The following is a 72,089-nucleotide window of genomic DNA, read 5'->3' as shown; positions in this document are numbered from 1 at the left end:
CTAAGATGCGCCAAATCAAATACTGTGCAAAAATTATTTTGTTCTGAGAATTAGGAGAGGTTTAGGGAACACAGGGAGAACATTGTTGTTTGAATCAGTGACAAAACCCACTCCTTTTAGCAGGGTGCTTTTTTCAGCAGGAGCATTCTCCTGAAAAGAAAGAACATTGAACTGGACTAATGTGCTGAATATTTGCATAGCTTCTGAACTGGACTAATGTGCTGAATATTTGCATAGCTTCTGGTCATGCAGTTCTTTGTCATGCAGTTTTATTGCACACAAAACACCTGAAGAACTGTGTGGGAACTTCTGAATAGACAGGGTCCTCAAGGGCCACTCATTCTGTAGATCTGAGTACCTCACCTTGTTTCTCAGACCTGAATTACAGAGTGATGAGCTGAAGAGACCAGGAAGAAGGGATGCCCATGTAAATCTAATTATTTAGAAAAAAGTATAGCAGAGTGCAAAGTTCGGAGTGCAAAACAGTTCCCTCTGTTTTGGGATTATTTAAATGCAGTTTACCTTTCCCTAATGTCAAAGCTGTTGTGCTATCTTGTTTGATCCATGGGAATGTAAATATCTGTCATTGTTGCTGAACATATTCTCCTTCATGCAATAAAAGAGACACAAACACCCTTGGTCCCAGTGAATGCTTTTTTCACATCAAACTAAATTTATTTTAAACTTGTTGCTTTTGAACTTGCAGTTCTGAGCACTGCAATGTCTGAACAGGCTAGTGTCAATATAATACCATTAATGTAATACTCATTAGTGCCTGAAAACAAGCTAGCTGCTACAACATAGTATGCTGGTTTCAGCTGGGGTAAAGCTAACTTTTTTCTCAGTGGCTGGTAGGGGCTGTGTTTTGGATTTGTGCTGAACACAGGGTTGATAATGTGGAGATGTTTCTCTTATTGCTGGGCAGGGGTTGCACAGAGCCAAGGCCTTTTCTGCTTTTCATCCTGCCATGCTGGGGAGGAGACTGGGGGTGCATGGCAGGCTGGGAGGAGACACAGCCAGGACCGGTGACCCAAGCTGAGCACAGGGATATTTCAGACCTTGTGACATAATGCTCACTTTTTGTATAAAGTATATAAAGTGGAAGAAAGAAGGAGGAAGGGGGCAACATGTAGAGCAATGGCTTTTGTCTGCCCAAGTAACCATTACTTGTGATGGGGCCCTGCTCTCCTGGGAATGGCTAACGCCTGCCTGCCCATGGAAGCAGGGAATTAATTCTTTGTTTTGTTTTGTCTGTGTATGCAGATTTTTGCTTCCCTATTGAACGATGTTTATCTCAGACCATGAGTTCTGTGGCTTGTACTGCTCCAGTTCTTTCCCTGATCCCTCTGGTGAGGGAGTGACTGCGTGGGGCTTGGCTGCTGGCTGGGGGTGAGCCACGACACAGGGCTTCTAATTAGCCTGTGAGGAGTGTGGTTCTGAGATGCTTGCTGCTTATGAGAGCAGGACTTGCTTGGGTATCACTGCAAGGCACTGTTTTATCCCCCAAAACACAGCCTATCATGATTCTTTATTTGACAAGGTTGGTCTGAATACCAGCCTTCAGTTGTGTTGCTGCACCTGTTATTGTTGTCACTGTTTGAAATGTCAAATATGTTGAAGGGAAGGCTTTGACTAAACAATTTCTTTCTAAATTTTAACTAAAATAATTGTTATTATCTTAATCTATCAAAAGCAAAAAAAATATAAAAGCTTTATTTCATGGTCTTAATCTCTAGTTCTTTTAAAGTTGATAAATGAAATCTCCCTTTATTGGCTTAAATTTCAGCATTGTTCACTTCCTGTAGAGTGAAATATTTTACACTTTTTTTTTTTGTGTATGTAACACAGATTTTCCTACTTTCCTTTTTGTTAGTCTTGCTCCTCTGACTAGCATGCTTGATAAAGATTAAGTCTTCAGAAGAAAAAAAAATTCTGTTTAAAAGTAAGTATTTAGAATATTCCAGAGTGTATGGTAAAACACCAATAGAAATTATTAATCCCTGTCTGTTTTAATTTGAAGTCAGGGGTGGCTTTTTTCCCTCATTTTTCTTGAGTAGGCAAATACATCAGTTTCTGACTGAACGCATGTAAACTCTTTTTCAGTGTGCAGGCCCCATGGCCACGTCTCATTACATGTGCTTCACTTTTGGATTAAAATGAGTCCCATTCCCTGGTTAGTGCAGTAATCTGCATGATAAGAGTATGTAGCTGAAATGACCTTTGAATAGTTCCAAAAGGCTCGGGGTCTGCCTGTAGCTTAAGGATATTTTGAAAATTTTAAAGGAGATGGTGAAGAAGAAAGATTCTAATTCATCATAAGTTGGACAACTTATTACTTTGATGCTGTATTTGGTTCTTTAAACGATCATTTACCCTGACATGTGAGTAAAAAAATGAGCTTATCAGAAGCTTAGAGAGCTATTGTTTCTACTTCTAAAAATGTCAGTAGTAGCTCATCATTTTCTTTTCTTTTTAATACAGCAAATGCCTTTTTTCTGAAAGGTCAAATGATGTCATTCTAATTTAGTTCTATAGTTTCCTTTCCTCTGCTTCCTTAAAAGAATTTTTTAAGAAAACAATGGTGTGAAGGAGGTCCTTTGGTTTTTTTTTTCCTCCTCTTTATTTCTACTGGAAGTTGAGGTAATATAGCAGCACATATTGAGCCATATTTTTATCAGTATTTGATGATGAAACATTTCTACATAAATTACATTTTGATTTAGAAGGTTTTGGGCAGCACTAAACCACGGTTTGGAACCTATTAATGTGAGTCAGAAGCTATTAGCTTCTGAGACTACCCAAATGAGGTTATTTAGTACTAGTATGCAAATAACTAGGATATGCAAATTAACAAAACACAGAGGAGTGGATTTTGAAACAAAAAGTTGTTGTTGACTGTGGTTTTGAAAGCTAGAGTACTAATAACTTCAGAATTTGATCATTTGAGTATAGTGAGTTGTTAGCCACTGTTACTTGAAGTTCCCACAGTCTGAGTCAGGCTTTTGGTATTCATCACACACTTGAACCTTTGAGACTCACCTTGTGAGCAGAACAAGAGGACAAGAACAAAGACACAAAAGGAAACAACTGTAAAATCTGCTCTGTGGCCTGAGGACATGATATCCTGAAAGAGAGGGATTCCATTAAAACTGAACAATGTATCTGCTGTAGTCATGTTCAGGGGAGCAAGGGGGAGGGTGGAAGAATAGAGGAGGAGGAAGGAGTATTCATTGCATCTTTCCAATTGCCATGAACTTTTGGTTCCAGTGAGGTGTAGGCTCTCAAATGTCCATTCCTCAGAGCTCTGCCTCCCAGAGTTCCTTACACCTGCCTGCCCGATTTCCCTGTTCTGTACAGAAGAATGAGAGGAGGCAGAAAGGACTTACACTAATGCATGGATGTGTTACAACTAAAGCATTTGCTTAAAAAAAAAAAATCAGTCTTGTTCACACAATGTCCAATTGAGCAAATTCAGGCTGGACTGGTTACTTACCTGTTTTTTCCAAAGTACAGTTATGTGATCATTGTTATGAATCCAAATATTTTATAAATTAATTAGCATAGATGTACAGAGAGCCCTTGGATCTTCTAAATAAGCATTATATCTAATAAATTTTAAAAAATTCTATGAATAATAAGCTTGAAGGCTGCATTAAGAAGAGTTAATTTTTCAGAACAATCTAGCAGCTCTTTGCAGATGTTTACTGAGGGAAGGTGCAATGAGAGGGAATTATGTGGGAGGCATCTACCACGGAAAACAGACTTCCCATGAGAACAAGATCAACTTAATTGTTACATTAATTCTTTATGTAAATAAAACTTTTAGATTAATTAATCATCAATTAATATAAAATTTATACATTCCAAATTAGTATTTGCCTGTTGAACCTAGATATAGTTCAAACACAGTATATCTCCCAGTGAATCAGTCATCTAATACTGTTTATAGAGTTTGAAATGTAAAAGGGATTTTTTTGTTTTTGTTTTGCTTTTGTTAAAAGTCTAAGTGAATACATGAAATATGCCTATAGCAGTGAGGCAGAATATTTGCTTTTTATTCCAAGAACATTAATTTTCATTAAAATTACATTTTTTAAATAGAAGGAAGTAAAATATCAATGATACCGGTGAGGACTGCACTGCAAATACCTCATAATTTAAGGAGACACTATGGGAATGTTGTTTCTTAGGTGTGGCCATAGTGCAGAGTATCTGTGGAGATTTGACCTAGGACATAGCCTTTCTGTTATCACATATTGGTCCACTGATTCCAGTTCCTCTTTGTGTCTTTCTCTTCTCTATTCTACCTTTCATCCCCACCATGGTATGATGGAAGAAACCTTCTTTTCAGTATCATCTACCCTAACAGGAAAATGAAGCAGAACTCAGTCTGTCAGTCTCATAGATGTTGCCTACATTAGCCAGAATATTTATCTTTAAATTAAATATTTGTCTGCATATACTCAGCTCTTCTGAATGCCTTTACAGAGCATATCTGTTGAAGACACCTCAAAAAAGTACTTTGCTAATCCTCATAAATGATAGACTTTTTATAGATTTACATCAGCATGATTAAGAGTCATCCTTTCTCTCCAGCCTGATAGAAAAACGGATGTGAAGTAATCGTGGACGTAGGTCAGACAGAATATAAAATATACATAAAGAGGGAACTTGCAAATAAGTTATTATTGCCATCCTGAGAGATCTCACCCTGACTTTTAGTAAAGAAGAAGCAAGAATGGGAATACTGAGCCTAGGTTTTTGTGTGGAAAATAAATCTAGTTATTGGATATAGATTCCTCTTTTTATATGTAGTCTCTGCAACCACTGGAACATTATTTTGATCCATTGGTTCTCTAAAAAAAGTAACACGTGTCTTGCCACATATGCAGTGGTTTATTCAACAAAGTGTGGTGAATGTGCTAGATAAGAGGATTGTCTAACCACTTGTTCTCAACCAGGAAGAACTGTGTTTTCTAGGTTGTCCCTATGTGCCCCATACCCCTCACTGTGTACTGTCAGGACGAGGATGTAAATAGTTTGTCTGTCAACTACTCTTGAAAAGCCTGGACAGGAATATTTGCAATGCCATTCCAATGGGTGCCAGGAAAACTGGTGCTAATGATTGGATTGCTTGAATCCTGGCATACAGCAGTGATAATTAAAAAGAACAAAGACATGCTCATCTTGAGGTTAATTCTGAAGATAAGTCCAGCAGAGAAGAAAGTGAGCTGAAATAAAGGAAAATAGCTGCACCAGGTTTTCAAGTTTATAGTCTACTTCTCTTTGCCATTGAAAGGGCAGCACAGGTTGTGGATTTGGCAGTGAAGACAGCCTGAAAATTTCAATAATTGATAGTATGAGCTAGAGCTCCTGTGAAAGAATGGAAAAGTATGTAATGAAGAACTGACCCTGCACTTTTCCTGGAACGTCTAAAGATGATTTTGGCTTGTCTCAAGGTATTTTAGTGCTGTCTTTTATTATACTGGCCATGGATGCTGTCAGTGAAGGGAGGCAGCACCAGGCAGGAGTCAAAGGCTTTCAAACACTCAGATTTAAAGTTTTGTTTTCCTGAGTTTGTTTATTTGGGCCTAGAAAGCCCCTAATATGCTCTGGGATTAACAGAAGTTTAGTCAATAAATACTTACACACCTGTAGAGGTATTCTTACAATGTAGTACAGGCAATAGTTTTTCTGTGCTTTGTGAGTAGCACAGTGAATGCATATAGTGAACTGGAGCTTTTGCCTTCTGTGCTGTCATAACAGCTGAGTTAATACTCCTCATTAGTTTTCCAAGTGCCAATTGCATTGTCATTCTGTGGATGTAATGTCCTGGTTAATTACAATAGCATTAAGGTGTTAAGCTACTAGAAAAGTGGGAAAAAAAATCCATGGATCTTTAAAGCTCTCTAGGCAAGAACATATTCTGAAATTAGAGCAGTAAGCTTTATATTTAGTAGCACTTGCTTAAAGCCAAATTTTGTGCTCCAATTTTTAGTACTGTTGAGAATTTATCTTAAGGACTGGAAGCACATCTAGGGGTGTGCTAGAGGGTTGAAGTGGTACAATAAACAAGTGATTCAACTTGTTATAGGTGAAACAACTTTGCATTATATTGCTAATGTGTTTAAACAAATCTTTTCAATGGATTTCACTGTTTATGATGGAAAATTCCCCACAAATCAGGAGAAAAAATAAGGATTACAAACTATTGGAAAAATTCTGCATTAGGAGAGATATCTAAGAACTCGGGCTTAACAGCTAGCACTTAGGGAGTGCATTAATTTAAAATAAAAGACAAAAAGGACTATTTGACAAGCAATGTATGGGGAACTTCTTGAATTTTGACAGCAAATTCATCTATCTTTTGGTCCTTGGTCCTACCAAACATAGCTTATGAGAATTTAATTTATTATAACTTTAAGAAAACAAAAAATACCCACTTTTGATTTCACTTCAAAAGCTTCAAATAGAAAGTATCAAATATATCATAGGCATTTGAAATACAGAAAAAAAGTGTCATTTTTCAGAAGAGTTTGGAGCCATATATGAATATTGTATGAATTTCAGCCGCTAAATTCTTGAAAAAAGAAACAGTGCCTGATATTATGCTTGCCAATTACACCTGTAACTAGGTGCTGCTGCTGCACTGAAGTTAATGTGGAAAATGAATTGCCACGACCTTCAGAGGTGGTAACAGTTTCTAGAAGCCTGTAGCACTAAAATAAACTGCTCTTCATCTGCAGATTGCTGTGTATGACTCCTCAGACCTCTGCTACTCTGTACTGGCAGAGCCCCTGTGTGAAGCTGTTGTATTTGCCGAAGGAATCCTTTCTGCCTCCATAGCATTTTACCCCTTTAAATGAATAAATTAAAACAGAATTTGTAAAACAAAATCTATTTACAGGATTTGTAAGGAGCACATAAATGATGACTGCTTTGTATATAACAATAGATGTGTAGTTACTATAGTATTTTTTTCTATAAATTTTCTTTCTAGAAAGATATTTGCTGAATTTAAAACACAGGGCCGCTGTAGCTTGCTGAAATGTTCTTAAGGTAGGTTTATTTAGTGAGAAGCAAAAAGCAGCACAAACAATCTCAAGGAAGTAGGTAGACTTAAGAAATCCAAAAGCCTGAGGCAGTACCTTGAGGTGGATGTCTCTATGGGCCAGAAACAAATGAAGTCTACTGATACTTTGCTAAAAGCTGTTATTTCCCAGACTCCATTGGAGCCAACTTAAAAGTTTTGTAATTATTCAACACAAGATTCACACAAGTCCTCTGTCAAGCAAAGAATAGAGTTAATGGTTATATATTTCTATCTTGAGCTATCTCCAGTATAGCAGTGCTTGAAAACTGCACTGTAGTATGAGTAGAATAGATGAAAAGAGGCAGAATTCTAGAGGGACTTTAGTATGTTAAAAATGCCAATCACAGCTGGTTCATAAATGAAAAGCACAAATTTCTATGCATATTTCTCAGTTTTATGTGTGTTCCTTACAAGTAATATGTCTTCTTGCTTTATCACTATATAGTACATACTACTAGAATGGTAGCTCTTGTCTTTTCAGAAATAGCCTTTCTTTGATAGATATTAAATTTGATGCAGCTAGGTATGCATCTCTATTTAGATTAGACTGTAAAAAATTAATATGCCCCTTCCTCCAAATTTAAAAGACCGTATATTTTCAAATAATATCTGCAAGTCAGTGTTACATACAAGAGATTGAGAACCCAGTCAATGTATACTTGTCACATGAGATAGCAGAATTGTTATCTGCTGTACTGAACTGTGCAGGCTACATTTGAAACTTATTCTCAGAATTCCAATTTAACATTTGCAATGGCTTAAATTCTGGTTTAAGCTGTGCTGTTCAGACACATATTTTAAAAGTACAAGTACTACCTCATAAGGACGTTTGGTGAGTTTACCTATCATCTCAGTGTATGGATACTTACCTGGTTTTTATTGTGCTTTACCCTGCTATTCCTTGGTGCAAAACACACTAAGTTTATTTGTTGTCTGAATCATTCCTTTCAAGACAATCCTATTTTTCTGATGCTTGAATCAATATTCTTCTTTGTAGATATTTCTGTTCACATGTTTGTTTTTTTTTTATTTCACTGGTATTTGTGAGTATATATGTATGTTTGTGCATGTGGAAGGTAAGCTTCTGATTTCCTGAAACTTTTTCATCGAGAAACATAAATATGTGTAAAGAAACAAACCACACCTCCTAGTATTATGTAAGAAGAACTTCCAGAATCAGGCCTATAAGGCAGCCAAGGAGGGACTCATCTTTAGGAACTGCAGTGGCAGAACAAGGGTATGTCTTGAGACTGAAAGAGAGTAGGTCTAGGTTTAGATCTTAGGAAGAAATTGTTTACTGTAAGGATGTTGAGACAATGGAACACGTTGCTCATAGAAATTGTGGATGCGCCATCCCTGGCAGTGTTCAAGGCCAGGTTTGATTGAGTTTTGAGCAATCTGGTCTAGTGAGAGGTGTCCCTGCCTGTGGCATAGAGTTTGTAATTAGGCGTTCTTTAAGGTCCCTGCCAAACCAAACCATTCTATAATTCTATGACTTTTTTTCCCTTAAGTTTCCACTAATGACTTGAATTTGTTTGGCTCTCACAGTAGCAAGGGACAGTAAGCAAGCTCCCTGTATGTGCTGTTCCCATTGGAAATCTTGCATTTGGGCACCTCCTTATATCATCCCCTGAAACAGACCTTGGCAGTAAGGAGCTGAGAAATACAGACTGTAAAGAAAATGGCTCTGTTCTGCCACTTTACTTTTGTAAATTCATTTGGTAACTCTGCATATGAGCTGCAACAGGACATAGAATTTATGATGGCAGGAAGCATAAAGACCTTAAATTTTCATTAAAAGTTGTAGGCTGTAAATCCTTCAGTTGAGTCAGCATTAAACTCCAAGTGTGATTAGATCCCCTAAGTAAATATTTCATGCTCTCACACTGAATGTAGAAGTGGCCTCCTTAATTAAGCAACGACTGTAGAAATGCTCTGTGATTGACACATCACATAAAAACGGGCTGTTCATGCTTTCTAAAGCACAGTGGAATGAATCAAATGTGCCCTGTTACTCTTGGGGGCAGGGGTAGCCTTTTTCTATATGGTCTTTAATATGTGTTAGCAACTAATGGGACTAAAAACTCCACAACTCAATTCACTGATTCCAATGCACAAGAAGCCATAGACAGAATGAAGGATTTAAAGAAAAATGTAATGATAATATAGTACATATTCATATAATGTGAATATATTAATATAATAATAAACCCAAAAAGTCTCTGGCTCTACTTTTTATTAGTTTGTGGCTAAGGAATTTAGACCAACATAGGACCAAAATCACTTAATTAACATTTAGATTCTAAATAAGCAGTCCAATTGCAATGGTGGAATAGGTAATCAAAGATGGAAAACTGGGCACTAATTTTAAGTATAATCAGAAAACACCAAGAAAAAAAGGAAAGAAAGCACAGAGAGAGCACAACAGGTTGGAGGAGAAAAAAACCAAACCAAATCTTCTTCAGTACTATTCCCACTTATCTGACTTTCTACAAAAATTGTTTTGATGTAATATCTATCAATACAGGAAATTACAATTAAGAAAATATTCAATTGAAAAAATATTAACATCATGCCAATCTTACTTACATTTATTTCCTTATGCCAAATACCATGATAAATTCAGTCATTGATCTCCATGCTCCTTAATCAATTCTCCATTGGAAAAGAATTTATTGGTAATGTGTTAAGTTCTCCCCATGTGGTCTCCAAGTGAGTAATTTGGCTTCATACTACATTATACAGAACTAGTGAATCAGCAAAAAATTGATCTTAATCTGGATCACAGATTAAATACTATGTTTGATTGTGGCTTTAAACTATGAATGCTAGGATTACTTCCAGAGCTGAAAAGGAATTATGCAACATCCATGGCAGAACATTTTACATAGTGAGGCAGGGAAGGAATGAAAACAGGAGTGATGTAAATTACAGTTTTCTTGATTATTTGGGGTGTGTGTGATTATCTTGAGTAATATACATTTAAGCAACCTTAATTCTAAGTTTTGGGAAGTTTTGGAAATCCTTGTCTTTCTCGATTTTTTTGGTATGGGTTTTGGTTGGATTTTTGGTATTTTTTTCATTAGTTGAAATATTTTGAAGGAATTCTCTAAAATCATTGATCTTTCCTGCCTATTTCTCTTAAGCCTGTATTTATATTCACAATCATTTTCAGGTAATTTACAAAGTGGTAGCACTAGGCAAAATTAACCCTCAGTATGTTATGGAGTCTTAAACAGGTGTGTATTAAGTACTGATTTGTCACGCAGTTTATTTTCATACAAGATTACAGAAGTCAATGAATGCTTAGGTAGTATCTGGAATAAGAAAACAGATGTTTTCCCTAGATTCATGTTGTAAGTTTTTTTTTTTAAGTTCTAGTAGATAAAGCAACAAAGTATGAAAGAGCATTCCCTATAGTGCCTATTCAAACACTAATTTTTACTGTATTAAGACATTTTCTTGATTATGAAGGAGTTGAAGAATCAATGTCAGGCCAGAAATGAATCCTTTGCAGAAGTAGTATCTCCATTGATTATCAGTGTTACAGGTGGTTTACAAAACATAGAGGTACCCATAAAAGAGAAAAGGATTATTTAAAAGCATATGTCTATATGGATTCCATTTATTATCCTGGCATTTTCTTTGCAGTTAATAACTACAGCAACAGGTGATAAAAGGTTAATATTAAGAAAAAAACTTGGAACAATTACTTTAGATAGAAGCCTCATTTTTTATCTTTGTAATCTGTTTACAACATTGTCATAAGAGAGAATCAGAAACAAGTATTTTTGACATGGGAGGTTAATATCTTAAATTAGATCTGCTGTTTAAAAATGTGACATGAAATTGCATTCTTGAGTCAATTTTCATAGGCAATTGCTGCAAAATTATTTGGAATTATTCATAATACACAGGTAGCTAAATATACTTAATAACCTAATTTGCAGTTTAAGGTGTTTTTTTCAAGAATGCATACATTCTGAGAAACAAGTTTTGGAAATTAATATGGGACATGAACAAAAAGTGTTTTATCACCATCACAACTGGAATTGTGATGGTGATAAAAATGAATAAGTTGTCAAGACCAGTAGGAATGATCAAGGGTTTGTAAAGGAAACATGTCACACCTGAGGGCATTAAACTACAGGCCTAACTTAAAGTGGTACATTTTCAAGATTTGGAAGAATAGAATCATGGAATAGTTTGAGTTGGAAGGAATCTTTCAACATCATGTAGTCCAAGTCCCCCTGCAGTGAGCAGGGATATCTTTGACCATCAGATTGCTCGAAGCTCTGTCTAACCTTGACCTTGAATATTTCCAGGGATTGGGCATCCACACTTCTCTGCGCAACATGTTCCACCACCCTCACTGTAAAAAAATGTTTTGCTAACATCCAATCTAAATCAAACTTCAGATTAAAACCATTACCCCATGTCCTAACTCAACAGACCCTGCTAAAATATTTGTTCCCATCTTTCTTGTAAGCTGCTTCTAGGTACTGAAATAAAGGTACTTTGTTACTACGTAGTAGTTATATATTACTACATAGTACTTATGTACCATAATAAGGTCTCCTCAGAGTCCTTTCTCCAGGATGAACAACCCCAGGTCTCTCAGCCTTTCCTCATTGGAGAGGTGATCCAGCCCTCCAGTCTTGTTCACGGCTATTGTCTGGACCTGCTCCAGGAGGTCCATCTCTTCATTATATTAGGGGTTCCAGAGCTGGATGCATACTCCAGGTGGGGTCACACCAGAGTGGAGCAGAGAGGCAGAATCACCTCCCTTGACTTGTTGCCCGTGCTGCTTTGGATACAGCCTAGGATATGGCTGGCCAATGGGCTACAAGCGCAGTTTGCCAGCTCATGTCCAGTGTTTCACCCACCAGCAGCCCCAAGTTCTTCTCAGCAGGGCTGCTCTTGATTGTCCATCCCCTTAGTGACAATACCAGGGGTTGCCCTGACCCAGATACAGCACCTTGTACTTGGCTTTGTTGAACAACCAACATGAGATCCTTGAGCCTGCCCTCTGGATCCCATCCTTCAGGTCTGTCAACAGCACCACTCGGCTTGGTGTCATCTGCAAATTTGCTGAGGGTGCACTAAATCCCAGTCTCTATAATTGGTGAGTGTTTTAAAATGTCCTGGTTGAAATATGGATCCCTGAAGGACACCACTTATCACTGGTTTCCATCTGAATACTGAGCTTTTGACTGCTGCCCTATGGATGTGACCATCCTACCAATTCCTTATCCACTGAGCAGCCCACCTATCAAATCTACAACTCCCCAATCTAGACGGGATTTAGAGGACTGTGTAATAGACCTTACAGAAGTGCAGATAGGTGACATCTGTATCTCTTATGAAATGAAAGTCAATAAAATACTGCATGGAAAAGAAGTCAGTGCAATGCATACAGCTGCTCTCTCTCGAGGCTTCCTCTCAGATTTTCTTAAACAGAAATTGTTATGGAATGCTATGTCAGACAGTATCGAAACTGTTGCAGAAAGGGCAAAAGAAGTGTCCCCATCCAGGGCCTGTGCAAGCTGCTTTGCCCTGTAGCACTCTGTAGAGATCTAATTTGGTAAAGGTCATTGCAAACTGGTGGAGGATTAGTGATCTTTTGTGTAAAAATTGAATTTTCCTGTAAAACATGTTGATCTCTCTTACTTCTGTCTTTTGCATTTCAAAGGAATCACTAGTTTTGACCTTTGAAAATATCTTCTCATGGTTGGTGATTTTTGGCTTTCCAATACTTTGTTAGTATTTCTTAAAAAGTGATAATTTTTTTCTGTTAAAGACTTACATGTGATTGTTTTATTAGAATAAACTTGACATGTGACTTGCTATTGAATACTTTTTATTAGGAAAAAATGCTGTAAACTACAGAGTCCTAAATCTGAAGTATAAATTGAGCATAAATTTTAACAGTGAGGAGATTAGTCACTGGAGAAAGAGCAAAAGGAAATTAATTTTCTGTCTTTTGTTAACAAGGGCAGATGACATTTTTCAAAGATGCATTTCAGCCAAACAACAGGGGTTTTTTTTGATCAATAATGATATAACTGGTGGAAAGTTGCGTCCCTGAATCATCCAAAAAGCAAGGCTAGTTTGAATACTCCTATCAGTGCTATGAATAATGTATATAAGTATCAGGAAGTTTTTGCTTATGGCTTGCATACATTTCCCCTTTCATAATCATCTTTTATTGTGCTACAGCAAAAGTACTTTTTTATACTGAGTAGTATTTCTCTTACTATCAGAAGTACTGGAATTTATATTTACTTTTCAGTCAAAATTATTTTTCATTGGAAAAACTCTGTTTCAGTATTTGGGGACATTTTTAAGATAAAAGTATCAAAAACTTTTGTAAGATTTTGGAATTTGTTACTTCTTATTAAATAAGGCTTTTTTTCCTTCTTTTTTAGAGAAAAAAGAAATTTTAATTCTATTTCTATTTTATGTACTGCTGAAATCCGAAAGCTGCCTGTTACCCTAGCTATTCTTGAAATACACAGGTTAATTATTGCTTAAATAAAAATTGATATTTTAATTTGATCATGTCTTGCAATAAAGTATTTAAAATTGCAGCTTTTGGGACTTAATTTCTTAAGGGACTTTTCCTACCCATCCATCTCTAAAGAAAAACTTTAAAGTTCAAACTGAGATGGTGGAAATTGGGCATTTTCATTCTGTGAGATATTTTGTAATATCTTGGATTTTTTCCTGACCCCTTTCACAGGCAGTCAAAATATCTGAGTGCTCCCTCTGATTCAAGCTGTGATTTTTTAGGATTTTCAGCTCTCTCTGCTGAAGAGAGAAGAATTGAATGCTCTTACTTCACAGCGTGAGTAAATCCTTAGTATATGTAGGCCACAAGAGATCCACTTAAGTCTGAGAGTTATGATTTTCTGTCTTCTGCTGCAGAGGTGAGGGCCAAGCCCTGATTAGAACTGCCTGTAGATAGGTACATAGGCCTCATTTAGATTTCACTAACATGAAAACTGTAATGAGTCCACAACTGAAAATGAGAGAGTAGCTGAATATAAAATCACTACAAGTTACATTGGTTAAGATATCTCAGAATTTCAGTATTTTCCCATATCTCTGTATTTAATCAGAAAATACAGAGCTCCTAATCCTTTCAAATGAATATTTGGAAGTTTACACTGGGGACTTATGCCTTATTTGTTATTCTTATCAATCCTAAACTACTCTCAAATTTTGAAATAGGGCATGATGTGTTTGAGAGCACAAGTATGAACACACAAAAGAATGAATACACATACAAATATATTCAATATCTACACACATTTACACAATGTGTAAAACATTTATAAGGACTAGGAAAAACGAAAGTGCAGGAGATAGGAGGATGTGAGAGTGTAAATTTAAGATACAGATAGAGACAGGTTCACAGGTTTGATCTGAATTTAATGAAGGAAGAGAATTGAAGCCAGTGAATGTACTGAAGACAAATGCATCTTTTGCATGTAGACCAGCATCTTGTTTCTAGCATGCAGGCTGAGATAATGACATTCTTATGACTGAAAAAGTTAAGTTCTGAACTACCAGCTGAGATTTAGTTATTGTGTTGTTTCTGTAGCCTCATTCTTGATCAGATTTAATTTTGAGAGGCTTTTAAGTAACCTTATTTAATCTTTCAACATGTAGTCCAGATTCAGACAAATTTAGACAGAAAAAGCTCTTGCCGTAAGGATGCACATGCATCCCTTTTTTGTGTGTGTGTGTTGCAAGTTCTTCCTTTTGGGTTCATTTTACACATGATCATTTAATCACTCATTTCTATCTAGTCATATTATAGCAGATGGGAGGAAAGGAGTTGTTGAGCTTGAGGGTGTGCAGCTGAGCCAATGGGTGAATGTCAGTTGTTGAATCAATTCCGTCTATAGTTTAGGAGTGCTTTTTTAGAAATTTATGTTTAATAGAATTCAAAAATGATCATTAGAATATGTGTCAGAATTTACGGGGTTTTTTTTGTTCTTCTGATAACTGAGACCCACTGAAACTCTGCTCCTTTTTCCACTCCACTAAAAGATTATGAAACTAGCATCTTCTGCAGGTAAATGGAAGAGAGATGCAAAATCATACAGGTATTTTACCCTGAGAATATATTTTTCATTTTAAGAATTGACAGAAATCACATTTAAAAGTCAAAGGCTAAAAATTTACTATCTGCAGAATGAAGATAAAAAATTAAAATGTTAGTAAACTCAGACTAAGTCAACTAAGTATCAACAAGTATAAGAGGACTTCTTTCAAACTGTCTGGTCATAAATAGCCATCTGATCCAAAGTGACATCTCCAAAATGAGTGTTGATGAGCATCTGTCATGGTAAAATCATTATTTTAAAAATAAACTTTAATAACTAGCTATGTGGTTTTTTTTTTTCAAATTTTAACCAGTGTAGAAGAAACTATGTTCAAACAGAGAAAATTTTTACTTACTTTTTTTTCTTTTTTTTTTTTTAATTTAGCTATTCCCTGCATAATGACCCTTGTTTTGAGAAGCACATTATGAAGTATTAAAATAGTAGTAATGAAGGGCCACATGTATTCTTTCAGAAGTGATTTTGAATAAAGGCATCTTTCTTTCTGGATATAATGTTATGCACATTTTAGAATTAATAAATGTAATTAATTTCCATTATTATGCACTTGAAATGTACTTTTTAAGTTGTTACAATCTACATATGAACTAATTATTTTCAGGTTTATCAGTGCCACTCCCCTGTGGTCATTAGGCTTGACTCAGTCTCCCTGCAAGCATACCATTTAGAAATGCTGTTATTACTTGCAACTGGAAAGGTCAGTGGTCTTCTCTCAGTTGCAGAATAGAAAATATATTAAATGCAGCAGTGCATACTTCCCCTAAAAAGGCAGAGTTAGCCTGTCTCTGTGATATTCCAAAGGATCTTTGGGAATGTGTGAATCTTGATATTTCATAACATTTGCAGCTCCTAACAGAGCCAAAAAAAAAAAAAAAAAAAAAAAAAAAAAAAAAAAAAAAGAGGAATGTTTAGTTTTCTTGAGTTCTGGTGTTTGTGGAGCAGTAAATATGCTCTAACTCCATTTGTCTCAACACTTCTTCAAACATCCAGTATTTATTATCAGTGAATGACTTTTGCCAAACAACCCTCTAAACCTAAGAAAATTTCCTCCTTCTTACTGAAACATTTCCCCCCATTTTTACTTACATATATCTTATATGCCATATACATTTTTCTGTCTTCCTATGCTAAGGAAAAGAAAAGGATCTCGCAAGCTCTGATTCATCCTTTTCCCACCTGTGCCCTGGGAGCCATCAGACATCAGGGAGTGTCGATGTGCAAGTGCTGAAAGCATGTGAGCAGTGACTTCGGGTGCAAGAAAAGGTCACTGGGGACATCTGTGACAGGTGAGAAACCAGCTGAACAAAGCCAAACCAACAGCTAGCAAGCTGGAAAAGGAAATGGAGCAACTGCAAAAGCCCTCTAGGAAGTGTCATTTACTTTAGTTTTATGGAAGAAAGAGAATTACAGCAGGCCTGGAGACAGACAAAGGAGCAACATTGAGAAAGTTCAAGGGAGAAAAGGTGCCATCAGGAGGGTGCAAGAACTGCAGCAACAACTGGCCTAGCTCCACATGAAATCTTTGAGGGGAACAGCTCAACCTGAACCCTAACTCAGCGTTCTCCTCAAAATCCCCCCAGCCTCAAATGTGCTGCCCTCTACCCCACACCAGTACAGCCCTGGTCTCTGTACACCCATACCCTGGGACGCCTTCCCCAAAAACATCACAACCCCTCATCAACCCCTTTTGAGATTTCCTGTGGTTCTGTCTCTCCTCAAAATATCCTACAGTTCCTCGACACCCACCCCACTGTCCTTGGTAAGCAGTACCCCAAAACCTCCAGTTTTCTCCCAACTAGACCCACATCCATGACCTCCTCCAGATGCTGCCCAGCCAGATGAGCAATACAGGTGTGAGGTGTACAGGTGTTTTTAGTAGGGGCACAGATAAGAACCACAGGCTGTTCTGGGTACACCAATATTGTTGGGGGCAGGCCCAGGGTCACCCCAACACCTCTTTCTCCTCCTCTTCCTTCTCACTGCCTCTCTACCCACATCACCCCCAAGGTCACTGCTGGCGAACCATTGCTGAAGCATCTGAATGTGGGAAAACTTATATTTTTTATTAGAGAAGATAGAAACTACAAAATATTTTTCTAGTGTTTGTTCATTGCTGCACAGTGGAGCTTCCCTGGTTAACTTTTTTTGCAAGTGTCACATTGGCAAATTGACCTTAATTAAAACTTAGATGACTTTACAGTCATCGAAGTCATTTTCAGCCACTCTCTGAAAGATATAATAATATGGAAGTGGGTGTTGGTTTTTTGATTGTTTGTTTGTTTGTTTCTGTAAAACCATAAGCACTCTAATATGCAAAAGGGACCAGGGTGAAATGTCTACACATCAGAGCATTGTTCAAGTTGTTTGAGCCCATTACAGGGCAGAGCATCCTGCTACACCCATGTACTGCATTTTTAAGGCAGATTATCACCGATAAACAGGAGTAAGCAGAGAATTGTGACAAGAAAAGTGTGTTTACAGATAACATATAATGATGCTAACATTTTCTGAAGATATACAGTTTTAAACTTATACAGCTTTATTATTCCTCAGTTATTGAAGTGAGACTTTAGGAAGTTTGATACTCTGTGTTTTCACAGTGTTACATTTTAGGTACAGCAGTTAGCTGCTTCTGTCACATGTAGCTTCTTGGCTATTCACAAGAACAAAATTGTTTCTAGTTGAAACAATCAACCGCACTGAATCTAAAGTACCTCTGGCGTCCAATATGAAAGTCAGTGATTTAAAGGCCATTCAACTGTAGGCTGATGGTTTCTGTGGTGGGATGATAGAAACATTAATCCAGAAATCACTGAGAGGGAGCCAAGTAAATATGTGCATATAGAATAACAATTCAAACCCTACTGGCTATCCACGATTTTTTTTTCTCCTATTGTTCAACTACTGTGCATTGTTTTGAGCTCAAACATCATGCTTTAGGACATACAGGCAGATTCTCTGCTTATTCTAGAAGAGGTTCTGAAGAACTTTTCAAGATTGTAGGATTTCAAGACACCTGCCCGCCTGGAATGGTTGATGGTGTCAGGGAGCAGAATGGTTCCCCCATTATCCAAGAAGAGGCAGTCAAAGAACTACTGAAATGCTTGGATGTTCATAAATCTATGGAACTAGATGGGATCCATCCCAGGGTAATGAGAGATCTGGCAAATGAGCTTGCAAAGCCACTCTCCATCATTTACCAACAGTCCTGGCTCACTGGTGAGGTTCCGGATGACTGGAAGCTGGCCAATGTGATACCCATTCACAAGAAGGGTGCAAAGGAGGATCCTGGCAATTATAGACCAGTCAGCCTCACCTCAGTACCTGGCAAGATAATGGAACAGTTTATATTAAGTGCCATCACACAGAATTTACAGGATGGCCAGGGTATCAGACCCAGTCAGCATGGGTTTAGGAGGGGTAGGTCATGTTTGACCAACCTGGTCACCTTTTATCACCAGGTAACCCGCCTAGGGGATGCAGGGAAGGCTGTAGATGTTGTTTATTTGGATTTCAGCAAGGCCTTTGACACTGTCTCCCACAGCACACTCCTAGACAAGCTGGCAGCCCATGGCTTGGACAGGAGCACTCTTTGTTGGGTTAGGAACTGGCTGGATGGCTGGGCCCAGAGAGTGGTGGTGAATGGTGCTGCATCCAGCTGGCGGCCAGTCACCAGGGGTGTCCCTCAGGGGTCTGTGCTGGGGCCAGTTCTGTTTAATATTTTTATTGATGACATGGATGAGGGCTTAGAGTCTTTCATTAGCAAATTTGCAGATGACACTAAGCTGGGAGCATGTGTCAATCTGTTAGAGGGATGGAGGGCTTTGCAGAGGGACTTGGAATGGTTGGATGGATGGGCAGAGTCCAATGGGATGAAGTTCAATAAGTGCAAGTGCTGAGTCCTGCACTTTGGCCACAATAACCCCCTGCAGTGGGGTTAGGGGATGGTGTGGCTGGACAGTGCTCAGGAGGAAAGGGACCTGGACGTGCTGGTTGACAGTCGGCTGAACATGAGCCAGCAGTGTGCCCAGGTGGCCAAGAAGGCCAATGGCATCCTGGCCTGTGTCAGGAATAGTGTGGCCAGCAGGAGCAGGGAGGTCATTCTTCTCCTGTACTTGGCACTGGTGAGGCCACACCTCGAGTATTGTGTCCAGTTTTGGCCCCTCAGTTTAGGAGGGACGTTGAGATGCTTGAGCGTGTCCAAAGGAGAGCAACGAGGCTGGTGAGGGGCTTGGAACACAAGCCGTATGAAGAACGACTGAGGGAGCTGGGGTTGTTCAGCCTGGAGAAAAGGAGACTCAGAGGTGACCTTATCACTCTCTTCAACTCCCTGAAGGGTGACGGTGGTGAGCTGGGGGTCGGTCTCTTTCTCCGGGCAACAACTGACAGAACAAGAGGACACAGTCTCAAGCTGCGCCAAAGGAGATACAGGCTAGAATTAAGGAAGAAGTTTTTCACAGAAAGAGTGGTCAAATACTGGAATCATCTACCCTAAGAGGTGGTGGAGTCACCATCCCTCGATGTGTTTAAAAAAAGACTGGATGTGGCACTTGGTGCCATGATGTAGTTGAGGTGTTAGAACATGGGTTGGACTCAATGATCTTAAAGGTCTCTTCCAACCTAGAAATTCTGTGATTCTGTCCTTCTGTGATTATTTTTTTTTTGTTTTTAAATAGGTAGAAGAGATAATGTTATTATCCACCAGAATAATGTTAGGATCCTACTTCAGGAATGATGGTAAGGGTCAATTATTAAAAGATGCCTCTGCCTGAGCTAAAGTGCAAATAAGACCATATGCCAGAGTCAATAGTACAGATTTTATTCAACAGTAATGTCCTCACATAGAGGGGAGGTAGAGAGGGTGGAGGGGGGTGGAGGAGAAGAAAGAAAGAAGAAAGAAAGAGACAGAGATTAAATAAGAAGATAGTCATCACCACATGGGTTCCTGTGGCTTCCCACTGGCCCTTCTTCTTCTGGTCTTCTCTCTATTAGTAGTCCTCAAGTGTTCTTCTTAAGGTACCCCTTTTGTAATAAGTCCTTGGTATTCAGCAGTGTATGTGCCATTCCAACAACTTGAGATGGCATGTGTCTATGCAGCTGCTTCCTTCCCAGCAGCTTGCCATGGAGAGAATTGTTGGTGTCTGAATACGTTATCCAGATGTGCCTTGCCCAGCCTGGCATTTTCCTGTAGTTGCATCTGCGCTTTCCCACAGTCTGTGCAGTGAAATCTTGCCTGGTCTGCTAACTCCAAACCTTTCACCTTCTGCAGGGCAGAAATTAACATCTTCCTGTTATTCATCTGTGCTTGTTGTGGTATCTCATCTTATGGGGAGGGTGTTTTGAACCATTTTTACTGCATTCTTTAATTTCTGACACATAAAAACAAGGAAGTGCTTCTTTAAGAAGAGAAGAATATGGCTTTTTGGTAATCAGTAGTAAGCAGTAATCAGCTGGTCTACCTTTTTTCAGAGTGACTCAGTTTTGGGTGTATTTGCTCATTATTTTTTCTCATTAATTTCTAAGGTAATCAAGAATGAAGAACAGCTTCCTTTATACTGCTAAATAGAAGAAAACAGAGAGAAATCTCTATTTATTTATTGTCTCCAGAATATGTTAAAAAATATTGTATTTTCTTTGGAACTGTTCTTACCCAGTTTCACTAACATTACCCTTTTGAATTTAATTGTTAGTTAGAAGTGATTGATGATAGTGAGAATATTTTAACATTACTGGACATTTAAGATTTTCACTATAAAATTCCACTCCACCTAATTGGAATGCTCTTCATTAGGATTAATTAGTTATGATTTCTTCCTGCAAATCTACTGAAGCTTAACCAGACTTAAAGAGTAACTGACATTTTAAAGTAGCTATAATTTGATTTATTTCAGTTTTAATAGACAATTTAAGGGTACTTATGTTCCTTTGGTGTGCATCAGTATCAGAAAGCTCAATTATTTCTTATCTCTGATGAATGGAGAGTTCTTATTTGTTGCTTCAGAGCCATTCCTTTCTAAACCCTCTTTCTGTGCTCTAAAGGTCTAAGTTCAAGACGTAACTGAAAACAGTATGGATTTCTTTGTGTGTTCATATTGATCATCAACATTTTCTTAACTTTCCTATTTGAGATATTTCTTTTTTGCTTTTTAATTTAAACTTTTATCCTAATGAGACATCTGATTTAATTGAAATAGGGACATTACTTTTAAGATCTAAGTATTGTTCACCTCATAATTAATTCCAGCGGATCTCTGTGCTGTGAACTATAGTGAAAGTCCCAAGGGTGTACTGAGATGAGTCTCCCAAGGGTAAGAAGGCAGGATTATCATATGAAAAGTAAAGGTTAGATGAATAAGATAAATCCTCAAACAAAATTTTGGTGAAAAGGGGAAATCCCCACCATAATTGCCTTTTGTGAATATGGTTAAAGTGGAGAAACTTGGAACTCATTGTGACCATGTCCTGATTGAGTGTTGGGATGTGATCTGCACCCAGGCCATTGTATCCTGTTGTCCTTCCTGCTTGGCTGCGTGAGATGGGATAGTAGTGTGCTTCAGTAAGTTCCTGAATTTAGTTTTATGGGAATAAGAAATGAAGGCTGCACATTTCTCTTGATTTAGATGCAATTAAGATGATTATCTTAGCAATAAAAAATTATAATTTCAAAAGGATGTGATGTCTTGAACAGTAATTTATCTTTTCCATGGACCCCCAAAGCAATCTAAATGCATTCATATGTTTAAGTGGGAGCATATAATGGTGTAACACATACCTTGGAGTAGCAGTGAATGAGAATAGATGGCTTAATGATACCTGGCACAAGTGTCATGATTCACAGCAATGCAAGGCATATTTTACATCACACTACAGTATCTAATACCATTATGATGCTTTATTTTTGTTTATCAAACATGTTCCAAAGAGTGTGAAAATTACTTCTAATCTCCTGAGCAAAACAAAATTTTATATATGAAGAAAACGGAAACTAGATGCCATTTTTATAAGAAAGGGGAAAAACATACCTAATCATTTGCACATCTATCTAATGCATTAGATAACATAATAACATCTATGAAGGGTGAGCAAATTCTGAAAGACTAGTGTACCTTTATTTTCTAACCTTTTTGTATCTTTACAGATGAAGTCTACATAATCAAAGTAATCTGTTTCATCAGATGGAGCAATTTAATCATTAAAAGTAATGAAATCATATTATTGGTATTACAAAAAAAAAAGCTATTGCTCTGTTTATCAAAGTTGGATTTGCTAGAACCTTGGATTGTGTGAAAGCATCAAACTCAGCATTTTCTGCTGAGTGCTGGAGCTAATCCTATCCCACTGGATACACAGAGATATTTGTTTTGGAGTATAGGACAACCAAGCAGTGTGTTCTGTGGTCCTTGATGCTGAGGGAAGAAATCAAAATATTTGAAAGCTTATTTTAAAAGGCCCTCATAAGGACCCCGCAGCCCCAGGGACCCATAGACTATCCTTTAGTCTAAAAACACTTGAAGATTTAGGGAAACTTTGAGAAAGCTTTGCGGCATTGCCAGGGAGAAGACACTGCAAATAAAACAACCTTAATCAGCAATGAAGTTAATGGGCAGAAACCAACAATGCTTTATAAGGTAGCTGAAAGATCTGGAGGAGTGGGACAGCTTGAAAACTCCTAGACATATTCTGAAGAGAAAATCCTGGTGCATGGCTGGAGTCAGATATTCAGGGAGATCAATTTGTTCTGGAATATATGAATTTCAGTAGTTACTTAACAAGAATTTAATCTCTCTGGTGGTATAACCACAAGCAGATTTTACTAACTTTGAAATACCATTTTTTAATGAAAGGAGAAAAATCTGAACAATTAATGAGCTGCTTATGGTACTTATTCAAAGTGTACAACAAATTTTTTGAAGTTACATATTCCTATTCATATCAATTAGTATTTATGCTGTACAAATTACAACTAACTAATCTATAACTACTTTTGTGTAAAGCATGCACTTAACAGCAGTATTGAATCCTGAATCAAAGGGTTTGTGGTCCGATGAATACCTCTGCATATGTGTTTCTCTTGATATAAATAGATAAAAATAATGAAAAGTGATATGATAAGAAGTTCTGCTGAAGATTTACTTGATGGAAAAAAAAAATCATTTTGTCAAATGGTGAAAAAGAGAGTTCCAACATCATATGAGATAGTGAGTGACATTTCAAAATCTATTGGCAAATTCATTAGTTTTAAATGTGGGGAAAAATTCAGAAACAGCAATGAACTAGAACTATTTTTAGGTTTAACTTTTTTAAGGCTTCAAAACTGTTCTAAAGAACTTTGTTGACTTGTTTATCTTAAAATAAGATATTTATCTTTATTTTAATTTTTTTTAATCTTTATTGTATTACTTCCTGCTTAGGCTACAAGCTAGTACCAAAATAAATAATATTTATTTATTCTTGAAAAAAAGTGGCTAAAGGGATCTTCTCTTTAAGCTACATTGCTGATATTTCAATTTTTTTCATCTACTAGGCAGAAACATTATCAACAAATAATTTGTCAGGAGCTATCTTAAAATATTCTGTTATTTAAGCTTGTTACTGAATAAAGATGATCTGAAAGAATATAATGGTTAAACAAAATTAGTACTTTCACTCCATATTCCCATATCTTGATGGGAAAATTTCATTTAAATGTAAAAACAATTTATGTAATTAATATTAATTTATATTTATTGTTAAATAAGTATTCTTCAGATTTCAATTTTCCTAAAGACTTCATAATAAAGCTGTTTTATATTTCCACTATCAGCTAACCTCTCTTAATAAGGACAGGAAAAAAAATCAGAAATTATATGCTTTCTTTTTTCTTGGCACAGTTCAAACAATAGATAACACTGTAAGACACAGAAAAGACTTTTATGGAAAAAGAAGTATGTTCTGCCAAACAAATCACAGTGGGCATTTTAAGCAAATTTAACAAGTAGGTAGAATAAATATGGTGCTGTATGATACATATTTTATGAGACCACAGGCCATTACATATTTTTTCATAAATTTTTAAAACGGTGCAATTTTCCACTCCAATAATTTTAAATGAAAAATATTTTACTTTAGAGAAAATTAGTTAAAGGATTGAAAACCATTGTATGAATAAAGAAACTTTGCTTAAGAGAAAGAAAATAGACTTTTTAAAGTGAAAAGTCAATTTATATAATTTTGCTAAATGCTTTAAGTAGTAAAGTACATAAGTAATTTAGAAGCGCAAAGTGCCTTGGGTTGGTTAGTAAATTACAGGGATGTTTTAAAAAATGCTCCCCATTAGTTACAAAACAGACTTAAGTAGGAGTCTTGAAAGTAGTGTTGTAGATACAACAGAGCATATCAAGAATTTCACTGACCAAACATAATACAACTCATCTTTTCTGTGAAAAGCAGGCTGAATTGATTGGCTGGTATCCTCCAATAATGTAAAGCAGGGATTTTTTGTTTCTAACTTCCAGTACTCTCATCCTGGAAATCCTTTGTGATGGTATTATTCTATTTGTTCACAATTTATTCAGGACTCTGGGCAATGTCAATAATTTACTGATGTAGAAGTTTTAATAATAAATTTATTGTCTATGATATAAAGATACTACATTTCAGATTAGTTGCGAAAAGTCTCAGGTGTTAACTGTAAAATGAGAAATTTAAATTGTTTCTAATTTTATCATGGATTTTAAATTTTGGTTCCTAAAAGAAAACCAAAGCCATGTGTTTGTCTTCTCTTACAAGTCTAACTTTTCGGTTGTTAGAAACTAGAGTCTGTCCCTTTGGGACAAAATGACAAATATTGCTAGTTGTTTAGAAGCATATGTCATAAAATTACCTTAACTCTGAAGTAAACTTTGATTAAATATTTTTTACATGTATATAGATAAATCATTCCAGGGAAAATAAAAGCATCTCATTGGGACATTCAGTCTTAAAACGTATTATAGAATCGTGACTTACAAACTGAGTCACTAAAAATGTCCAGGATCTTTTAAATGTTCATGTATGCATCAGAGGTTTATTTGGTTGTGGAATTAAATTTAAGGTCTAATATAATTTTGCAAACTGCATTCAGTCATGAAACCTCATTTTTCATATAGTGTGACAGTCCCACATCATATCCCTTTTCTGCATTGGGGTTTATAATAGGAAAACCTTGGGAATTACTGTTTGAACACAAGTATTAAAATATAAAAGTTCATGTTGTTAGTGAGATAGAGAGAAATACTATGTGAAAAGAGTTAGTTACAAAAATTCATCAATTCACCAAAATATAAGTAGTGTATAATAGAATAATAGTGTTAGGAGAGCAGAAAAAAATTCAGGATATAATAATGATTGTTTCAAGACTGTAAGCATCCTAAATCTGGAAGTTGATTTTTGTTTAATGTTTATGTTCTCATGGTGTTCAGGAGTTCTTGCTATTGGCTGTAGCCTTTCATGCCTAACAGTATGGAAGCAGATCTTCACGGGGTTCATAATGAAGCCTTTGTTGAGTGTTAGAGTATGAAAATATAGAATCTAGAGGACATGGGATCAGTCAGCTAACCTCGTAGAGGTTAGCTACGTGAGTAATTGTCAGTGCAATGCAGACTATATTTTTGTAGGTGTTACAAAATTGAATGTTTAAGTCTAATTAAGGGAAGAATAACTAATTGGTTACAGCAGTAGGATGAAGGCACAGCAATGTTTGTTAGAAAATTTAGAATCATAAAGCACTTAGGTTGGAAAGAGCATAATGGAGTCATCTACTTCATTCCCCTCTTCAAAGTAAATTGGTAAGTGGTAGGGTCTAGAAGTTAAGGAAATTTTGAAGGAATTTTAGACTGAATTAAAACGTGTTGCTTATCATTACAAAACGTCCTGAAGGATCTGTCCTTTCAGAGTCAAGGTCCTGCGGGGTCTGTCCTTTCAGAGTAAAGATCATACCCTATGTTCAGTGTAAAAAAATATTCAGGTTGGTGAACAGATAGGAAGGAAGTACATTTGAAGCCAACTAGGAAATGATGGGTACTGGAGCAGTTTAAAAAGACAGGAGAGCATTCATTGGGTTTGTCAGTACCAGAAAATCGGGTGCTGCAGTTTTTGGGATGAAGCCAGGCTGAGAGTGCAGCCTGGGTGAGTGGACAGGGAGAGCCACACAGGGAGAGTCACTGAGGTGCTGCTTCACAGTAAGGATCAGTCAGTGGTGATGGCTGAAAGCATAGCCTGGGGTCAGCAGAGTGACTTTGCAAACAGTCTGGGAAAAGGTGAGGAGCTACTGAAGGGTTTGCAAGAGCATTGCTTAGTCATGTTCGAATTTAGCTGATGACTAAACCACTCTGAGGAGGTCATAGAGGCAAGAGAATAAGATTTCAGGTCAGAAGAGACACACAGATCCCTGAGTTTCTGTTCTAAATATGGTGTCTAATTTGTGGTGATGGATGGGACTCTAAGAGTTGCTCTGCTAACACAGGATCTAATTATAAATTAGCAAGATTGCAATTTACATCTTTATGTTATTTCATTCTGAAAAATGGTCATATAAACTCTATTTTTACAAGTCATTGAGTTTCTATGTATTTTCACACAAATATTTCCTTGCTTTCTATGTCAACCTTTATTTTTGTCTCTTGTGAAATAGGTTTTGCAGCTCTAAAATGACACCAGACTTATTTCACCAAAGACATCTGTAATACAGTAAAATACAGCAGTAAATATCCAAGGTGCATACAGCCTACTGTTTATTAAAGTCAGAAAGTTCTTCTGAGTTTTATTTTAAATTTCTATTACTAAATATTCACTACAGAACATGCTTGCTGACCATACTTGCTAAGTGTCAGTATTAATATAAGAAACAAACAAAAAAGTGTTTTGTAAGGTCCTTTAGGAGATATTAGGGCAGGCTCAACATTGAAAATCTGCTGCACTACTTAATGTATGATCGAAAGGCATTTAGAGACCTTTCAACCTGCTATTGATTTTTTGGTACTTTGAAAAATACTAAAACATTTAAAAGCCTTGGTTTAGGTAACCATATATGACTCACAATATCAACAAAGATAAAAAGTTTTTAAAAGAGCAAAGTATTTTTGGATGACCCTGGCATGCTGCTGTGGTCATAAAAGGAATTGAAAGAGTACATTAAACCACTTCAGCAAAAATATGTACTTTAAAAAAAATATAATCAGTTCTCTGTGTCAGAAGTCTTTAAATTATGTCATTGAATATTACTATGCAAAAAATACATATTAGTTGGAATCTGGGCTGTTCCAGAAGGTATTTTAATAAGCTCTGATTGTCATATTTGCAATTTTTCTTTTTAGCATTGAGGGTCCCTCATCTAAGAATAAAACCCCTTTTTTGCCTTATTATCACTAGAAAATTTTCTAGCTTGTTATTTTTCACAAAGTCTACCCTGTAGAGAATTTTAAATGTATTTGTTTAATGCGAAGAGAACAGGGCAGTCTGAATCATTAATTTTTAATGAGTGATTTAGCTAATTGCTTAATAGAAAGTTTTGAAGGTGCAGTCATTCATTTAGGAGAAGGAAATTACACTGAAAAAAGCAAAAATTCAGTTTCCTATTTAACGGCAGTGTAATTTAATGAAATATGAAACTTAAATGTGAGAATATGCAAATCCATAAACTGGTTTTCTCAGTACTTGGTTCTCTTGTTTGTTCACTCATGCATTTAGTTTCCTTTTGTTTGTGATTTGCTTGGATTTTTGTTTGTTTCATTTTATAGCCTTCCTACATTAATTTGCTTGAACCTAATATGTAGAGGGAACAACGATTTCACAAATTACACTACTTCTCTAAATATAATATTTTTGTTATTTCCATGCACAGCTGGTAATTTAGGTATTCATGTTAGCAGCTATCGCACTGTTCTTTCTATGCAGCTGCCTACTGGGGTCTCCAATCATCCACTTGAACTGTACTGAATTGTGGTAAACCCAGTATATTTTAAAAGTTTGAGACAGGTATGAAAGATTTGTTAACAGTATTAACTAAAGCAGTTGGAACAAAGGAGAAACATACATTAATTTCTCTTAATATATAGCATTGTGCTAAATTCATTTTGTCAGCATAACTGCCAAGACCTTTCATTTTCTGACCTTTATAAAATCTTTTTTTCTTACAAATCCTCTGTTTATTTCCAGCTCATAACTGAAATTTCTGGAGGTCATATACTGTGTCTGTCCAGTCAGACATATGACCAGCTGATAATGCTGTTTAATTGGTTACTTCATAAAATTTGAAAGTACATGATTGCATCAAACCCACAGATTTCCTCATTCCACTTTTTTCTTTTAGCAGGGGAGATCAAAAATTTTTCAAGTTATTTTATATCTAAATGACTATAAAAAAGAGCATGGTGCTTTTTTCTAAGTAAATAGAGTTTAGATTAAGTGTCTTGAGTTATACTCTTGAATATATTCTTATTCTCCATTTTTTGTCAGCTGACAGATTGATTCTGGAGATGTGTTTGCAGGTGAATCACAGATCAACAGGCATCGTTCTGCAACATGGTCACTCAGTGTATTTTGCATGGGAAGTTTACTTATTCGGGTTGTAAATGTGAAAAAGATGGGAAAAAATTAAAATGTAAGAAATCACTGATATCTCAACTCAAGCTTTTAGAGAAGAAGGAGTAGGAAATATTAAGTCTGTTAATCTTTTTCTCCCGTGTCTTTGGAGTGGCCTGACTGTATGTGGTCCAAGTTTTGTTAGGCAGAAATAAAATTCAGAACTTAAGTTCCTTAGAGGGAATATCCTACTGCTCTTTAGAAAAAAAATATTTTAAGTCCTTTATCTAGGTGATTTTAAATATTGTCTTGTTTTGTGGTAGCTGTATTTATTAACTTATTTAAAGCAGTGTTGCTGTTGAGATACCAGAGTTGATGTCATCAGATCTCTCAATTTTCTGGTTTTACAAAGAAATTTTTTAAAAGTTATAGAGATCAATTTAACATCTGGTAACAGTTGTCCATTTGAAAATGCAAACAGAATTTACTTAGTGACCTGCTTATGAAAGTAATAAACACCATCTGCTGGGTGCAAAAATATTTCATCTTTCATCCACAGCAGACAGCATCAAAGTAATGGATTCTTTACAGTCCTCAAAACAAGAAAAGGGAAAGTATTTCAAGAAGAAGGGTTTTTTTTTTAAGTTTGAGATTTTGATGAATTGGAACATGGTGTAATTGTTGTTTGTAACTTTCAGTAAATATTGTCTTGTTTTGCTGTTCTGCTTGTTTTCATAATAAACCAAATGTATCCTGAAAATCTTTCATTTTTATTCTTTATTGCTTTGTTTCTTACCACTACAATTAGTTTGTTTTAGTGGAAAGATATTACTGATAAGTATAGGCAATAGAAGATCACTATCCAACTGTAATTGTGTCTGTACAGCCCACAGTAGCACAAATGTAAAAGGAAATATGTTATAGCTCTTACCTTGCTGAAAAGTGCCAAAAAATGATTACACATTTTTCACTGGTGAAGTTTAAGTTCTACAGTATATAATGGGGAATAACTAACTCTCCAAATCAGAAATCAAGACAACTGAGTTTTGGAAAGCATCAATGAGCAATTTATGAGAAAAAAAAAAAGATTTTGCAGAAACAAACACGCGTGGTGCACAAGGTCCTAGATAGGTGTTTAGATTTTCTCCAGTGCCTTCTTTGAAAACACAGAACTAAAGGAATGTGTGGTGCAGACTGACCACTGATGAATGAGTAATTATTAGGGTATACTGTAACATTTTGGTACTTGTCCTAAAGAATAACCACTATCATTAATCTTGGAAGGTCTTCATGAAACTGATTGTTCTCCACATTTCAAAAAGTCCAAGCTAAAAATAATGCAGAAAGATACTAATAGAGTCTTCTGGATTCCAGTCAAATAGTTAGTTTGGATCCTATTCAATTACAGCAAAACCCAAATAAACCAGACAAAATTCCTGTGCACAGATTTTTGCTAAACACCATTATTTCAGTGTTTCTTCAGAAATAGCTTACAGAAAGATATACATATAAGTCTGACGTGTGTATCTATCTGTAAAATACTCCATAAAGTAGGAGGAAAAAAACAAACTTTCTCAGAGGACTGGAAGATAAAAACTGATTATCTAGAGTTTTTCTTTTCACACTATCAGCAATTGGATTATATGTATATACATTTATAGCTTTGACATTAATATTTCTAAAATTAGAAAGTGGTAAGCTCTAAGACTGGATAAACTAGTCATCAAATAGGGAAAATTGATGAACAGAATGACAGTTTGCCTATATAATATTGGGATGTATCTGGAAAGACAGAGATAAAAAGCAAATCAGAAAGCAAGAAAAAAGAGAGGAGCTTGAAAGACAGATATATTACCTACTTTATTACTCATGATACTGTGCAATAAATTATGTCTTATTTTGTGTTACAAAGTGAACCAAAGGCTACTGCATTTTCTCACTGTCATTGTATTTCTATATTAGGGCAATAAATTCATGCTTCGATACCAGTCTCATTCCATTAACAGTGTATTTTTCCACAGTATCTGATCTAACAGGAAATTCACTTTAGCACTCCTCAACATCTCCAAAGGCATCTTGTTTACAATGATTGCTCAGTGAGATTTCTTTGAAAAGTGTGTTTAGTTGGAACAAATAACATTTGCATCTGGTTAGAATATCTGAGTGAATTTTCACAGTGTGACTGCTATGTAGGTGCTTTTAAAAAGCCATGGAACCATCTTGTGCCCAGTCTATTGACTGACATATTTTTTCCTTATCTCTTAATAGCCTGTATCATATACAGACACTTTGATTTATGCTATCTCATATCATACATTTCCTTACTTCCAGTTTTAGACTTTTAAATAAAGCTTAGCATCAGATGCATCCTTTACCAAGCAGGAAAAAAAATTCTTTTCTGACACTTGAAAATCCATTTTCCTATGTTCAGAGCACACTTCAAACAATATTCCCATCTTAAATAACTCTGGATATTGTTACCAGAAACAGGGCCTACCTGAAACATTACAATATATATATATATATATATATATATATATATATATATATATATATACACTCCTTATGCTTTGTTTATTGATTACATATCCCAGTAAATCTTTCTAGTAAAATTAAACAAAACCAATGAGATAAGAATTCATTTGCATACATACACATATTATACATACACAGACATTAATTATTGCTCCTCTTTGCAAATAAATAGCTTGGAATAAATATGTAATTTTTCTACCTAGCTACAGAATCATGGATTTCTTATTAAATTACTGAGTTGGGTATTTATAGTCAAAGGTGCCTCTAAAGCAGTATTGCTCTTCAGTAAGCATTTCTCATTACACTCAATGAAACAGACTGATTAGTGGTTATTTTGAGGTAGAGGGAATTAGATCTACCAGTAGGAATGCTCATTAAAAATACAAGTGTTCTCATTTTGTTATGTAAGTATTGATAAGATTTTTCCTTCCTGATCTCATACTTTTCAATAATATCTCATTCCTATGAACTGCCCATGTTGCTTTGAGACTGCTAAACATAGAAATTATTAATAATTATTGGAAATGTATTTTAAATTAAAATCTTTGCATTTCTATTTCTCTTTTTCATGTGAGTCATTAAGTCCTTCATTGTTGAAATGTAGCCTATGTCATCTATGACATATTATATTTCTTTTAATACATTAAATGAAATATATACATTTAATACATTAGGACTTCTTACTTTGTCTGGTAGAAATCCAGTGTGTATTCTGACTCCTCACAAGCAATATTGAAAAAGGAATGAAAATGGTTTTAGTGTTCATCTAATGCCAAATGCTTGGCTTTACAAATTGGTGTGGATCTTCACAGAGCTGTCTTACTAAGGCGCCACATGCTAATGGTGGCACTAATTAAAATATCTCACAAAAATGTCTTTTGAAATGACACACTATTTCACTCTGACCTTTTTCACTATTCTTCATGAATCTCTATAATATTTGCCATCTTACCTGCTTTTGCAGTTTAATCCTCTCTTCTGATGATCTACGTCTTGGTGTTGTGATTATATTTATTTGGTGTATCTTGTCTCAGATGTTGCAGTTTTATAAAAGAAAGTCTGAGAATCTAAAAGTCTTAAGCAATTTCATGTGTCATTTTTTAGAGGAGAGGGAGATGGTAGGTATTTTCATGTGTCTGTCTGTCTGTGACCTCTCTGAAACTGGTATATCACAATCTAATCTTTAATGAAACAGCTGTTGAAATCTTTTGAATCTGAAATTACATAAATATTATCGCCATGATTTAAACAGCAAAACCAAACAAACCACAAACCCTCCTCCTAATAAAAAGGTAGCTAGTCTGGTGTTCTTGGTTGAGTTGGGATAGAGTTAATTTTTTTCACAGGAGGTGGTATGAGATGATGTTTTGGATTTGTGACCAAATTGATAACATACCAATGTTTGAACTCTTGCTGAGAAGTGCTTAATCAGCGTGTAGGCTGGGGGTGCACAAGAATTTTGGAGGGGTCACAGCTGGGCCAGCTAACCCTCCCTGACCAAAGGGATATCTGACAGTATATGATATTGCAGGAAAGAATGGGAATATTTGAAGTTGTGGAATCTGCCTTTCCAAGTCACCATTAAGTGTAATGGAGCCCAGCTTTCTTAGGAATGGGTGAACACTGTCCAGATCATGGGAAGCAGTGAATGGATGGCCTTGGTCTGCTTTGTTTGTGCACAGCTTTTCTTTACCTCCTAAACTGTTTTCAACCGACATTGTGACTTTTCACACTTTTATTCTTTAAGTTCTCATCCATCCTGTGGAGGAAAGTGAGTGACCAGCTGTGTGGGGCTTGGCTGCATGCTGGGGTTAACCCATGCAGGTTTCATGCTCTCACCAGCTACCTTCTGGCCTTGGTGTTTGCCAGAACTCTCCTCCAGCAGGTCCAACTTGCTAATGGAAAACAAAGCTGCCATCCCTTGTTCTCCCCCACCCTGTTCTGTTTGTTTGCAAGGACAGTTTTCTACTGTTTGATACCAACTAGAGTCAGAGGCTCTGCAAATGGCCAGGCAATGGTGAGGTGTCCTTTGTGATTATCCTCATCTGGTGAAAATGAGCTGCTGGATTGGCACTTGCTTTCTTAGTCCAGCAAAGAGAAATGAAAGGAGCAAAATATGTAACAGGTCAGCTGGAATTTTTTATGTTCTGCACATAATTTTCCCTCTTAGTTCCAGTACCTCTCTTTCAGTCTCAGAAAGGGGAACAATGTTGTTAGGATTACTTAGCAGGATTTTTCCCCAAATACTTTAACATGTGACTGCATATGAGTAATATTACAAATATTTCAGCAATGGTGTTGTAATTATATTAATATTCATTTGGCTTACCTCTAAGAGGAATGGTAGTGATCTATGGATTTATTTGAAAAGCAACCTGTGAAAAACCCATATATTTTTTTATTAATCTCCAATTATGTTCAAAGCCGCTTTATATAGAAGGCTTTTTTTATTACCAGTGGGAGCATATATTTCTTGGCTGCTCTCAGATGGAAAAGTATAAACTGCTAGTCATTAAAATGTATTCCTTTTTTTTATCTCTAAGTTTTTTTTCACAATCATCCTGCATGCCCTCAAGTTCTTTTTTTGCACTCAGATGCTCATAGCTAGCTTATTCTGAAAGCTAGACAAAATAATTAGGACTTCTGTGGCTCAGTGCAGAAATAAAGATTGTTTACAAAGAACTGGGAAATTAGGAAAAAAAAGACTATTCTCAATTTTTCATAGGAAGCTCCTATAATAAAACCACCAGCTATCTAGGAGTCCCGGACAAGCAAATAGAACAGATCTTAGTCTTTTTGTTCCAAGCTGTTTTCTTTAAGTCTCAAGGAAGATGCTGCATATGCCAACCTTCCACATGAAACATTTCTTCTGGCAGTAAATTTCCTTTTGGTTTTTTTTTTTTTTTTTGTAAGGAAATAAATAGGGTTTACCTTACCCAGCTCTTTCAGCACAATTAAGAACCAACTTTTCTATAACAGCACAACACAAATTATTTAATAAAAATTTTTCCAAAGAAAAATAGAAGTTCCATATTTGCACGGGAAGCTGGGTCATAGCCACATCTCTTGCCCATTCCTAGAAGAGACTTTTCTGTAGCCTGAGGAGGACAGAATTGCAGCCAGCTGCTCCATCTGCCCAAATCCAATGGAGCGATGCTGAAGCAGAAGCGATACAGACAGACATTCCTCTTGTTTAAATTGCTTTCATTGCTGGATCTGGTCTATGTGGCATTGGATCTGTCAGGCATGTGCAGGATTTCAGCCATGTCTGTGGGATTTCCAGGCATTGGCAATTCATCAGGTCTTTACATATATGGAATTACTATTGGCTTAGCCTAATAATTCTAAAAGAGAATGAAGAGCTTATTATGGAAGAGGGCCTGTTGAAACTGGATAACTGGATAAATGAATATTGAATGTAATTTAATTAACAGAATTAATTAAATAGAAATTTAATTTATTTTTAAATGTTAAATGCATGAAAAGGTGGATATGAGGTCTCAAACTGTAGATGGAATGTAAGAATAGTGTGGTGCACTAAGTTCACAGTATTTTGCAGTGTAGGTAACCGAGTGTTTATTTTACTTTAAAGACCTATAAAGAGTAAAGCCACTGAAAATGTTTATAATTTTAAGAAAGATAACTTACTGGTAGTAGAAAACTTTCTAATAATGAAAGGAATTATCTGCTAGCCTTTAGCACGGAGTTTTATTAAATTTTCCATTTTTCACTTTTGGCTTTTCTGTGTTTTGCCTCTTTTAAACGGCAAGATAGTATGACATTGAATGGATGACGATGATGGTGTTGTATTTTGTTCTCACAGACGTATCTGAGTACAAAATATCTGTCTCTGGTTGGGGTGGATTAACTGAATGGATAGGGAAATTCAAATAATGATGTAATAACAGCTATAAAGACTACATATAATTTAATTTCTCTGGATTGGTTATAACCCTCAGCCCAGTGAAACTGATTTCCAAAAATTCTTTGGTTCTGAAATGCATGTGAAAGCAGAAAGAACTTTTTGAAATGAAATCTGAGAGTCAGGGTATCCTAGATATTTCTTACAGTTACATCCAAAATAAATGCAACTCTGCATTTAGGTCGACTATTCCAGTGAGAATTCTATCTTACAATAAATATGCTCTCTGGCTTTTGGGTTGTTTCTGGATTACTCTCTGCATGTACTCTGTGCATGCAAGAACTTTGAAAACAAAAAGAGACAGGAGAGGATATTAATGAGAAGGAAACCTTGAAACAAAAGTGAAAAATCTATTCCTATTTACTAGATACCAGCGTATAAATAAAAAGCTAAGTTTCCTTATTTAAAAATTAGAGTTAACCTTCTGTGATAGATCCAGGCTTGGTTGTTGCAGCTGGCAACCTAGAGACTTTGTCAATAAGTTGTCAGTTTTTTCTTCATCTTGGATTACTTTGTTTACTTAGAGTCACTCCACTGATGCCCTTTGGTTTTTTAATAAAGTGTGTCAAAGTCTTTATAAAGGTTTAATCTAACCTTTAGAATGAGAAAAAATATGCCTGGTCTATAAACATGTTTAAAAAAGGACATCAACTAGATCTCAGCACACATAGTCTGGTGTCTAGTGTCCACAAACTAATTTTTAAAGTTTTATATGTACATTAATTCACTTATACACAGTACATCTTGTAGCTGTCTTTGTCAGAACACAAAGAGAGTTTTGCTGTACACAAAATAATCTCACAGCCTGACAGCATTTCTACTCACTGAACATACTGAAATATGTACAGGCCTTATGTCCTTGTTGAAGAGATTAGAACTTGCCCATGTCACTTAGTTAAAAACAAAGAAAAAAAAAGCAATACACTCTTGTTTTGTCCTTGAGTTAAAAAAATTGTGTTAAGTCATCTGCAGAGGAGTTATCATATTTCCTTTAACTGCTGCCACTAGTTACATCCAGAGGAAGAGAGTCTTTATGCTGTGTTCAGACATGAGTTGGCAAAACTCCCAATGATTCTTCTTTATTCTGGGACAGCAATGTCTATACAAGCATATTAAATGAAAACCTTCCTCAAAAATGCATTCTGCAATAGAATAATGCTATCAGAGAACAGCATCTCATATGGATGCAGCTCCATTGAGTGAACTCTCACTGTTTCTAGGGTTGCCTTTCTTCTACTTACAACTCTTGTGACTAGTAAGAAGAGACCACAAGTAAAGGCAATGAGAAATAAGATTGGTAAAATGCAAATACTCAATAACGTTTGTATTATATATTTTCCATTTCTCCCACTTTAATATCTCTCTAGACTGATTCTTTTGGTACAAAGTATTGTTCTTCTAATGTGTTTTTCTGCTATGTTTGAGCGTATTGACTTCTTTTCATAACAGAAAGAAATGTGTAAGAAATAAAAAAATTACAACTACCTATGAATATACAATCCACTTGACACAGATCCTGGGTTTTTTTATGGTATTTGAAGGGCATTTCCTGTAACTGCTATTCATGTCTGTTGCATCTTCTCTTGTCTTTGGGCACCATGGAGAAGAGTCTGTCTCCTTGTTCCTTACTACCCTCCACTAGATGTTTGTTAACATTGACAGGATTCCCTGATTCCCCTCTTCCGAAGGATAGCCTCCCACCCATTTGCTGCACTCAAATTTCTCTTTTGTGCAAGTTGGGTTACACATTGTATATGTAAGTCAAGGATTTTTTATTAATCTAGCTGACATCTTAGCAGTTCTAATCAAAACAGTACTATTAGTCCAGTTGAGGTGTTTCTAGGACTTAGGGTTTTAAGGAAGTAGAGTTAAAATTAATATACACAAACTTCTGCAGAGTATGCACCTCTTTTGTAGTTACTTTCCTTCCACTCATCTCCCAACCCCTGAGGTTGATGGCTTTGGCCTGCCAGTGGGAAAATCAGCAGCATACAAAGTTCTTTGCCAAGAGTATGATGTTGATGATTTCCTCATCCCCATGTGAGAGCGCAGCAGAAGTTGTTTCTAGCGTGTTGTTAGCATGCTCCACACCTTTGTCTTTCTTCCCTGTTTCATGGCTCCATGGTGTATCCACATCCATGAAAGTATGTATAAGTAAATCCATGAAAGTATGCCATCCAAAGAAAGTATACTTTCTTCTCTTTGCTGTCCCAAACACTGCTTTTGCCCATTTCCCAGAGCTGCATTTCTTTGCTAACCAGGGAATTAGCACTGGTGAGTTTATAGCTCTGGTGCCACTGGTAGTCTCCTATGATGGTTCAAGGCTCCTGCTACAATCATGTGTCTGTCCTGGCACACATTGAGCTCCTGCTGCAGTCAGGGACAGTTATTCTACACATAACAACTAATTGCTATTGCTAGCCATCTCCTCAAACCCCAGATAAAACAGCAGGTGTTATGCCACACACCTCTCTCAAGCAAAAGCCACCAGCATGTTTGCTCCTCTGGGCCAAATCCCACTCCAGCCAGGCCAACACATGCCTCAAGTCAGACATGGCCTGAGGCCAGTGCTGTTAGTTCAACAAGCCAGAGACAATCAGTATTTACTAGGCTACAAGGACTCAAATACTTTTGAAAAATCATTTCTGAAACACCCATAGCTGTAAAAGAAGAAAATATATAGTGGGTTGCTATTTTCCTTACTTTCTGTGGTCTTGTCCTAAAGTTACATTAATAAATCCAGTTCTTTCCTAATAATGAGATTTATAATAAAGTGGAAAAAAACCTTTTACAACAGAAAGTGACATTACTTATTGCTTAACTTTCGACCTTGGCAGGAATCTGATTGAAATGTTGTGAATATCCCAGTCATGGCTTCATTTGTGTTGCCGTCTTACTGTTTTTAAGCATGTTTTATTTATTAAACCAGGCCCTTATTTAAACTTGCAAAATGAAAATGGGAGCAGTTCTTTTTCCATCTATGCTGCATCATTCTTGAATTGTTAAGTGATAATTCCTTGAGTTAACCCATGATACATTTTCACCTTTTTAATTGTTCCTCTGTGGTTTGCACATTTATTTCTACAGCTCTGGTAAGCTAAGTTAATAAATAAATAAATATACTATTTTTCTACTTCTAAAAACTAAAAAGCCTATGAAAATTCCTTCGCAATTTATAGTGTTATGAGTAATTTTCCCTTGGGACTCTGCCTTACATGTTCTAAAGAATTAATGATGCTGGAAATTAAACAAAACTGTCTGGTTTAGATAATCCAGGAAGATAGCCATTCTGTAGGAAGTAATTTTTCATCTCCTTGAGTTTTTTCCTCGGGGCCAGTGAAGTTTCTCCATAACTTGAAGATGGAAGGTCTTATTAGTGGCAAGAGCAAATGAACACTGACCTTGAGCACCAGAATGTGTTATGGTGTGAAGTTTCCTTGGTACAATGAAGCTAACATAAAGTGACTGTACCCATTGAGATGGGCTAAAACAGAAGAAAAACCAATTCTTAATTCTGCCTTTAAAATTGTGCTAGAGAACCAACATTTTGAAAACCTTTAAAAATCAACAGAGCGTTAACTTCCAAGTGGGTTCATGGACATTTCAACCTATTATTTATTCACTGATCTTTTTTGAATACATATTGTAGATGACAAAAGCAATGATAAGCACCATGTCTTCTTACACCTTTAGAAGAATCTGCAGAAGACGTAAAATTACCTAGTGGAAAGGCATGAGCTGGATTCTGGCTTTGTCCAATTAAACCAGAAATTGGTTCCATGTTTTTTCAGCCTCCTGTGCAGAGTAGCTAAATAGCTATCCTGTCTATCATTAATCATGCCCCCCTAATTCCCTCTAAAGCATTCTGTCTTCTGGATCATATTTATTAAAATGCTTCTCTGAAGAAAATTGGAATATTTTAATGTAAGATATACATTCAAAAATGCTTTGTATAGTATTCACTCTGATTTGGGGATGTTGACCATAACATTGGCTATTTAACATATATTTTGGACAAGTATGATTTTTTAGTTTATTTTTAACATAATTTACATTTAAATCACAGGATGTCCAAGGTATGCAGCGTTATAAAGGTTTAGAGGTCTTTGCCTTTGGGTCTGCTGCCATGAAACCCAGTTATTAATATAACATTTAGTTCAAGTTATGTTTTTCTTGTTCAATGCTGTTTCAAAGAGTCCCAATAATCACTAAGCATAAAAATGAAGAGAGGCTATATTGTGTACATGGATATCATTCTTTCTTCTGTACCTCAAACCCTGCTACTTGCCTTTAGTGATCTCTCCTGGTTTTGCATTAAATAAATTTTTGATGAACAGGAATAAATCACGTCAACCCATCATGTGACCTAGATCAAATTTCTTTTTCTTTAATAGCTGATCTTTCATTTGTGTCTACAAAAATTTGGAATTTCTTCTGTATGAAAAGGGATTTTTTCCTAACTTTTTGTATAGGAGAAAGCTTTTCTCCATCTACTTCCTCATCTTGCTGAAAAATTGATAGCTGTTTTTGTCTTGCTGTATCAGAGTGAAATTTGTTTTCTCTCATTTTCTTGTATTTCCAATGATAAATTTGTTTAATTCTGCAGACTTATAGGGAATATTTTGACTGGGAAGTATTTTATTAGTCTTAACAAAAGACTAATAAGTGAAGTCTATTTAAATGAATTTACTTTAAAATGAAGCAATTCTCTGGAAGATGCAGTATGGTTCTCTGAGAGAGCTGTCTCTACTGCAGAGCAGCTATGTTGTTTGAGGTTTTTCCCCAACAAGATAGGCTGTTTCAACTTTATCTATACCAAAATTTTTATTTGTATGATTTCCCCATCTGATAGCAGAGAAATTTCTTGTGAATAACACTTTCTCCTCTGGGTCTCAGATGCTGTGTGACCTTCACTGAAACTAATCTGCAGTGAAAGGGTTGTAAAAATGTGGAGAATAAATGGGGAAATAACAGCTGTGTGAAAATTGGTTTCCTGAGAGTCAAAAAAACCCCCACAGCTATTAGTGGGTAATTGTAAGGCACATCTTAATTTTATATTTATTGCCCTTTTATATGGAAAAACTTGATCAATAACTTTAAAGCGCTTGTGTTACAGTGACATTCATCTAGTATTTTCAGGTAGGAAACAATTATTTCCCATGTGGGAAGATACATGTTTTCCATTTTTCTTCTTAAAGCAGAAAGATTACAGGGAGAAGGAGTCAGAGAATCTCCTCACTTTTGCATCGAAGTACAGAAATAAACCAATGAGAAAACTTTGCTGGGACAACAGATTTTGTGCCTGTGTACAAGTTATAATATGCCTGACTTTTATGGCTAATTGAAATGATCATTTGAGAAGACATGGGGGTTAGACATTAATTAATTTCAATGTTGATAAATATAATTTAATTTGGGATAAAAACACATGATATCTTACAGCTAAATGGTCTGGTAAAAATTACAGTATGTGCAATGTATAGTCAGACTCTTTTAGTCTTCTTTTACACTCCTAAATTTTTCAGAGAAATAAATAGATACTATTCTGTATAAAAGAAACCTGAAGCTAGACGACAGAGTAACATTGTATCCCATGTATGGGGCTGCTTCTGTACATACGAACCAGGCAATTTAGCTGTTTTTTCTCTCTCATTGGGCTGATTTTACACAGATAGGCTGAATAGACTCTACTTAAAGCCAGAGCAGGTATCAAGGGAATAGTCATATGGGAATATTTGTCTTTTTGCTATTCAAGCGGTTCAAATAGTTCCACAATGTAGGTTCACATTCCACTGGATCTTTTAGGAGTAGTATTTTAGTTTCAGGTCAAGAATAGGATCTAGGGAAAGCATTCCCATTTAGCTTTCATCCTGATACATTTAATGACTCTTTTTAGACTGCTGCTCTGTAAACCCCATGTGCTTGCAACAGTCCTCCATAGTATCCACCTTGATTTATGATAATCCCTTCTAATATTGCAAGGAGGCATTTCATGAGTTGTCTCACAATTAAGTATTCAAGTGTGCATAATTTTTATTTGGAATGTTGTTGAGTAGATTAATAATTGTATTATAGAAAAATATGTGCAGACTCAGAACAAAGAGAGGAATAAAAAAATTCTATTGCTCCATCTATGTGCCAAATTCTTTTCTAAAAGAAACTTAAAACTAGGAAGACGTTGATATTTTTCACTATCTGAATAAATTTGTATTACATACCAGTGTCATTTTAATACCAGTTATTGAACATATATTTTGGGAAAATGCCAGTTTTGAATATGGGCAATAATAGAATTATATCTCTACCTCCATACTGGACTATAATTTTGGTGAGTAATAAATGGAAAATGGAAGGAGAGGGGTCTTAATAGTCAAGGACAGTAAAGATTTACTATTTGCTAATTGTAAATGAATTTTTACAAGAAATCTTTCTAGCTAGCAGAACAAAACTGTTTTCTGTCCTGAAGGAGAATAGGATGGTGAGTTGCAGAAGCATGCAGTATTGTAGTCACTGAATTGCTCTGCCCTCAGTTAAAAATGCAGATCGGTATTGGGTGAAACTACTGAGGCAGAGGTGCCAGAGCCACTTCTGAAACAGGCTGGTCCTTTTAGTCAGGTATCATGCTTGGCAAATCATCTAAAACACTTTGGGTTTGATGCAACCAACCTGAAATTCATAAACAAACTGAATGACACTGACAGATTCAAATCTCACACCCAGTCTTGTGCCTACCTAAGAAGGTTTTATTAGGTCAGAAACTGACTTACAATGACAGGAAGAGTGCACACAATGATGAAATCAAAAGCAGTTTGGAGGAATTTTATATACTAGACTCTTACTGTATTTGACATTTAAAATCCTTGAGATCTAAATGTAATACAAAACATATGTATAGATTTTTATATACTTTTCTTGGAAGCAGAATTGTTCCACCAAGTAGTACAGAGAAGAAGAAGGAAAATATGCCCTGTTTCACTAGTCTGTAGATTGCTAGGTGACCCATGCCTTTGTGGAAATAATGCTGTTGTATTTGTTGCAATTTGGAAAAGTACTAGGACCTCAGAGAGAAGGTTCCTCTATTGGAAACCCAGCAAAATATGCAATTAAAACATGAATTTTAAAAAGTGTATTTTGAGTGAATGTGAACTTTCTGAGTGTTGTTTACAATGTTAAATATTTAAGGGAGGTAGTAGGGAATGGATTTCTATGTTAGGGATTTTTGTTTGTTTTTGTATCATATTTCAATCATTTTGAATGTGACTTTTGTTTTTCAATGGAACTGAAAAAGACTTTATGAGTTTGATACTCATGAAGAACCTGACCTTAAGGCCATTTTAAATTTCATCCAAGATGTTAATTATACAATAACCTCTTAGTCAGCATTAGATCCTTACAATAAAGTGTATTTCCACACTGCTACAAAGCTGAAACAATTATCAAAGGTGTGGCTACTTTTTCTGGCTTGTACTATATGTCTCTAAGATGTACAACTTTTTACTCATTTAATGAAATTTTACATGTTTTTCTGCACTCTTAAATAAAGAAAATTTAATATTTCAGAGCAATCCATGATGTCTTTTTTCGATTCTGTTACCTGAATTGCAGGTCACTTGCAGCGCAGCTGTGGTGAAGATAATTTTCTCTTCTAAACACTCTATGTTTCCTAAAATGTAATTCAGCATATATTGAAATTTGCTGCATTTTGATAAAGGGTTTGTGAATGAATGCTATTTATTAACTGACTAAGGATTTATGTAGGTGTGTAATGGCTGGCTTCTCTGTCCTCCTCAGGAGCGAAGTACAAGCACACCTTTCTTTGAGTTTTGCATACTGCAATTCAGTTCTAACACCTGTGGCTTGAACTGTAGCTTTATTTCAGTTCTGAATAGCTTTCACCACAGGGTACTGGCTGAGCTGGTACCTACACCCCTCCCACAACACACCAGGGTTTATCTGGAAAGAGATTTCACTGAAGTCATGCTGAAGTGGCCTGAATTAACCTCACTTGCTGTCAAGGTGACATAGGGTTAAAAAGTAACTTTAAAGTGCAACTGCTGTGACCTTTTTAGCATTGTTTAGTGCAGATTTAATTTTTTTAAAAAACAATTTTAAAATGTTATTAACTATTTTCCTCATGAACTAAATAATATGAACATTGAATGATGCACTGAAGAGAGAAGAACTGTGGAGTTAAAAGATCTCTAGAAGAGAAATAAATGATGAGCATGGTTGGGGAGAACTGCTTCAGGTCAGAAAAACTGGAGGAGTCTAGAGAATATTAGAGAAGTCCATGTAATTAGATCTGAGCAGAAGTATGCAGACCAACCAGAAAAATATCAGCACTTATAATCAAGTAGAATTGTCTTTATTTAACAATCCACAATGAAAGATGTTGGCTTTTGTCTTTGCAATGCACACTCTATATACCCTGTGTCCCTGTGTATTTTCACACAGAGTCATGTTGTGGTTTGTGTTTGGTTTGTTCCGTTCTCCCCTCTCCTAGCTTGGCAAGTTGGTCTGGCTCAAACCCCCAGTTATGTCAATCACGGTTTTCCCCTCCTCATTTTCCCTCATTATCCCTTATTTGTCCTTGTATCCCCTCCCCAGGCCTTCTGCCAATCACCGGCACCCCGCCCCAAGTTCCAGAATCTTCCAGCTAGGGTGTCGAGTGATTGGCTGGTAGGCCTGGGCTCCTCCCCTGACCTATCCCCATTGATCCACACCACCCATCAGTCTTCAATGTATGCAAATTTTCGTTCTGTGATTGGTTTCTTGTGTACCCACCCCCTTCCCTGTAAAACCTGGTCCCCGGAGGGGCCCGGGGCTCCTCCTCCGCTCGCCACCTTTGGGTGGCCACCCTGCACTTCCCCTACCCTGGAATAAACCAAGTTAATTCACCCAGCAGAGGAGGGCCGTCTCTTTTCTTCACTCCTGCGGCGTGGTTGCTTCAATATCGGTGACTGTTTCCTCTCACCCCACCCACGGTCGGCACATGCTTCTGGCTTCGTGCCAGGGGAGTGCCGGTGTAGCTGAAGGTGGCTGGACTCTCTAAATCCCTTCAGCCGGGCCCCCCTTAAAAACAGCCACAGCTTCAGAGTCACACAGACTCTGGAACTGCTGAGAGTGGTATTGAATGTGTAGCATGAAACAGCAGTAAGTCAAAATCTGCAACAGTGAAGGCTCAGCCATTCATGATCCAAGAAGAAATTGCAAGTCAACTCACTAAGCATAATCAATCTAAAGGTAGGCTTTACTCAATCCAGAACAGGATGCCTCTGGGTTTGCCTAGTCATAGCACAATATTTGCTTTCCTTATAAACTCTGCCATACCAATGCCTTAGCTGATCTTCATTTGAGGTGACAAGCATCAGTGTTACTTCAGGTCACTGTGGTTTAGATTTTGTGGATCTTTGAAAATCTGAGTCTCAATTCAGTCAACAATGTTTGACTTCTGTTCATCTCTAATGAAATCAAAATTGAGTTGACTTGACATGGACTGACTCTAAATGAATAAGAAGCACAAATGTTTGTAGCAAGACATAATTATTGCCAAAATGGATGGGAAATCTCACTTTTAATCCTATCTGTATGCATTTTTGTAGAGCCAAATGTTAATGAAACAGCAAATGTGGGCTTTTGAGGTAATTAATGGGTCAGTGGTTGCTCTACTATTATTGACATAGTTCATCAAATTAGCAAGACCAACATTGCACAGTGACTGTAAATTTTTTAAATTAGTCTGTGGTTTTCAAAGACATGATGCATGGCATCAATTCCAAAGAGTGTTTATGAACATCAATAAGTATCTCATCTATTTTAAAAGTAAGACTGTCATAAAATAATAAATTAAATTATTGTCACTAAATGAGTTAACTTATAAAATACTGAAATGTTCTAATTCTCCAACAACTAATTTAAATATCTAACCCTTAAACCGACAATAAAAGCAAGAAGGGAAGTCTTATTTGTAACATGGGAGATGAAAGAGAATAAATTCATGCTTCCTGAATGAAATAAAAAGTGCTTTTTTGTGTTTGGCACTGAATTCGCTCTCTTTTTGCACAGATGGGTGATTAATTGAATTGATAGATACAAAAGCATATAGGAAATTCAGTTACAATAAAGTATGACTTCTAAAAGACATAGTGAAACATTCACAGATGTCAGATTTTGCTAATGTTTTAATAACAAGGAAAATGCAAGTGAAAAATTTGTAAAAGTAGAATTACCATTTTGATAGCGTGCAAACAAATAAAATTGGTTTATTTTTGCTCTCACAAGATTCTACTCTGGAAAAATCAGTGTAAATTTTCTCAAGAACTAAATTTAAACAAATGTGAGTGGAAAAGTTTAGATAACCAGCTCCAAGGGTACTGTTTTCTGTTTTAAGTAATAAGTCTTTGATGATATAAGTTTTGTTGTATAGAGTGGGTTCATATAAAGGTGAGTTCTTCTGCATCAAACTCTTTCAAACTGGAGAATTCATAATGTTAGTAGTAGCTGTATGCAGAGCTATCATGTGCAAATGTAGCCTGATTATACTAAGATAATTAACTCTTTCTGAGGAGAAATTGTAAAAATCTTAATGCCTCTTAAATTTGTCCATCTTTCAGTTTATTAATTCTTTCAAGTGGCTTTGGTTTTGAAAGTTTTTTGTGTTTTTTGAAGTTTACTCAGAAAGTTTCCTTGCCACCCTTTCCTTGTTCTGTGCGTTAAGTTATATTTTAATATCACATTGTTGGAGTCTGTGGATTGTTGAAGACCTAATGACTTAATTTATTTTCTTCTGGCCTGCTTATAGACCCTGAGCTCTTGAAAGTGGAGCTGACTTATGCCCTCATTGCAACGACTTTCTCTAATCTTAGCAATATGAAAAGGAAGTAATGTGAATTGTCACATGAATAGAGTTGTTACAGAGCACATGCTAGAATAGGTGTTACAATGGTAAAAGTCATACGCAGATTCTGGCCCCTCAGCAAAGAGAAATTCTCTGTACATAACAAGAATTTGAACAGGAAAGAATACTCACAGGAGAGTTTTGGGAACATTCAAATCCTCAGAGGCCCTGCTTCAGATAGAGGAAGGCGTAGAGAGCTACAGATGAGCTACAAAGAAATAGCCAGTGGTCCTAGGGAGATTCTTGTCAGCTTGATTGAATAGCATACCTGTTTGTGTGGATTTAGAGCTTTTTCCTTACATAAACAGAGATTACGTGGAATTTGTATCATCACCCATATAAGTAAAGCCGAAGGGTTTTTTACCTAATTAAGACTAATGCCTGGGGTTTTCAGTTATTTATATTTGGCATGGTGTTTGATTTCCTGAAGCCATCTCTTGGTAGGCAGGTAAACTAGATTATGTGCAGATGTCTCCTGCAGACTTAATTATGCTGCAATACAGAAATTCTTATATTTGTCATAAAGAATCTGAAAATTTGACTTTTTTCAAATTTCTAACTATCTTCTCCTAAATAGTTTCATTTATCTATGTTGACCTTCATGTTCATAAAAATTGTTTAGGAAAAAAAGACAAGGTGTTATCATTGTGTCTTTGATGCTTTTCAAGGTTTTTGATAACTAGAACAAACTGGATTCAAACAGTTTCACAGTACCAAAAATAATATATCTGTTTCAAAATTAAACTTCACAAAAAAAATATTGCTTAAAGATGTTTTCTTTACATTCTGAATTATATTTCATTGGTATATATATTCATTATTTTAGACAAAATTAGGGATATTGCGGACCATTAAATACTTTAAGTACTTACTTCTTTTACCATTCAACTTGAACAAATTTTTGTTACTCTCACACAGAAGTCAGAATTTAATTAAAAAAAAAAATAATCAGCCCAATTTCTAAGGTTCTGATTCTTTCTGGCGAAAAGGACTGGGCTCCTGTACTAAGGAGCATGGTTGTTATGACAGATTTGAGACAGCTGTAGCTTGTTTGCTTGTTTGGGGAAGTTGGTTTTTTTATATTTGTGTAAAGAAAAAATACGACAACTCAAGTAAAAACATTTGGTATTACAAGTGGTGTAGAGAAGCTTGATAGTTTTCCAGAGGGCAACCTAAGTAGGACTAGAATGGAAGAGTTTTTTTGTGCCCACTTGTGAGACAACTCTCTTGATTCCCTTTGCAATAATGCTTGACTATATTACCCTGTTTCCAGTAGACTTCACTTGAATTAAAATGTTTTAAAGAGTGCCATTGTTGCAGGCAGAACTAATTTTATAATTGAAGTGGATTCTCCTGTAGAATTTCAAGGACAGGATGTGAAGATTTCAGTTACTTAATTGATATATAAACCCACTTTACATATAGATATATGTATACTGTACAGATGTTTGATTTCCAGAATATTATTTCCACTTTCTTTTGTAAATCACTGCTTTGATTAAGAAAATAATCTACTCCCTGTTTCACAAGGCACTCATTTATTTGTTTCTCAAAGATATTATTTGCAACTTTGGCTCCCAACAGTTTGTCACTTAATGAGTGTCAAAGGCTCAGTTTTCAAATTTCAGTTACTTCAACAAAATTATCTACTGTGTTTCAAAAGATCATTAAACAGAGCTCATATTTTCCTAAAATACTGTATTACTCTTGGGATCTAGTATATTAATGATTTTGTGTTTTCAGATGTATTGAGCTTTTTCTACTAACTAATTACAATTAATAACTTCAGAAAAGAAAATTTTATCAAAAAGGGAAGAGATACTGGTCAACTAAAGACTGGAAATTAAATTCTCTCAGATGGTGTATTTGAGCTTTAAAAATCAAACCATAATAAAATATTCTAATGTATTATTCTTGTACAGATAATTTTTTTACTTGCTTAGGATTTCACTTTCTCAGAGATCACACTCCATATTCTGAATTTCCACTAGATCTATTACAGGCTTTAAACATGCTCAGACATAATCATAGAATCTTGTACATCAAGGACTCTCATCTTTTAAATATAGACAAGGAAGTGTGCATCTGATTTGTGCTTTGAATTCTGAAACATGTTTCATTACTGTTTATTGTAGCTTCAGCATTGTAAAGAGGGAATAGTTTTGCCTTGAAGACACACAAAACAGACCTAGACTCTAATTGCAAGCTGTATTTATTTCTTTCTTGTGACTGTACCATAACAGATTTTTTGACTCAAACTGCTGAGGAAATACAATAGTATAAAGGGGAAGAAAAAAAAATAGTGCTGATTTATGAAACAGTTCTTTGTGACAGAACAGTTACGTTTTGGTAACACAAGGGTATCATGGTGTTTTGTAACATAACATAACATCAACAGCTGTTGGTTTGCAGAGAAAAACTTCTCTCCTGGTGTTTCCAGTACACCAACTTAGTATAATGTCAGTATGAGTAGGGGAGATCATAAACCATGAGAGTTAGTATAGAACTAGATAATCCTCTTGAACAGAATCTGTATAATAAGCAACAGGTTGCAGAAATTGACCCGTGTTATGCATTGCAAATCTATCCCAAAAAGAAATTGTCTCACTTCCTAGAAATATTGTTAAACAATGCATACAAAACATTTTTTGATTTTGACACATTATTACAAAATTATTGAAAACCACTGTAATACTAAACATTGTGATTTGGTGCCCATTATTGCTCAAAAATGATATTTTGTCCTAACTAGACTATGTTAGGCATACAATACCTGAGGCACAGAAAGTATCTTGATGCTTTGTTTGCACTGTACACAAAAATTTGCCCTGCTAAATAATCATCTGTTAATTGAATTACAAATTTAAATGGATGGAGGCCATATTGCTCCACACAGATTCCTACAATATTCCTTTACTCAGATAGGACACCCACATGGCATAGGAGTCCTTTATGGCTCTATTCTGATGAGTTGAAGGCAGAAGGAATATACATACAGTAGAGAAATCACTATAATTTGCATGTTGCCCTGAAATCAAAGTTGCAATAATTTTATTTCTGGGACTCAAATTTCATTCAAATTTCAGATTATACTTGTTTAAAGATTAGCTTTTGAGACACTGTCCTTAAAAAGAACCAACACCTTTTAGGTTGAGAACTGAGTTTCTCTCGAAATGTTTCTAGTTACTGTGGCAATTGTACCTTGACTGTTGAAAGCTCACTGAATAGTTAATGTTGAAGTTGCAAAGTAACATTTCCTGAAATGTGTGTTTGCAATACTATGAACATCAATACACAAGAAGCATTTATAGGAAGACTCTTTTTCTCCTAATTAGGTGAGATGCAATGTCTTGAAGAATTTTTTCGTAAAGCGCTTTGAGAGCTGAGATAGTTTTTAGTGTATAACAGGTCCACAGCAGTACAGTTGTTCTGTAAGGCTTTGCCTGTGTTTTTTTTCTCTGTCTTTCCTTTTCTTACCTAAGGATAGGTTGTTGTACCTAATAATTGGAGATATTCTTTATTTTCACATGCAAAGTCGGTGGGTTTTCTGGAGAAATAACAAGCATGCTGTCAGATTCAGCTGAATGGTTGGTACAAGGTGAAGTTCATCCCAAATCCATTTTTACCCAATAGCTTACCAGGCTTTATAGCTCTGTATTCTCTGCCTCAATCCCAGAACAAAGGTGTCACACCCAAACACTGAACTAACCTCTTGCAAGAAATATGCAATGTTTCTATTGTTATAACTAGGCTTATAGTGCACTAAAATAGTTTTCTTGTAGTCTCATGAGATGTTATGGATTATGTATAAGCAAGAGCAATAGCAAGCCACACTGAGATACCCACTGAATCAGACACTAGTTTCAGTTTCACTATTCAGTGAACAGAAAATAGGGATTATTAAATTAGGTTATTTCTTATATTAATCCTAAAATCATATTTTTAATAGGCAGAATTCATCAGGCGGTTTTCAGGCATGGAAGGGTCAAATGAAATAGGGTATGGTGCATAAATATATAAATGTTTCTTCCTCCAAGACATCTGGTCTACTGCTCCAAGGAAGTAGAGTAGGACAACCCTTTAATTAGTGCCACTGCACATTCAGTTCATGCAACCATTCTCATTGTACTGCATGCGGAAAAAATCCTCATTATTCTGCTTTGATTCAGAAGAAATTTTGAATGCATAGGTTTTAGAAGTTTGTGATTCCACACCTGACCTAGTAAGTTTAGTTGTGGTGTTTAATTACTTTTGAAATACACTTTGAATTTCTTCCAGTTTAATGAAAATTAAGTTTTCCTTTGGTGTTTGCTGCAGAGTTCAAATATCCCCAAAGTGACTAACACATTTTTATCCTCATAATAATATCAGCTAACCTATTTACTTATTCTGCTTGAAAAATGAGAAAGTGCTTTCTATTAAAAAATTTAGCTATCTTTTCAAATTATTCCATAGCCACAAAATTAATCAATCTCTATTTTAAAAGCTATTAGTCACATAAGCAAAGTGACAGACTTGCTGTTTTCCTTAAAACTCTTCAAATTTCATCAAAGTTTCCACTACATGAAACCATTACAGAGGATTGCCATTTGCCTAGATATTTCTGTTTTAAAAAGGAAATGTTTAATATCAGCAAATATGCTGAAGGTTCTCCAAGGAAATATGCATGTATAAAGCTGAGTAGTTTAGCCTATGAAGCATATCAAAGCATTTTATGAACCTTTGAAAAGAAAGGCATATCTTTGAGATGAAAGAAAGAAGTGGAGGAATGTTTATATGTACATATGCTAGTCTTAAAAAAGCAGAATGACATCCAAAGAAAATGCAAAGGTAACAACTCTTTCTCCACATACTTAAAACCTTTGTTGCTAACTGACTTGTGACATGAAAAAAGCTAGAAGTGAAAAAAAAAATTGAAAAAACTGAAAGCAGTTTCAGACCTTACTATTTTTTTTGATCTTCTTGTCTTTACTACCCCCCCCTTCCTTTTCCTTCTTCACCCCACAAACTTCAATCTGCTTTAAATTTAGGTTGGAATCCCTAGTTAATATTTAGAGTTAAGTACCATTTTAGCTATAATGAGTTCTGTAAAACTGTACAAACTAATAGCCTCCTTAATGTCTCATATTTTATTTTGAGAAATACTGAATCTAGTACTCAGTTAACAGCTTTAGATTGCAGCAGTGGGCACCATCAGTAGCATGAAATATAAGAAGTCCAAATGATGGATTGCGCACCTGGGACAGAGAAACCCTGGGAATGAGTAAAATGGGTAGAGGAGTGGCTGACAGGCGGCCCTGCAGAGAGAGATTACGGGGTGCTGCTCTCAGTGTGGAGGGAACCCTGAGGGCACAACCCCTCTCTGAGGTGCCCTGAGCTCAGCATGAGCAGGCAACCAACAGAGGTGACTGTCCCCCTGCATTCAGCCTGGGGGGGCTCACCCTGGGTGCAGGTCTGGGCCCCACACGTCAAGAAGGATTTGAACATCCTTGGACATGTCCAGAGAAGGTGACAAATTTGGTGACAGGGATGGCTGGCATGTCCTGGGGGGAGGAATTAAGGACTCTGTGTCCATCTAGCTTGGAGAGAAGGAGTCTGAGAGGTCACCTCACTGCTCTCTGCAGCTTCATGAGGAGGAAAAGTGGCAAGGGAAGTGCTGAGCACTTCCAGGTATCCACTGGTAGGATGTGTGGGAATGGTCCAAATCTGTGTTGGGGGAGGTTTAGACTGGCAATTAAAAAGCATTTCTTTACTGAGAGGGTGGTCAAATTCTAGAATATGCTTCCTTAAGAGGTGGTTCATGAGTTTGTCAGTATTTTGGAGGTGTTTGGACAAAGACCTTAATAATTTTTATCAATTTTTGGTTAGCCCTGAAGTGCTTAGACAGTCAGACTGGATGATTTTTGGAGGTCCCTTCCAAATGAAATATTATTTTTTATTGTATTCTATTCTGTTGTACTGTGTTCTGCTAAAGTTGGACTGTTCTCCCCCCTTGTTTGGTAATGGTTCTGCCCCGGTTCTCCCTCCCCTCGCTGTTAGTGTCTGTCACCCTAACTCCACCCCAGTTGTCATTGTATCCCTTAAAACTCCGCCCCAGGTTTCCCTAGAAACCAATGTATCCTTTCCTCAACCCCTCCCTGGTGCCCTGCCAGTCACTCTCCACTCCCACCTTTGTTGCTAGAAGTTTCCAGCTGGAGAGTTGGATGATTGGTCCAGGGGCCGGGGCCCCTCCTCAGAATTGTCCCCACTGGTGTTTTCCCCATGTCAGTCCTTTGGATCCCACTCCCCACTGTGTCTTTATTGGTCCAAGGACTGGCACCTCCCTTACATCCTCCACCCTTTAAAAACCGCTGTAGTCCCTTCTTCTCAGTTTCTTCCTGCTGGTTCCCCTGGGGTTCATTAAAGCCTCGATTAACCGCAGTTGGAGGCCGCCCGTCTCATTCCGCTGGTTGCGGCTTCGATACGGCCTTGTCCTGCACAAGGCAACGCCCACAGCTGTAACGCTGGGCGATGGCCTTGGGCGCTGTCCTGAAGCGAGCTATCGGGACAAGTGCCCCCTGTGCTGCTAGCGGTGCTGGCCAGCTAGCTGGACGTCTCTCTCGCAGCCACACTGCTGCACTATTTTAACCACCCTTTTGAAAAGCTGCACACTGATTGATGCCAATAGGATTTAAAGTGTTAGATAGCAGGCTGTAGACTCATAAATGCTGTCTAGCAAAACACTTGAGAGATTACAGATGGGATGTTCATAAAGCATGAAGTCAAATGTGTCTACATGAAAATTCAAGAGAAATAATTCCAGTGTAAAAATAAAATTTAACCAGAAAATATCCAAATACTTTATCACTGTCATTTACTGAAGCATTGAAGTGTTGTGTGAAATGAAAATATATTAAATTTCATCTCACATGATATTGACAGATCAATTAAGTCCATTTAACATCAGGGCTTTTTGTCCGCCAGGTATTACATGGTAGGTAACCAAAACAAAAATATTCATTAATTTGTATCTCATGTTGATAACCTCTTTTACAACAGTTGCAGAGGGTGTGGTGAGCAATGCAAAGCTTGATATTTGTCTGTACTTGGTCTTTAGCTCACAGGTGTTACAGTTTTCTGATTTAATGCAGGCAGATACCACATAAAAGCTGCTTTTTCATTTACTGACTTGCTAGTTTCTTCCCAGCTCATGCCCAAAGCTTTTATGTAAGTATTTTGAAAGTGTCCAATGCAAATTCCTATAGACCTGTCTCGTGACTAGCTCTCAACGGGATAAGAAAGCAGAAAGCTGGAAGATTGCAAGTATATTATCTCTCATCCCTTTTATCAGCAGCTTTCATCATTCAAAGGCACTTTCTTCTGGAAAAAAAGTAAATGTTCACCCTGTTAAGCAACTGAAGATGTGTAAAGCCATTCCACATTTGGTAGAAACCAACTTCTGAATTTGACTTAGTTTTTGTATATGTTACTGCTGTCACCCATAGGTTCAAAAGTGACCGACCTTCAAGAAAGTCATGATCAGGTCTCATTAATCTAAAGCAGCTGATTCGCTTCTTTCAGATTTATGCCTCCATTTACTGGGACAATGAACACAAATACCTCTTGTTATATCAAGAAATGTTTGATCTTTGGGAAAGAGTCTTCCCCCTTTGTAAAACTTGGATTATAATTAAAAGCTAAAACCTGTTAACAATATTGTTTGCTTAGATCATAGATGGGTTTTTATGCTAACAGTGTGAAATAGCTTTATTTGATAATTGCTGGATGAGTTAAATATTTTCAACTTGTCATGTAACACACTACATATGCTCATGCTGAAACCTTCAGAAAAATATGCTTGGTTGTGAAAAGAAAATTCAGCTTTCCACAATAGTTGCTTGGGGTCTGTAAGCTTTCTTGATACTAGATAGATGTAAACTCATTTCTTTCTAGGTTTTTGCATAAAAACTGTCTCATTATCTCTTCTCATTTAATAGGCTTCCAAAAACATGGAGTGTTAAACTAATCTATCTCAATTCGCTAAATGAAAAATAGAGTTTTATGTTTAGGATTGTCAGGGACAATCAAGATTTCCCCAGCTGGGAGGCAGAATGATGTTTTCGTAGACCTTTTGAAATAGATTCAAGAATAAAAGTTTATTCTTTCTCTTTAAGCACTTACAGCGGAAGTGTCTCTAGAACCTCTGAGTTGATCTCAGTATTTATTTCTATCTGTTGTTAGGTGTTTTTTGCTTTATTAAACCATAGGAATGTTTTTAATTAGGAATTTAGCTAACTTTATGTTCCCATTTTCCTCAGCAGGGAATATCCAAATCTTTTGATGTCCTATATTTTATAGATGTCTTTTATCCCATACAGCTCTTCTCTGGACTCTTCTCAGTTCTTCTACATTTTTTAGAAACATGGTGGCAGTAATAGTAATATATATGAACTGGCTGCCACATAACTAGTGCCAAGTAGGCTGGTGGTTCTGCTGGTACTTCTTGTTTCTTTCCATTTTGGGAAAGTAATTTTGGTGAAATGTGGTAGAGATGTTAATCTCGAATTTGTTTCCCCTTCCTCCACCCCTGTGTTACTGTATTTTAACCAAATGACTCAGTGTTTTGTTTTCTTTACCTCAGGTTGTATTTTTTTGTTTGTTGATACTTATGTTTGGTTGACTTTTATCTGGGGCTTTTTTTTTAGTGCTTTATTTTTTTCTTTGACTTTCAATTTTGGCTTGACAGAGGATCAGAAGAGTCATCACTAATATTAAAAAAAAGAAACTATAAAATTTTAATCTGGTTTTCAAAGGGTGGACACCCCTTCTTTCTCAGTTTAGTAAAAATAATTGAAAGTTATTAGTAGCTCACTGACAAATGATAACTATCCTAATTAGAACAGAATTTAACTTTCAAGTATTTTTTGTCTACTCTGCGACAACTTGACAGCTTGACATCTTGACAACTGCTCTGTGAGCAATTTCTTCCCCACTTCTCTCAGTTTGAATATATTGGTTGCTTATAACTCTTTTTTCACAGTTTCTGAAACTGGTAAAATTTTGAAAAATAGTTCCTGGTGAGGTAGAGCTTGCCCTATCTAATTTCTCCTGCACTCTACTGTGAATTTTGTTGAGCTTGGTTACACTTGCCCCTTCTATTCTTTCCTTAGTTGTTTTCCTAAACTTCTCTGATTTTGTAATCCTTTTCAAATGCAATAATCTGTTGAGAGGAAGGTTTACACACAAAATTAATGTTGGTTTTTTCCTGTGTCATTTATGAACTGCTTTTTAGTTTAGTAAAGTTCTGTTTGACTACATTTTATCAACACACAAAATAAGTGCTCATTTCAAGCTATGGCTTTTAAAATCTTTCCCAGTAATGTTCCTCCCCCTTTTTTTCACATCTGCCCTTTTTCTGTCCTCAACTATGTTCCAAAGAGATTTTCAAAAAATTTATAAGTGAAAGCTTTGATTCTTTAATAAATCACCATAGATACACTACAAAAGCAGAAACTTTCATTTAAAACTGGTATTTTTTTTATCTCTCAGCTATACACATCTACCTAGAAACTTTTAGAACTCTTACTGTATCTTCAGTTTTATAACAGTGATGTCTTTGTCTGGTTAACGATAACACAAATACATCTGGCTTTAATTTTGTGATGCGAAAAATTATCAAATTCAGATAACTATGTTTAGAACACCCTCTCTTCTGTGTTTGGCCACTGAAGGAAATGACCAGCCTTTCAGGGCACAACAAAAGTATCAAAGGATAAAAATTCTGCTCAAAAACTCTAATGCTGTGAACCTTGGTAAGATATTTCATTAATTTCTAATATTTGAGCATAATATTAGTTCTCTTCTTTTTTCTTTTTTTTATTATTACCTAATTTCTTTTATTGTGGGGTTTTTTCTTTGATTTTTTTTTTAATTCATTATCTGGATCTAACTCTATGGATAAAAAAATTGGATTTTTTTTTTCATGGACAGAATGTATAATATAATCAATTTATGAAGACTGGTAAAAAATTTTTAGAAAAATATACATTTTCTTCATAAATACAGCCATCAAAATTTTTTTAAGGTTTTGATTGACAAGGTAACACTGATGTATTTCATATCAACTATCTTTGCTGTTCAGATTACTATAATTTCAAGTGGGGTTGAGAAGATCTTCACAAGGAAGGCAACCTAACCAATTTATTACTTTTTGGCTAGAATACCTAGCTGTGAGAGCTATAGTTATATATAAGAAGAGAAAATGGTAATATGTGGTTTTTAGAAGACAGATTTCATGCTTTTATCTTATCGAGCACTTTGGATTAGATCCCATTTGGGACTTTGGGGACACAAGTGAAGGATTGCCAAATTTAGCTTCAGAAGGTATTTGACTCCAGGGTAAAACCCAGGATTCAGTGAAAAGCCTAGGATTTTTTAATGTGTAACTCTAAAAAGGATTAGACACTTCAGAATAAAAGCCAAACTATATTAAAAAAAAAAAAAAAGAAAGAAAGAAAGAAAAAGAAAAGAAAATATGTTTACACATAGAGTGACTTGAAAGTTTATTTCAATTGGTTAACATGGACATGCTTGAATTTATTCTCTAGATCTTTGGTTGCAATCACTCCTAAATTTCAGAAACAATCTCGCAGTGCTGTTTAGGTAAAATGGGCCAGCGACAGGAAGGCCCAGACTCTGATGTCTTCTCAAACTTACACCAAATGTACAAGCAGCCATTGGAATCCATGTGGGAGTAACAGTTTGTTTTATGTAGTGTAACATGGAACAAATTCATTGGCAAGATCATAAAATCATTTGACTAAGGAATTCTTGGTTATTTATTCTTGGTTATCCTATAGATCAGTCTTTCCCTGATTTTTTAGATCTTATGCATCCCTTTCATTAAAAAAATGTGTCTTCCAGGTGAGCACTCTGAGATATTGGATGATTCTTCTTACTCTTCCCACCGAGAGGGCCAGGTGAATGAATGTATATTGAGTAAAGTGTGATGCTTTGAGGAGAAAATTGAGACCTATGCTGTGAATTGTTGATGTGTCAAGTGTGGTAAATTGGATGATGAGAAAATCAATAGCTGTTATTGCTGACATTAAAAATAAACTGAAGGAGATGTGATTTCTGAACAGAAAGAGATTAAAGATTGTCATAGCCACAGAGAAAAACCCTGTTCATAAAGAAAACTGAGTGATTTAGTTGCAAACATGTAGGTTGAAAGAACTGTCTGATTCTCATGATTTGTGAACTGAATAGGCTACCAGATTTTAGAATTTTCTGACTGTAAAATATATATCCAAGATACCCATTTGAGACTCATAAAAGTACAGTATAAACCACAAGAAACATGGAGCAGAGCTATTAAAAAAAATCACTCACTTGAAAATGGCAAGCATTAAATGGGGCTCCTGAATACTGCTTTGTGTGAAACATTGCTGCATTGTGTGATGCATTTTTGGATCCAAAGAAATACCACCTACCTGCCAAAGTGAAGTAGCATCATGAAAAAACAACACAGAAATGTACCCTCTGCATAACAAGCAAAATAATCTGAAGAACTAGGGCTGCTCCAGGGCAAATCTCTCTGTCTGGTCTCAATGGGATAGAGTGGAAAGAATGCATTCATGTTTTATGCAACATCTGTAAGAAAGGAAAAGGTTTTCCTACCAGAAGAATGCCATCAAACAAACTCTGAATTCTTTGTTTTATATTTGGAAAAGTTCTGTAGAATCAACATCAGAATTCTAGGGGGCCAGAACAGGCAGGCATTAAGATCTTGTGAGATTAAAACCAGAGAAAATTCACTTTACAATTTATATAAAATGAGTCACTTTTGCTGAAAGAAATTTCACTTTTATTTGATTTTGTGTATTATGTAAAGGGCTTTAAGTAGCTCCACAAGTTCAACAGCCTCTGCAGATTACTGTTATTAAATTAGATTCCATTATTTATAATGGTAATTGTATGTTGCAATTGTATGTATCTACAGTGTAAAGCATTTTCCGGTCCTGGAAAACAATGTACTTCTTGTCCAGAAAGCTTCTTAAGTAAAAAAATAAAGAGGCAGAACAGTGTGAAACAAACAGGGGAGGAAAAAAGAGCAAGTGTAAGAAATATGGTGATAATTGCTCCCTCCAGACCCTTGAGGTGCTTTGTCATGCAAGATTTTATCTGAAAAGAAAAATTAAAACCAGAAAAGGGGGGGGGGGGGGGAGCGGGCAGGAATAAATGAAAAAGAAAAGTCAAAGCCTCTTCTCTTTTCACAACTTAGCCAGATTCACTGACACTGCATCAAGCTAAAGAATCATTGTTGGCAGAAATTGTATTCTTGTGGCTGGTAAATATTTTCAAGAACATTATTCTAATAATTTATTTTAAAATAATTTTATTCCCATTCAGTTAAAATGGGAATGAGATCAGGATACTTAATTTTCTGTTAAGAAAGAAATATGTTTGTTTTGCATATCGTGATAAAGGGCTGAATGTATTGTCATGATATTTGATGGATTAAGAAATCTGGGGAAGAATTTCTGGATTATTTTGGTGGCTGATATAAGACAAATGTGGAACAAAAAGTTGAAATTATTTTTTTTGTTTGTGTGTGTGTGTACTGCAATACAGAGAAGATTTTATATCTAATGCATGTCTTTTAAATGTAATATGTGTAAAAGCCTTGATAAAGTGATTCACCTCATCAGTGGACACTGCATGGCTTCCTGCTAGGTGTTACAGAGGGGAATAAAATACTTTGCTTCTGTTAGACTGAGCTGTCACATCAGTTCTCTTTGCTGCCTTATCATCAAGAAAGAGCTGTAAAATTTTCTGGTTCTTGAGGTGAACTTTCTGTCCCATCAGCCCAAAGAGGGAAATCTGATCCACTGAGATTTAAATGTTTGGTAATATGATTATAATTTTTCTATGAGGTAATCAAATTAATTTTAAACAAATGCAACAGTTTCAATTTTCATCTTTTTTCTCAGGTGTCCCTGTTTGGAAGCACATGAAGTTTTAGAAGTGCTGCCTACGTTATTTCTCTTCTGACATTTCTTGGCTACAAATGCATTAATGATTAAATCCCAACAGAGTTCACAGCTGTATATGTATATATATATTTTTAGATGGTGAATTTTCCTTAGATCAGCTTTTTCTGTAATGTTTATGTTGCTTTTGTAAGGTTTTTTTGCTAGTTTAGTTTTTAGTTTGTTTGCTTGTTTTTACACAGTCTTTTATGCATGAATAAGCAGAAAGGCCTTTAAATAAACAATTGCAGAATAATTTGTAGCCCAAAGTCTGGGTGAAAAGCAGATAACAAAATCTTGGGTCTGACTTCCTAGTTTGAAAAAGGACTTTCTTTGTTCAGTATCCTGTGTTTCTCCATTTCAATCAAGTTTCTTTGCAAAAAATAATTATACAGTTGTTGATCCAAAACATAATAAATCCAAATTTGCAGCATGACACTTAACAAGAATTGTAATCTGTGAAAAATATGAGGGTTTTTTGCTCCAGATGAAGTTTTCAGTTTAAAATGGATGCATGAAATTCCATCAAATTTAATTTTCAAAGTAGATTAAACAGTAGTTGTAAATCTCATAGTATTTCTCCCCTCCAGCAGAGGGGAGAACTGCTGGATCAACAGGTACCCTTACTCCCTTAGCCATGGAATGCGACTGGAGGCATGTAAAACACAGTAAAAGCAACCACAGGACTGCTCAAGAGCTAGGGTTGTTCAGTTCTTCTTGAGTACAACTACAAATTGATGTAATAAGAAATTTAAAACTACTTTTGGATTTGTTTTTAATGCAGTTTTAGTTGCCTGTGAATACAGTTTCTTAGTGTCTGTGGATAATGCTTTTGGTTTCATTGATGTTGCAACTTTAGTAAACTCAATACTATTTCCTTGGGAGAATGTGAAGAACCAGATGAGATTATTTTTTTCTGTAGGCAAACCATGATAAAGAACTTTACTTTGTGTACCTATTATTTGTTGACCTCTCCATTATTGTTGCATTTAGCAATTAGTATGTTTGTGGCTAAATAGAAATACAAGTTTTTACTACAATTCTCTTCTGACTGCTTCAGACCTAAAGGGCTTCAGTGGGCACACTTAGCTGATCTGCAAAATTACTTTGGGAAAAAATACCAGTTTCTTCAAGTGAAATGCTAGGAAATTGGGCAAATAGTTCCCTTTAAACTGTGTATAGTGATCAGATATCCACTATAGAATCAAATATTTGATTTAATTTATTTTTACTTTAGTCCCTACTTAGACTTGGATCTGCCTGTTTGCAGAGTTCCCTTGCTTTACCATGTGTGCACAGGAAGCAGGTAATATGCACATATGAAAGAAAGCCAGATAAAAATACACATCTTAACCTAAAGGGTAGGAAGTGAAACGCACTAGAAGGGAAAGGATACTGCAGGTGTTTGAATTGCTGAATGTAATTTTGTGACGTTTCACAATCTCACAAGTGCATGTCACGTTTCAGCAGGGGACACCGGATCAGCGCTGCCAGTGGAGCAGGGAGTATGGCAGGGCAGCTCAGCACGCCGTGCTGCAGGGCTGATCATCGGCTTTTGTGTGGAAATCCAGGGCATCAAGGGAGAGCTGCTCCACAGTCCTGTGAGAAATTGCAGGGAATGAACTCCAAGGGTTGAGAGCTGGTGCTGTCTGCGCTGCCCGCTTTGAAAGATGTGTGTGCATGAAGGGCAGAACAACCAAGGTAAAACTAAACCGTGGCCGTACAGAACTGCTGTAAGGCTGAAAAAGAACTGTAGGAGAGGGGAAGACATTTACACTGATCTTTGGAAAAACACATGCAGAACGAGTCTCCTTAGAGAGCAATACCATTTTATATTAGCAGCTGGCAGGGAGTGAGCAGTGTGAGTAACCTAATGTGCTCCTCCGCAGTGTTGGAAAGGAAAGAAAAGAAAAGCAACTACAGACTACATTATTTGACCACAGCCAGAAGCTCTCAGAGGAGAGATCATGGCCTGGTTAATCCAGCCAAAGGAAGACAGAGTTTAAGTGTTTTATTTCTCCACTGGGGATTCACAACCTAGAACCCTGTCATAATTATGAGCACTTGTTGCAAAATAAAGCATTTTTCTTGCTGAAAAATTCTGTGTTTTAGGTGGAGGAGGATCTTTTTCCTTAGAAATTAAAAACATAAGAAACATGGACTGGACTCAGAATACAAAATGAAGAAGTATCCAAAAAAATTAATTTGAAATTGAATTGTATTACAAATTCAGGGAGCTATCACAGTCCCTCACAGATAAGACTGTGACTGGAATAAAAAATCAGATTCAAATTAGAGAAAAAAAAATTTAACTAGAACAATTCGAATGAAGCTTGAGACCCACAAGCATTCTGCTTTCTAGAAAAATTGAGTATAGCTGAGCAAAAAGTGATTTGAAGATGTTTAGGGAAACTGTATATCATGTTATCATGTAAACTTGGATAACCTATAATCAGCATCCTAGGCATTTAAACAACCTCATTATGTTAGTTCAGCTGCAGCTTTGTGAAGGTCAAGAATAAACACTAGAAAAATAATTTACTACTTCACAACACCATCGGTGCTTATAATTTTAATAGCATTTCTGAGACTGCAAAGATATCAATGTTACTTTATATGTTATGTGTTTGATAATTTGATTTTGCATTTTTCTAAACTGAGTGCTACCCAGGTGTTAATGCTGATAATTCTGAAAGTTTGTTGTTTGATGTTTGTGTTTTGATGTTGTGGGGGTTTTTCTAGTGCTCTAGTTAGTGGTATGTGGGTTGTGAGAATATCAGTGAAATTTTTCTTAAACAAGTGGAAGGCCATAATTCACTAAATAGAGGTATTTATGGTTCTACTAGATGAACAAGAAAGATAAAATTTAAAATGTGCTTAAGGGGAAAAAAAGCTATATTTCCTTTCTCTTTCACCTGTATCCTCCTCATCATTGCCTCATGCAGTTGAAAATATTTCTGCAGCAGCTGACAATTCTAGGTTATGTGTGAATTAGTTCATAGGACTCTTACATTATTTTTTAAATATGTGTTTTAAATTTAGCAGAAAACTATTTAAAATTTAGGAATTTGTAATTCTGACAGCATAATTTATGTTACCCTAGAGAAAAGGATCTGGTCAATGCTTGTGACTCATTTTAAAAAAGGATTCTTAGATGGTCACTTAAACAAGAATTTCAGGTCAGTACTTTTGTGCTAGGCAGAGATAATGCAATCAGGCATCCAGAAATTGAACCTGGGGGCTTGATGTGCAAAACAGGAACACTTAGTGATAAACTTTTGTTAAATGCACTCTGAGCATATATCTGTGAGCTTTATACCCTGCTGAATTAGAGTTACTCTTAATTTATTTATCTTAAACTGAAATATGCCTTTATCAATGTAATTTAAGGTATACTTGAGGGTTTCCCTGAAGACTGTTTTTAACTTTTAATTTCTATTTTAATTCCTTTCCATTTATTGTTTGTTAGCAAAGTACCTCTGCCTGAAGAATGAAAAAGACTAGCAATCAAACAGCAGATCCTTCCTTCCCTTAGTTTATATTAATTTATATATATTCAATTTTGAGTGCATGTAATGAATTTATATAGTTACATATATGAATCAGTTAGTAGCTGATCTCGAAAGCAAAATGAGTTATACAGGAGCTTAAAACACCTGAACTTCCATTGCAGCTATATTACTAAATTTTTCCAAGCATATCTGGTCTAGAGCAGGGAGAAAACAAACAAATGCCAAAAAGAAAAAACCTCAGGACACTTATCTCTAGAGAATATATCATGCTTTTCTATATAAAACTGCTTCTTCAAGAGAAAAAACAAAATAAACACAAGCCTTGCAGAAACTGCATGGGGCCACCCACCAAAGCAAAAAGAATGGGAGCCCATGAAGCCTTCTTCCTTTCCTGCCTGTGTTCCAGAAAAGAAAAATAAGCAGTGGTGGAAAGGGAGTGGAATTAATTAGTTTCAAGATAAGTGAATTCTCCTTCTAAAAGTGTTTTTAAACTTATAATTCTTTTTCATTAGCCCAGAAAACAAGAAAGATTGAGAAGAGAATTGAAAGAAGAAGTGAAACATTGAAAAGAGAAGCATTGAAAAGAGCAGAGGGAGCAATGACAATTAGTTGAAGTCGAACTGCAGAAGACAAGAGCTATTTGTCAGAGTGAAAAAATAGACCAGAAGTCTAAATGCAGCCCTGGGAATGACAATAATTTAAGAGAAATGAGGCAATAGAGAGAAATTCGAAAGGAGGTTGCTGTACATCCATAGAAAGACTAAATATCTGATGCCAGCAATATTCAAGAGGTGATACCTCAGATGCATAAGGATGGAAGTTCAGGCAAAGGATTGGGACTCTGCACAAGATGTTTCAGCTGCAATTCTAGAAATCTGGAAGGTTCAAAAAAAGAGGAGAAAGATACCAAGAATGAAAAGCAAGTTGCAATACAGAAATCATACTAAACCAGTAGGCAGGAAAAATCAACTATGATAGAGAGAGAAGCATTCAAATATTATTTTTTCATTCCAGTGCTGAAGCAACTAAAAAGTTGTTTAAATTAATCTGATAATCTTCTTTATCAGAACAATTTAAGCTCTTTTCTTTTATCATTCTTGCTGCCTTCTGGGTTTTTTTATGGAAAACCTTGTAGATGACTTTTTTTTTGCCAGAAGGTGATAATCAAGGACAGAATAAGCATACTGTAGATAAAAAAGCAGCCAAATTAAAGCTTATCAAAGTTATATATAACTTCACACAATTAATTTTCAGTGTAAAACATCTGCAATGTACTGTGAGCTAAATTATGAATATTCAATTCCATCTTGCTTTAACTTTATTAATAGTATCAATATTTACTATTCCATATGCAAAGATGATTATAATAAAAGCATTGCATTAATATACATGAGTTGTCTTCATTTGCATGGATCATAAATGCTTTCTAAAACTTAATATTGGGAACATGTAGGTCAAATTCTGTTTCAGTTATTCAATTCAATTTTTTATCTGTTGGACTTGCTTGAGTTTCAAGTTATGACAGAGAACATCCCTTGTCGTGATCCACATGGGAATCACTTTGTTCACAAATGAAGCGCAACCAGCTCTAGAGTGAACATCTGCTTGTTTTAACAGCACACTGCAGCATTACACAGTCAAAGAATCAAACTGTAAACTAACTGTGGAACCAACTATTGGATGACCAGGGTGTTTCCAACGCACAAAGTTTACACATCACATGATATAGGCTTCCCAGTTGCCTTCTTGGTAACTGCTTGGCATCAAAATTATACCCAGTGGTGTTTAAAACAGTCTGGTTCTCCTGGTGTAAGTAGAACTAAAGGATCATGACACCTACCCCCAGACCGAATTTTAGGTAACCACCATGACTCAAATTTCAGAATTTTCAAAATCATAATTCTAATGGGAGAAAAACCTGTTTATATATAATGTTCCAGGAATAAATAGCAAATAGGAGAAACACAAGTGAAAGAAAATGTTCACTATGTTCAACTTGCCCGTTTTAAAAGTCATGATTCAATTCAAAAAGGTATTCAATTTTGACTCCAAATTAGGGAAAAAACCCGAATATTAAAATCTGCAAAATATTAAAGGCAGTGTTGGCTGGTGGTTACTGCTTGTGGGTATTAGAGACACTGAAAATAATGCAAACCCCATCACAGTCTACATTTGCCTCCACGCCAGCTTCCTTTATGAGGTAATTTATTCAGACAGTGACATTGGGCAAGCTTTGCTCTGACCAATAAATGTAAAGGAAGAACATAATTGTCTTCTGAAATTTAAGTTTCTATTTTCAAAGCTGAAAAGTGTGTAACAGCCTTCTCATACACTACACAGAGTTTCTGGATTTTCTTACACCCAGAATCACATTTTACTAATATTTTCCCTGTCATTCTGTGGCTGCCTTTCTTTATTTTTGGGCTTAATATAAAATTTCAAGATAATTATATGGTCTTACTTTTAAAAAGCAGCACAAATTAAATTTCTCCACCTCTTAAAACCTTCTCTCTTCTTTTATGGCTTTCACTCTGAGCTACATGGAAAAAGACTTGATTATGGGCCCTGAGGGAAAGATAAAGCCTTTCTGCAATCTTTTATATAAATGGTGTGATATTGTTTTGATTATAAGATTATTTATTTTCTAATACCTAATGAAAGATAAAGCTGCAACAAGATTGTTGCTTTTCAACACTAAATGTTCAGTTTCAGACTGTGGGTTTTTGTTTGGTCAGTTTGTGTTTGTGTTTGGGCTTGGTTTTTAGCAAGATAAGGTTTTAAATACAATGAGGAGGACTGTCACAACAACATTCAGGGGAAAAAAAAAAGATTTAAATGTGACTGTGAAGTTCTTAACATGATAATGGGTAAAAAGTGAACAAATGAATGCATGCATTTACAGAAGAGCCCAGCAGCAAGAACTCTCCAGTAATAAATTTGGACCTGCTCCAGCACCACATTCAGAGTCTTTCACTTGATAGATTTTTGGAGGTGGTTCCACACTTCATACAGATGTCTTGCTACAGCTTGCAACAATTAAACACCTGTGAGTTTGGATACCAGTTAACCACCACATTTGAGTGTTGTAGGAAACTAATACTGAGCAGCTGTGCACACAGAGAACCTGCAGCTACTTTGTGCCCTTTGCAAGGATGTATGCCTTGCACGAGTCAGATGATGTTTCCTACACAGAAATAATAAGGACAAAAAAAGAGATTTACAAAATTTCCAGTTATACAAAACTTACGAATGCTACCAAAATATAATCAGGGACCTGATCAGGGAGCATGGGGGTCTGTTCGGGGTGTCTGCAGGCACACCAAGTATCTTGCAGCATGAGTGTTTCAACATAGAATTTCTGCTTAAATCTACTTAAATACAGTGATACGATCCAAACCAAGATCCAAAAATCAGCTTAAAAGAATACACTTTTAAAGAAAAATAATAAGTTATTCTTGGCATTGAGTTAATTCCAAAATGTTCTGAATTCTAAAAGGCTTGAACAAATCCTGGATCCTAGAAGATTTAAGCACTGAAATGGGGAAGTTTCAACTCACCTTGGCAAATTTTTTTTGCAAAAACAAATGTAATCCACACAATCTTTCTGATACTCAAGGAAACTGAGCAATGAGGAAAGAATTGTGAGTACAGCACAATCAGACCAGCAGGATGGGACACTCAGTGTCTGTACAGACTGCATGGGGGACAAGTAGACAAAAATCTAACCTTACAGATTTGTGTTTAATCTCATACCTGGGCATATAATTGTATAATTGTATTTCTGTTCACTACTCTCACTTTTTAAGAAAGGGATGTGCAGCAAAGATCTGGTTTGTTAATGAGGAGTTAGCAAAAGGGAGCTTAGATGTTGTAGTGTGTTTTTATACTTTGTAATACTTTGAAGTAGTTTTGTTTTGTATCCCCATATTTTTCCCAAATGGTTTATCTCAGACTGTACTCCCCTCCCTTTACCTGTGTAATCCCTCTCCCTGGATGAGATCATCCCCAAACCTAGGACACAGTCTCCAGGATGAGCTCAGGGTTACGGTAATGCTCAAACTGATGCCCATACCTCAACTTCTTTTTTCTTCAGCCTGCTAGATTTGCTTCTTTCTGGAAGGCCAAAAGAGCTGAAAACAGGCAAAATGGGAGCATTTGCCTTTAGCTAAGAGAGGAATTTTCTTGGGAAAAGGTGTTGGATTTCAAGTACCTTTTTACACTAGATGGGTTAGCAGGCAGTTAGACAGTACCTTTGGGAGATACTGGCTGCCTGAACTACCGTATGGGCACTGTCTAATGTCTGAGGAAACACAACATGTGTTACGGTAAAAAACATATTTATAAACATCTGCATTTTAATGAAAAACACTGTCAAACAATGCAGCAAGGAAGGGCACTAATAGTAGGGAGAAAAATAAAGCATAAGTAATAAACCAGTAGGAATTACCTGAGAGCACTGTTAAAAACATGCAGACCATAGTGTGGTTGCTCTTGTCATCATCATAACCACACTCCTTTTAAAGCAATCCAGAAAAGCATGGAAATGCTGTTTGGGGAAAGCCAAACAAGATTCCCAACTTCATTCTTTACAACTCAGTTCTAAAATGCACTGTGAGAGTGCAAAAAATGAGAGGTAATCGAGGGGCACAGGATCTAACCCAGAGAAAGCTGTGAGAAACTGATCAAGCTGCTGAGCCCCTTCCTTCCCCTAGGCTCTGAGGTATTGCACAGCAAGCAGTAACAATCAACTCACAAGCACTCATAAGGATTGATCTGTCAAGGTGTTCTTGAAACGGCACAGTCAGAATTATAAACCTACTTTTTCCCTGCAATGGGCATGAATGAAGACTGAGCATCTTTACTCTGAAACTCAGAAAAGGACTTTTACCTCTTTTTAGCTCAAACTATTTATCGCTTCCTAAAGGAAGATTATGACTGACAGTGTAGAAGTCCCATCTGTCTGCCCTCATCTCCTTACCCATTATTTTTCCCAAAATCCTGCACTCTAAATAATTACCTTGCTCCTTATTAATCTGTTCATTATCTACATTCTGGAGTTCTGGAAAAACAAATTAATTTTGTCCTGAATAGATGCTGAATTAAAGGTCATTATGTTGGACCTTTTCTGAAGTCTTTACAGAGGGATCAGGGATTGTGTGGATTTATTAGTTTAGTTAAGTGCCAAAATCATGTTTAACCCACTTATTTGCTTGTGCTCCGAAAGAGAACAAAACAAAAACCAGCAAAAAAAGTATTTTTATCCAAAGTTAAAAGAAAAAAGATACCCAAGACACTTTGCACATAACTTTGCTTTTTTAACCAGCTTCACTCATAATTAGCCATGCCTTAGAAAATTATTTCTACTTACTGCCAGCAGTTGCGTGAGAACATCAGACTGCTGTGGCACAGATAAAGGTCTTCAACAGCCACTAGCCCTCCCATTTCTCTTCCTGCATCTATGCTATAGAAATTTTGAGAATCCCCAAAATAACCTTGCTGTTCCTAGGGCTGAAATCACTGTCACAAAAGTTTCACATCTTAGAAGCATTTATGTGTATAATTGTGATGCTTCTTTGTCTCACAGCTCTGATGTTGAAAGAGAGAAGTGTGTATTTATCATACCAACAGAAACAATTCAAGTTCCTGCTCTAGTACCCCAATATGTGACTAATCTACTACCAAAGATAAAGTGAGACAAAAATAGTCAGGGGAGCAATGAACTTCAGTGCTATGGATGTCACTGCCTCATGGAAGTTTTAAACACTTAACAGTGGATAGTAAACTCAGAAATCCTATGTTTCTATATGAGAACTTTGTATGTGATGCCTCAAAATTAATTAGTGTTGTAGTGCGTTTTTATATTTTGTAATACTTTAAAGTAGTTTTGTTTTGTATTCCCATATTTTTCCCAAATGGTTTATCCCAGACTGTACCCCCCTCCCTTTACCTGTGTTATCCCTTTCCTGGGATGAGATCATCCCCAGACCCCCACCCTGGCTCTCTGTCAATCACTCAGCATCCCATCCCCTCCATCCAGAAGTTTCTGTCCAAGTCATCGAGTGATCAGCCAGAGGCCAGGGGTCAGCCCCCCAAGCCTTGCCTCATACGCTGTCCTAAATGTCCATCCCCCAGTACCCATCCCTTAGAGTTACTTATTGGTTGGTAAAATGTTATCTACTTTTGGTTTCCTCCTCCCTTTAAATGTGACCTTGGCACATCTCCCGGGGCTCTCGGCAGGAGGCCCCTGAGGTGCAGGAGCTCCTTTGGGACTCCTAATAAAACCTTGGATTAACCCCTGCTAAGAGCCAGGCCTTTCTCTTCTACCGATGTCTCTGGTGTCTCTTGTGCTGCAAAGGCGCCAGCCCAGGTGCCCTCAGCACCCTCGGGGCACACACAGAGAGTGTCTCCCTGCTGTCAGCCCAGGTGCCCTCAGTACCCTCGGGGCACAGAGAGTGTCTCCCTGCCAGCCCAGGTGCCCTCAGCACCCTCGGGGCACACACAGAGAGTGTCTCCCTGCCAGCCCAGGTGCCCTCAGCACCCTCGGGGCACACACAGACAGTGTCTCCCTGCTGTCGGCCGTGTCGGGGCTGCCCCCCGGTGTCTGTCGACTCGGGACTGGCCCAGGGCTCCTGAGAGGCTCGCAGAGAAACAGAGACAATTAAGGATATGTGTTAATAGAAATGTGAGATATTTTTTAAACTTACCAGCCCCCTATCCTTTCAACTGGTTGGATTCTGTCTCAGTAACACTGTCTCAGCTTGAATTCTCTCTGCAGTGATATTTTTACCCTTTCTTTCTGTGCTGGGCAGAAGTTCACCATCTTTCTTTCTCTTTCACTACAGTGTCCCTCCTTGCTCTCCAGATCTATTTCAGCACTCTCGGAGGTAATTTAGTTTCTATTCTGTGCTTGTCAGAGGTATCTCAGCTTTGTGTGTTCTTGCTGTAGCTGTCTCACCCCCAACAGGATCAATAATTTATTATATTGCTTTTTCTCTAGCAGCTACTCTACCTATACAAACCACCTGTGAATTTTAACCTAAAAATCTTATTTCTCAACACCTCTTGGTAGCTGTTCTCTGCCTGTGAATGGCCTAAGGTGTTCAATTCCTAAAATGCCCTGTCTGTGGTGGCAGAGTTTGGCTCCCTCTCAGCATCACTTCTTCTTTCCAGGGAATAAAAAGGGGCTTTCACCACTTACTGGTCCAGGTGGCCAGCAACTCAGGCAGAGCAAAAACCATGGCAAAGTCATATTCTATGAGTCAGCTGTGTTAGGTAGGTGTGGGGTTCCAGGGTTTTCCACTGTCAGCTGTGCACTGCTTTCACAGCACACTGTGGAGTGAAAGTGTGTTCGCAGCTATGGCTGGGCTTCACTCTGTACAGCACAAAGTCACACCAAGCCAAAGGATCAGCTCTGTCTGAGGTCAGCATCAGGCACCTGATGGAGAGGAGGACAAGCTTGTTGTGCTGTGGCTCCTGCCATACTGTATCCAGCAATCTGCAGTTCATTAACTTCCTGATTTTATTTCTTTTAGTTTGGTTAAACACATTTGAAACTTGGTAACATATGGGTCTCTGTGGAATCCTGTGAATGTGGCAATTATCATGGAATATCAATGTCAGCAAATAATTAACTCAGTTACTGCTAAGCATAGCAAGTTGTACTTTTTCCTCCTCTCTCTCAGATGTGAATGCAGCCCATTTATGAGTTACCTGAGGCTACAACTGCCACATTTTGTCTTGGCTGATATGTTCAATAGCTTGGGATGTACTGTGCTAAACATATAAAATGTTTTGAAATGAGTGGTTAGGAAAAAACTAAAAAACCCCCACATAACACAGTTATGTAACTGAGGGGGTGGTAAAATTAGGTAAACAAAAAGAAAAACTTGAAAATGTACAGTTTACTTAGACTGGGCACTTCCATGCTAAACTATCAACATAACAAAAATGTTTCAAGCATCATGCAATAAAGAAAAAAGGAGGGAAAAATGTATACATTATTTTAAATGTCAGTGATATTGGCTTCAAAATCTGAAAAAGTATTAGCCCAAGAAAAGCTGAAAAATATCTATTTAATAATACTCCTTCAGAAGAAAATGGAAATTAGAAGTGATTAAAAATTATCCAAATTCAACAAATCTCACCTGTTTGTCTTTTTCTTTGTGTCTACAATTATCTGTGTTGTGATAAATTAAAGTTTGTACTAAACCAGTGACATTGCATTGCTTACCTCTCAGCTTCAGGGCTTAAGAATGCTCCCACCAGTGTTCATTTTTGTTCTGCTTAAATTCATAGTTTGCTTCCTTGGAAAACAAAGCATAAAAGCACATGATATAGTGAAATTTTGCATTAGAAATTGTGAAGATCTGCCTCTCAGTTCTTCAGAAAACTGATCCCTGGCTACAATTGCTCACACCAAGAGTTTCTATCCTTGACTTATCTTCTTGTTCAGTAACAAAGTAAATTCACATAAAGGTCTGGTATCTGCAACATCCTGTATGAAGGCCCAAAGTCCTTGTACTGGTGTTGGATGTGTCACCTTGTGCCTTAATTTGGTACTCTAGTTTTTGTCCTGGAAGAGACAATGACTATTGATACCTACAATCTCTCTTTCACAGACCACTTCCATCTCTTCTGCTAGTTCTTCAGAAAACCTCCCTGGTTACCTGTCACCATAGCTTTGCATGGAAACTATTCCAAAGCTATTCCATAGCTTTGAACAGTCATTTTTTTCTTCTCTAAACTGTTTCTTATTCTACCACATAGTTTTAAAATTAAGACTAAATCTACATACAGAATTTAGTAATTTAAAAACAGGAATAAATCACAGACATACACATTAACACAATCAGAGTGGTGTGGCTGTGTGTGTGTGTTGGCTTCTTTTCCTCTCATATTATTCCTACTTCTTACCTTTCCTTCTTCTTTTTTTTGTGTTTTACCACCTGCTTGGTGGTCTTTTATTACTGAACTGTGAGCATGTCCCACATGACATACCATTAAACATGATAAGAAAATGTCAACTGGAAAATACTGAATATAGATATAATGTAATATGGCTTTTTTAAAATCTAAATTCTAGGATAAAAATCTTGGCCAGAAAATATTTTTGTACATACGAGCACCCATATCCACACACAGGCACTCACACATACACACACAGAGACACTATTGCAGAGCTCACACTGCTCCCATTCTGTACCAACCCACCATTACTGTCAGTTTGATTCTTCACATATTAAACCTCTGGCAAAAATAAGATTTTAAAGTGTACACGTCTGTTTATCTGCCTTCACTGGTAAATGGTGGGTGGTAAAATATCACCAGGTATAATTCCACAGACTCTAATGGTTTGATGCTGTGCACACAATACGGCATTACAAATATTTAAGTGCGTTTATTTTAGAAGGTTCTGAACATTCTTAATATTCTGAAAAACTCAGAGAGAA

The 72,089-nt window shown here is 36.4% G+C and overlaps 1 long non-coding RNA gene across 1 annotated transcript; it reads left to right on the top strand.

The window, feature by feature from the left end:
• The first annotated feature begins 16,369 nt into the window (after window positions 1-16,369).
• LOC129046689 (uncharacterized) lies at window positions 16,370-64,018 on the top strand. Its single transcript, XR_008508385.1, has 3 exons — window positions 16,370-16,511; window positions 60,596-60,829; window positions 63,153-64,018. It is a non-coding gene; the product is annotated as an uncharacterized LOC129046689 (long non-coding RNA).
• The last annotated feature ends 8,071 nt before the right edge of the window (window positions 64,019-72,089 follow it).

Source organism: Molothrus ater, chromosome 4 (genome assembly GCF_012460135.2).
Source record: "Molothrus ater isolate BHLD 08-10-18 breed brown headed cowbird chromosome 4, BPBGC_Mater_1.1, whole genome shotgun sequence".
Lineage (NCBI taxonomy): Eukaryota > Metazoa > Chordata > Aves > Passeriformes > Icteridae > Molothrus > Molothrus ater.
This window is presented reverse-complemented; position numbering and strand designations above follow the sequence as displayed.